This window comes from Amblyomma mixtum, chromosome 3 (assembly GCF_055824585.1).
Source record: "Amblyomma mixtum isolate Tamu chromosome 3, ASM5582458v1, whole genome shotgun sequence".
NCBI classification, from domain to species: domain Eukaryota; kingdom Metazoa; phylum Arthropoda; class Arachnida; order Ixodida; family Ixodidae; genus Amblyomma; species Amblyomma mixtum.
The window spans coordinates 306,655,706-306,727,201 of NC_143014.1; the positions used below are offsets into that span (position 1 = coordinate 306,655,706).

At 48.1% G+C, this 71,496-nt stretch overlaps 2 protein-coding genes across 4 annotated transcripts in view; both read left to right on the top strand.

The window, feature by feature from the left end:
- The first annotated feature begins 11,036 nt into the window (after nucleotides 1-11,036).
- On the top strand, nucleotides 11,037-32,797 carry LOC149355509 (uncharacterized). Of its 3 annotated transcripts, none has more exons than XM_089583820.1 (6): nucleotides 11,037-14,794; nucleotides 15,687-15,768; nucleotides 16,340-16,414; nucleotides 20,665-20,795; nucleotides 28,744-28,852; nucleotides 32,730-32,797. In XM_089583820.1, the coding sequence occupies exons 1-6, from the start codon at nucleotides 14,779-14,781 to the stop codon at nucleotides 32,773-32,775; spliced, it is 459 nt and encodes a 152-aa protein (XP_089439946.1). In that variant the 5' UTR covers nucleotides 11,037-14,778; the 3' UTR covers nucleotides 32,776-32,797. The 3 variants fall into 3 exon arrangements, with proteins under 3 accessions (XP_089439946.1, XP_089439948.1, XP_089439947.1); XM_089583822.1 differs by having other exon boundaries at nucleotides 11,038-14,794; nucleotides 32,725-32,797; XM_089583821.1 differs by having other exon boundaries at nucleotides 11,038-14,794; nucleotides 15,690-15,768.
- A 36,435-nt stretch (nucleotides 32,798-69,232) lies between these two features.
- LOC149355510 (anaphase-promoting complex subunit 10-like) overlaps nucleotides 69,233-71,496 on the top strand; it is a 6,536-nt gene continuing 4,272 nt past the window's right edge. The window contains exons 1-2 of the mRNA XM_089577657.1: nucleotides 69,233-69,338; nucleotides 69,426-69,588. Of these exons, the coding sequence (XP_089433783.1) occupies nucleotides 69,233-69,338; nucleotides 69,426-69,588 (269 nt within the window). The remainder of the gene's footprint in view (nucleotides 69,339-69,425; nucleotides 69,589-71,496) is intronic.

The window sequence follows — 71,496 nt, forward strand, 5'->3', positions numbered from 1 at the left end:
GTTAACCATTGTGTACCTTCCAGGCCTCATTTTCAACACGAGTGCGCCGCTGGTAGCTTCGAGACGTGCTGCACGGAACTTCTATGTGGGCCTCTTTCGCGTGACGTAGCTCAGGGGGGGGGGGGGGGGGGGGGGAACAGCCAGCAGGACTTTGGGCGCGCAGGCCCTTCGCGTGTACGCCTTGGAAGTGTCCATCGAGGTGGGGCTTTATATCGCGTGTATCTTTATCAACATAAATATAACTAACGATACCCCTGCTGCGTCGTGTTTTCGGATCACTCTGTAGGACGTATTATGTAAACTGAACCGAATAAATATTTCGTCCTATCTACATAAACCAAAGAGAGGCTTGATTGAGACCTGCTATATTCGAAGTGATTGTTAAAGCAAATTTCGAAAATCGCTGGCTCTCTGCTCCTTGTGCTGGACACTGCGCAGTGAATTCGACCATACATCACGGCAGATAAATCACAAAGGTCCCAATCGCCTTTCCTGAAGATTGATACGATGCGCAGCTTGACGTTTGCATTCGCTCGCACATTTAGCATCTGCTTGTTCCGCAGATTCGGCACCCCATGCGTGAGCGGTCTTCTCTTCTTGAATGTCTATACTAGCTGCCCGTTGTTGCACATAATCACGTCATTTTACATGTTTGTTGCTTTAGGACAGGGTGGATTACGGGAACGTTTCAGCTGGTTATCAAAGGTAACGGCGCGCCTTCTCTATAAAATATGTAGCTAGTCAAACGGCAATTTTCGTTTTGGACAAATAGGTTTCATGAGTTTTTTTGCACACATAAATGATGTTGTGAAGGTGCGGTTTCACAATTTATATTAAGAAATGATTAGCGGTACACCACAGCTGTTTCTGTATGCAAGTTATTCGGCCAGGCGGCCGTATAGTGTGGTGGAATTATCACCGTTCATTTCCTAACAAACCTCTTAAAATTCTAATTACTTGTTGAAGCTTAAGTGAATGTTCTTGTGAAAACACAGGCAGTCATTGTGTTAGGGCGTTATCTTAGCCTGAATTTTTCAAAAAACGATGGTGTTCTGAGGTATCTTCAGTGTCCGGTTAAATCGACGTGATTACGACCTGACTAGAGTGACCAAGGGCGCCAAACTTTTCCCTGGTGTGATGACCAGGTGCATCGCGTGATGTTTCTTCGATTTCTCTTGCCTAGAATGAAACAAAACACTTTTCAGCTTCATCTAGTGCTCGTCCTCATGAACACACAAAACTCAGCAGCAAATGCCTTCTACCAGGGAACAGCAGTTAGCAAACTTCATTGGAAAAATTAGATCGCTGATATATACTGTTTTGTATGCATAATTGCACAGATTGGGTCGGATTTTTTTTTTTTTTTGGGGGGGGGGATTTGTGTGCGCTGTACTCCATTGCAGCACACAACAACTTGTTGTAGTTCTTTAAGGAGAAGCAGAACGCTGCAACGGCTATAAAAACCGAATTGCCTGATGTGAGGGTCGCTTTTCACCAGGGTGTCGAACCGCAACCGAACCCGAACCCGAAACCGGAACCGAACCCGAATTTTCGCCCGGAACAGGAACCGAACCGAACCCATAATTTTTTCGCCATCTTGGAACTGAACCCGAACCGGAACGATTCAAAGGAACCGCTCCGAACCGGTTCGGGACCCGGTTCAGCCCCACTTTTTTTCATCTCAGCATACTTCTTGTTTCGGACAAAATGAGATGATCTAGCGCATAGATTTACCCTCGCCTAGCTGTCTGCGCTCGGAAGTGCGAAAATGGTACCCAGTATATGCGACAGCAAACTTACAGGAAGTCTGCTGCCTGGGAAAAAGCCTAATTGACGCTTCTGTAATGTACTACCGTCGATTCTTTGTACGTCAGGTTTATGTGAAATCTTTAATCAAATTGTTAGGACTGCTCTAACTCAATAAGTACTATAACACCAAATTTTTGCTTGCGTGCTTTCTTCTTTCAAACGATGCATTAGACATTGGTGTACACGGAGCACGGCGTAGTATTTCGCCAACACATAATAAATAATTTATATTTGAATTTCTTCTTGACCCTGTTTCGGTTTCACCAACATAACAATGGCTTTGACGTGTAGAGGAAATTAGGTCGCGTGAGGTGCAATAAAACGGCAATATAACTGCTGATACGTCGTTGGTTGTAACTATACGAGGGGGTACCCAAAAGAAACCGGACTTATTTTTGTTTGAACTTATTTGATCACATTTTAAGCACAGACCTTCAATCTCCTTCAAAGTATTCCCCACTTGCAATGATACGCTTGTCTAATCTTTCATTCCATTTTTCAAAACATTGTTTAAATTCATCTTTTGTGATGCTTGACAGTGCCTCCGTCGTTTTTTTCTTCACCTCTGCAACATCAGCGAAACGCTTTCCATTCACCTATTTTTTTCATTCTAGGAAACAAAGAAAGTAGCACGGGGCAAGGTCGGGAGATTATGAGGGTTGAGGAATAGGGGTCATGCCATTTTTGGTCCAAAATTGTCGTAGAGACAGGGCTGTGTGAGCAGGGGCATTGCCATGATGGAAAAACCAGTCACCCAACCACCACAAATCTGGCCGCTTCCACTGCACACTGTTGCCCAATCTTTTCAAAACATCCAAGTAGAAAGCCTGGCTAACTGTATGACCCTGCGGAACAAATTCTCAATGGACGACTCCTCTCAAGTCGAAAAAACAAATGAGCGTTGTTTTGAGGTTTGGTTTCACCTGACGAGCTTTCTTGAGGCGAGGTGAATTTGAAGTTTTCCATTGGCATGATTGTTGCTTTGATTCAGGATTCGATTCGGGAACACTTGAGTTGTCCCCATAGCATCGTCCTTGTACGTCTTTCTTAATATTTCAAGAGTTTGCATTCAACTTTTTCCGAGCAAAAATCAGAATTTCACCGGCGCACGCTGTTCATGAAAATCAGCCATTGCAAAAACGACATTCACACAAAACAGTCGTCACTCTAAAACTCTGCCTAAACTAGTCTGACCTCCTTCAACGACGGCACTCGGCTTACTGACTCTGGAATGTTCGTTCTATGCGCTCCTAGTGGCAAAACGCGGTACCACAGAAGCATTGCCGACCAAAAAATTTAGTCCGGTTTCTTTTGGGTACCCCCTCGTATGTCTAGAATCCGGCTGATTTAAGTGCTATAGTGAGTCAAAACAACGTATCAGCGTTTCTATTAGTTTTCCCGGGCCTCACGTGACCTAATGTTGAACTCACGTCACAACCATCATTTGGTAGATGAAACCGGAACAGCTTGGGAGGAAAAAATTATTAAGGAGGAAGCCTTTAATGCCTCATCGTTGTAAGCAGGAGCTGTCGACAGAAGTGTCACGCTTTTCAATTGGTCGAAACGGTCGTGACGTCACAGTGCGCGAATTTCAAACGGGGCCAATTGTACTTTGGCTAGCAACCATGCAACCAATCAAATTGATCGTATAGTGATGCTCCAAGCAAGTAGAACTGAGTTTAGTTAATTGCTTAATCACCTAATTAGCCTAATTAATCCTTCTAGTCAGGCCAGATCAATAAATAAAGCTGAGTAGGAAAGTGGTCGAGTTTGGGAATCGAACCCCGGTCTCCGAAGTGCGAGACGAGCATGCTAACCACTCCGCCATGCCAGCTCGATGGTTTGGAATGAACAAAGGCGCGTCTAGTGAATACGGTGTCTTCGTTCACTCCCTTCTTCCTCCCTTCCCGTTACGGCGAGGTTTAGGTGTCCACTCAGATATTTATTGATTTTATTTATTTCAAAATACTGCAGGCCTATGTGGCCCAAGCAGGAGGGGCAAACAACCTAACAACACACACAAAAAAACGAAAAAACAACACACAGCATCATTCGGTGATAATAAAGGGAAGATAAAAAGAACAGCATTCAGCAAATAATTGTATGGATATAGAATTTGGAACAACACCAGGCAAATCATTTATGTATAGGAGAAACAATAAAGGACCCAATACACTTCCCTGCGGTACACCAGAAGAGACGCCCAGGGAACCGGAAACTGCACCATTTACCTCGACAAACTCACTCCTATTTTCTAAATATGCATCAATCCATTGAATCACATAAAGAGGAAGACCGATGAGCTCTAATTTATAAATAAGCTTATTGTGTGGGACCGTATCGAAGGCCTTGGCAAAGTCTAGGAACAGTATGTCAACCTGTCCCGAATTTTCCAGAACACAAGACCAGTCATGAACGGTAGTCACAAGTTGCGTAACTGTTGACATTCCCTTTCGGAATCCGTGTTGAAAAGGTGAGTGTATGTCTTTGCTACTGAGAAAATCCCTTATAACACCAGCCAGTATATGTTCTAAAAGTTTTCAGCAACCGTTAATTATTGATATAGGACGATAATTGGATAGATTTGATCGATCGCCCGATTTATGAATTGGTACTACCCGTGCAACTTTCCAGTCAGATGATAAATCAGTTGAACGCAAGGAAGCTGCGAACATGTTGGCTAAGTATTCCGCTATTTGTGAAGCATAGCGTCTCAAAAATGTGTTTGGAATACCGTCAGCTCCGCAACCCTTCTTAATATCGAGTCTATGTAGCAATGATAAGACACCAAAACAGATACATTTTCTTTTCTCAAAAACCAATTTACCGACGAGCAAGGCGTAGAACCGAACAGGCGATGGCGTTCTGTGGACTCCCTGGCAGCGTTGCAAGACGCTGTCGCGTTTCACTCTTAGAGGCGAAGCCTAACATCTTTACAACGCATCAGTGACACAAGCAGCAACACCGCGCTTAAGGCTTTCGCCTCACCGCACATAAGGTCAACAAAGTGCCCCCCTGAATTTTTTTCTAAATTATTTAGTGGCAGTTTGCGAGTACCACACGGTGGTCCATGTATTCTAATATCTATGGCGTCATTTGAAAAGAGAAAACACGCAATAAAACTGGGTGTCTATAGTCATTTAGGCACCGATTAGAATGCCTTCCTTTTCTTTGCGTCATTTCCCACAAATAGATGAAATATTAGCGCGAGGATCCAACTACGTTGTGATGGTGGTTTTTCAGGAAAGGAAATAACTGTCTCAGTAACTGTCGAAGTAACTGTCTCACTTCTTGATGGAAACCTGAACGGCGCTGTAAGGAAGGAAGGAAGGTGGGAATGAAAAAAAAGAGAAGCAGGCGCAGTAGGGGTACACCGAATAAGTAACCGAGCACCCTACCCACTGAGCCACTGCAGTGGGTAGTGCAACATTTACTTTAGTAGGCGCTCATCGTCGCAGACAGGTGGTTCTAAATAAAACCCCTCACGATGTAGCGGAACGAAGAAAAAAAATGGCTTAATAGCTGTGGAGCTCGGCTGCTGATTCCAAAAATACAAAAACCAGCGTTACCGGACCCCGGACTTTATGGTTAGCGTTGTGCACCGCAGTGCCGCCTTTTAATTCCATTTCTGGGTTGACATGTTCTTTCCGGGACGGAGTCATGAAGGTTGAAAGGCGCTATTTCATCTGCGTGCTTAGCGGAAGACAGACCTCTACAACTTCGGGGTAGTTCACCGTGCCCCCTCGTTCGCTATAACCGAGTGGTGAGGCCAGAGTTGTTCGCTGTATCTGCGACGAATTTCCGTTGCCCTTATGCATATTTTCACGGTAGCACCACACCCGCTCGTAATAAGGGAGCGTTTGTTATATCTGCGGCTATTAAAGTGGGCTACACTGTACATCCGCTGACTTCGCTTTGATACAGTAGTATCAAGAAAGTCTAGGTAAGGCTGTAGATATATGGGCAGAGGAAATAATGGCCGATCGCAACATTTGTCATCTGCCTTTTGGAGAGGCCGTACAGGTAAGGGAAAGCGAAGAGTGGGAGAACCGAATGAATCAACACAAAGTTTTCTCGCGAGCACGTCCAGAAACGACAGGCGAGCACTTAGTGCCCTATTAAGCATAGCTGCCAGAAAGGCGTTGTTTGTAGTTTTGAAAATAAATACCTGAAACAATTTGGTGGACAAATGGTGTACGCCAGATTAACCACTCATCACTCAATGAAGGGCGCAAAAAATTCTGTTGACGCAAAGGTTGCCTTTCATAGCGCCCCAAGAAAAGTCGCAAACATTCAATGTAGTGCAAGTATATCTTCTTCCTGGCACAGTGCTGCACTTGCAAGAATGCTGTAGCTCAACGTTGCAAGAAACATGTTGCCAATTTGTTTGGTTTAGGTTTATTAGATCTTAACGTCCGAAAGCGACTCAGGCTATGAGAGACGCCGTAGTGAAGGGCTGCGGAAATTTCGACCACCTGGGGCTCTTTAACGTGCACTGACATCGCAAAGTGCACAAGCCTCTAGAATTTCGCCTTCATCGAAATTCGTCCGCAGCCGAGCGCCGTAACCACTGAGCCCCCGCGGCGGGACTGTTGACAATTTATGTCGGCGCAAAAACGAAACGTTCTCAACCCATCCAAGAGTGTGTTTTTTATTATAATATTTTTCCCAGAGGAAAGTATGTTGACGTCATCTTAATAAGTCAATGTCATAATTTTGATTAGCTGTGTTTTTGAAGATACTGAGCTGTAGGGGCTCGGGATGTATAACGTGAGTCACAAAGGCGATGTCGAATAGGTGATTTAAATACAGTATGTTTTGTAAGTTCTGTATGTTAGGGAGAGCCAGTGCTCCCACGAGGCTCTCCTTGGGCGGCGGATAATTATCGCACCTTTTCTTACCATGTAGTAAAGGAGGGGGGGGGGGGACTGGCAGGTCGGTTTCCTGGCGACGGAAAGGTGTCCGTCTGCATGTAGGTGCCGATACATGACAGTTTAGTTTCTCAGTAGTGCGCGGGAACGTAGAGGGCGCATACGGCGGCAATCTTGGGGCCCCGTAAGTACAATGCGTACGAGAAAGTCCCAACTGACTCAAGCTTCAAGGGAGACCTATTACTCGCGTGACGGGGTCTCCCAAACTGCTCAAGCAGGAGGGTCTTGTAGATGCAGAATCCACCGCCTTTTCGCCTTACACCTGATAAGGTGTATTATAGCGTATACATAGCCGATTTTCATTAATTTCGAGTCCATTTCATTTGCGGCTCTTGCCGTAAATTTGCCTTTTTGCTGCGGACAATAAATAAAATGGGTAAATTGAGAACATCGCGCATTAAACAATTTTTTTCATGCTTAAGTAATTCAGTAAACACGACAAAATGAAGACGGGAGACGACACGAGCGCTGACTCTGAGCTGGTTATTTTGTTCTGGAAACGTATATAAAGGCGCAGGACTCGAGGAACAACCCCAAAAACAGAAGAAGAAAGGTTAAAACTTAAAAACCATACTGCGCATGCACATCACAGTCGAGTCATGACTCTTTTTCAGCGAAATTCGAAGACTATCTTCCATAGTAGATGGCACTCCTCTATCTCCTGAACCTCACCCAATTGCCAAGAAAGCGTGACTCATTTTCTACCCTCGGCTGCTGACCCAAAAGACGCGGGTTCGATCCCGGCCGCGGCGGCTAGAATTTCTTTGGAGGAGAAATTCTAGAGGCCCGTGTACTGTGCGATGTCAGTGCACGTTAAAGAACCCCAGGTGGTCGAAATTTCCGGAGCCCTTCACTACGGCGTCTTTCATAGCCTGAGTCGCTTTGGGACGTTAAACCCCATAAGCCAAAACCAACCAAACCATTTTCTACCAAACTGATAGATGGTGAAACAACACACTCATCTGTTTCCTTCCTGATTGTAAGGAGATAGCGCCACCCAGCGGCGTTCGTGAGGAGAAGAAGACAAAGCACGAGGAGCGCGTGCGGAGGGGTACGCCGGGACTGGTCGAAGAGGATTACGTGGGAGAGAAGAGAAGAGCGCGGTGGGCGACGGACGTGGACGAGTTCTGCTGGCTCCCCGAGTCCCGGGCTTGGGCCTTAGCCGCAGACGTCCGGGCCACCAGACCTGGACATCCATCGTCGAGAGCCTCAACCACCAGGCCCAGGCGCCACTCTTCTCCGTCCATCCGTCAGCTGCTCCACACAGGCCGCTTCTGGCGCCTACGTGACTTTTCCGGGATACCAGACCTGGAAACCGTGCCGGGAGCCCACGGACGCCGACGCTGCGGTAGCGTTGCATCAACATTAGAACGCCCAGAGACTCCTTGACTGCCCGACACCCAGCCAGTCCTCCCCGCTCGTTGCTCGAAGAAGAGACAAGTAGTGTGACTTTCCTCTTTGACTTTCTTTTTTCTGCATTTTTCGTAAGCACTTTGTTCTGTTCCCCCGTGTGTTTTTCCCGTGTGTTGCTGCCTTGCTCTCTTGTTCCTTTCCTTTTCTTAGCTCTCATACTGAAATTGGTTTCCTTTCCGATAAAAGCCGCCTCGTTTATTGTTTGTACTTTTGTGTTTGGTTAAAATAATTCCTGCAATCTCACAGATCCTCACACTGATCACATAGGCCTCGACCAACTCTCTACGTATGCAAACAGGGTTATTAAACAGGACACTTGTCTTATCTACTGGTGGAAGCAATCGTTGCACTCACTACAATGCAAAGCCAAGTTGTACGACACCGCTACTTTTTTCACCGAACTGTGATGCTCCAACAAATGCTCATTGCTTCCCCAGTTAAAAAGACAAGTCTCCTGCTTATTCACACTGATCGAATTTGTGTGGAGGCGGTGGAGGCCTTTATGATCAGGAAGGAAGCAGATGAGCGCGTTTGTTCGCCATCCATCAATTTCGTAGATAAGGAGTCAGGCTTTCTTGGCAACTGTGTGAGGTCCAGAAGATAGCGGGGTGCTGTCTACTATGGAATATAGGCTTCGAATTTCGTTGAAACAGATGTCATAACTCGACTATGATGTGCATGCGCAGTATGTTTTTTTTTAATTTTTAATCTTCGTTCTTCAGTTTTTTGGATTGTTCACTCTGTCCTGCACCTTCATGTACTTTTCCGAGAATGTAATGATCAGTTGTTAGTCAGCGTCTGTGTCGTCTCTAGTCTTCCTTATGTCCTGTTTGCTGCGCTTCTTAAGCATGAACACTTACAAACCCTTCTCCCTTACAAACCCTTACAAACCCTGAACCCTTCTCGTAAGCAAATCTTCGCATTTTTTTTGTATAGCGATGTGCCAGAAAAAAGAAAACGCATAGCGAGGTTGTCTGAAACTCATCTGCGTTTTAATTTTTTTTTTGTCCTGAACCCGTTTGAACCGGTTCGGGACGGTCCGAACCGGTTCGAACCGGAACGGAATGGCCCTCTGGAGCCGAACCCGGAACTGAACCCGAAAGGCGTGAACCCGAACCCGAACCGAACCCGAAAAAAATTCCGGTTCGGCACCCTGCTTTTCACTCCAAAGTTGAAGACGGGGATCGTCATCATCGTCATCCGTGATCAATTTTACAAGAGAAAGAACCCTCCCATCGACCGCCGATTAGCTGTTGTTGAATTGAGTCGGGAAGGGTCAGGCTACCCTTGATTTTTGTCACATCTGCTCATTAGACATTCCATAAGCTTTGACTGTGACTCGCTGCCCTTGGAGTCCACTCTGCCACTCTGAACGCCGACCTTTGTTCGGCTCGTTACTTGGCCACCCTAAGCTCATTTTTCCGCATTTTGTTAGTGCTAAGATATGGATGACACCAGTTTGTTCTGTAATACTCTAATCGTTCCCCTTGACGTTATCGCTAATATTTTCCTTCCCGATCAAAACGCACGACAGAATTTTTTGTCGCGTATCTGTCGCGCGACAAAATTTTGTGTCGCGCGACAAGCTCTCTTGTAGTGCATTGTGTCGTGCGACAGGGGCTCGTGTCGTGGGTTCTTTCTCGCGACAAAAGTGTTTGTAGTGGGTTCTGTCGCACGACAGTCATCATTCCTGTATTTTGTAGTGTGCAGAAGGTGCCTGTCGCAGGATTTGTCGCGCGACAGGTTTCTGTCGTAGGTGCTGTCGTGCTTCAGGGAGGGTCGTGCCGCGCGACAGGGCCTGCGTGCCTCGACAGAGTTGCCTGTCGCGGGTTCAGTCGCGCGACACTACAGCCTGTCGAGGTATCTGTCTTGCGACAGATACCTGTCGTGGGTCTGTCTTGCGACAGATACCTGTCGTGGGTTCTGTCTTGGGACAAATATCTGTCGTGGGTTCTGTCTTGGGACAAATATCTGTGGAGGCAAGTGTCGTGTTAGAGGTTGCAGTCGATGGTAATTGTGGTTTTCTACAGAAATCTCGAATTTCTGTAGCGCCATCGTGGGATAGTGATAGGCGGACATTCACCAATTTCGTGTTAAATCGCTTGCACTTTGGCGAGCCACGAAGACGATGCGACTTGCTTTGATCGATTGGCGACGATCATCGAGGGAATTAAATGAAGTGTTAATTCACAAACGCGACTCAAGTTTGCAACTCGCTTCCCTACCTAGCTACCGGCCGCACGAAAATTGGCGGGGATGAGAGGCGCCGCTCGCAATCAATCTTCCCTTCAGTTCGCACATGACAGTGTGAGCGAAAGAAGACCATGCTCAAGAGAAAGCATATGCACCAGCGAGAATGCTAGCGGTGCCTGTGAATGAGGCAGTGCTTGCGCATGCTGCGAGCCACGCGAGCGTCTTCATTCCATCCGGCGCGAGCATGACGAATAGCGCTACTGAAGGTCAATGTACTCGTGGCTGCTGTGACCTGTGCGTCTCGCAACATACTGTACCCACTACCACATGCGGAGAAAAGACTAAGGTCACATATACGCGTCGCTTAACGTCACGTAATGAGAGTAACCTGATGGCGAAAAAGCTGGAAGATTACTCGCAGTAATCGTCCTGCTATCACAAAGGCAGCATGTATGTTACGCACGCATGACCTGTTGCCTGTATAAATGATCAAGGCGACTCCCATATCAAGTTTCCACGTTTCAGTTTTTAGCCGCGCATGCTGCAAGATCATCATAAAATATGAAAAAATATATATATATTCTTACGTACGACTCCGTTCATTGCTTCCATTGAAAATTTCATGACAGTGACACAACCATCTCGCTAAATATAGAGACAGCGTACGAATCCTAAGGCCTAGTACAGCCATGAGCGTGTTTGAACACGGACGCCTAGAAAGGGCGCGCGCGTGGACCGTTGCGTCGCGCCTGCGCTGTAATTTCCCGGAGGAGCAAGAACCCGAATATTTGCCAGTCGACGTGGCGTTACCCCGCGACGCCAAGGATTGGGTGGCGAGTTCTGCGACATGAAGTCGCGCCGCAAGAATTCGGTCAGTGAGTGACTTCCCCATGAGGATGTATTAGTTCGGGGCTCCCCCTCCGTGACCAAGGGGCTTAATTAACTCGCGCGAACTCTGTGACTCCCTACTGTAAACGTGCGTTTAATGTCCATTCACACTCGCAATAGCAAAGGTCATGCGGCCAGCAGTCGCTTGCGATCGGGCAGCAGCTCCACGACACTTCCTCACACCTACAAGAGTGACCTGCAGCTCGCCTGCTCGTTTGATTCTCACGTGAAATGAGAAGTCTTGGGACTGACGTCAGTCGATCGCGCGCTTTGGTTCAGTCTCCTGCGCCCTCGCGCCTCGTCCTCTAGAGTGTTCTGGTCCCTCACGCTCGGTCCACTAAAGTGTTCTGGTCCCTCGCTATTAACAGTGTGCTACGACAACCTGAGCGAAGAGTAGAATGTCGGGGCGGTTTTGACGTGCGCCACTGCCATGCAAGCGTAAGGGCGCTCTTCTCGGGACCGGCCTGCCAGCCTGGAAGCCGGCGTCAGAAAAATTCACTGGTATTGTTTGTTCACGTCTATTTACTAAGCTCTGGGATAGAGTATCGTTAGCCAATATCGAGTTGTTGGTAGAAGCGGTAACAGCAAAACAAATTTTCTCCCACAGCCGCTTCTGCTGCCCATTGCAGCTCGCCTGGCTTCTGCTAGCTCTGCTCCTGAAGGGGTCGCGGAAACCGAGCTTATTTCACTATGACGCGGGGCTCACAGTAAAATGGTGGCGAGGGTAGCACCTCAGTGCTAGCCAGTTCCGAATCGCACTCAGCTTAGGCGTCGATGTGCAATCGGCTAAGCTTAGCGACGACAAGGGTAGCTAGAGAGCAGCGCGCAGTTCGTCGGCCGGCGCGCCCGCGGGCGGCGTCGTTGCCGAAAGCTCGGCTCGCTCAATGATTGGCTCAGTAGCTCGCGAACTGAGCAGGCAAGGCTGGAAAATCGAGCAGCGAGCGTCTGTCCTGCGACTGAGCGAGACTTTATTCTCACGTTTGCATGCAGCATAGGTGAACAAATTTAGCACACATATATGCATCGAATATCTGCTGCCTTACAGCGTTTATTAAACTCGTCCTCGACGTCACCGTTAGCGCGGAAACCGCGCATATCTTTATTTCACTACGAGACATGGTTCACAGTACAACGTACAGTGAAGAGAGTAGCACCTCAGCGCTAGCCAGTTCGAAAGCACTCTCAGCTCTGGCATCGATATGAAACCTGCCAGGCTTAGCGACGAATACGACATCCAGGGAGCAGTGCAAACTTGTCGCCCGGCGCGCTCGCGGGCAGTGTCATTTCTGAAAGCTCAGCTCCCGCAATGCTCAGCAGCCAGCGACTTGGGCTCGCAAGGCTGGAAAACTGAGCAGCTAGCGGCTGGACTGCGACTGAGCCCACGTTTGCAGCACAGGTAAACAACTTTTAGCTCACATACAGTAAAAGCTCGTTAATTCGACACTGATGGGACCGCGAAAAATTGTCGAATTATCCGAATGTCGAATTTTCGAATGAACAACAAAAAACAATGTTTGCCGCAACAGGACGTATACCTTTATTTGGCAAGGAAATCTGTAATCACCGTCTGCTTTTTCGAGCGAATTTGAGCGACTACGATAGCTCTAACAGCTGCCAGGTGCTCCGCGGCACACGCGCCGTCAGGGATTTGTTCACAGAAGTCCTCCCGCACAGACAAGGCTTCTGCGGCTCCTTTCACCGTGCACTTCGGCATTTGGGACAACTGCTCACAATCGTAAATCGTCGTCGTTGTCAGCGCCTGTCACTTTAATTATTTCATCCTCGGTCAGCTGACAGGACACAAAGGCGAGGCGCGCAGGCCCTGCGCGCTACCCACCCGAAAGCAGCGCGGGGAGGAGGTGGGGAGGAGGTGAAGGGAGCGCGGCTCCCCGCTTATCTGTTTTTTCAGCCAGCGTTCGCGGGGACGGCGTTGTTGCTGGGACGCGCGTCTTATCTTTTCTCTTTATCTTTCCTCTGATCTTTTAACTCTCCTCTATCTGCACATGGCAGCGGTGGTGGCTCGGCTGAGCCAGTAGGCAATCCCTTGCAATTTCCTTTCACCCTTCTCTCAGTCGCAACAAAACAGCAACAACAAGCAGCGCAGTAAACACGCTGACAAAGCGCGCATTTACCAAAAAAGGCGCCGTAAATAACCGCGATCGTAGCGACTGCTGCGACACAACAAAGCACAAAAAAAAGACGCCAGCCGCTTCGGCCGCCGCTAACTCGCTTCCTCGGATGGATGGATGGATGATAATATGACCATACGGATGGCCTATCAGCCGTACAGTAGCGCCGCTCATGGCAGTTTTTTTTTTCTTTTTGCTCTCGGCAAACCGGCTTGGCGGGCTGCGGAGTGAAGTCGAATTAACCGACGCACGGCAAAATTTGTTCGAATTAACGAGAGTTTCGCCCCATAGACTCCTATGTATAATTGTAGGGACCTCGCGCGCGCGTCGAATTATCCGATTTTCCGAATTAACGGGGGTCGAATTAACGAGCTTTCACTGTATACGCTTGGGAAACCGGCTTCGTTGCGGCCACCTTAAGGTGATTCTTACGCTCGTCATCGAGGCCATCGTCACCGCTCGTGACGCACTGGCTGAGAACTACAATTCGAGTGCGTGCTAAAACAAGCTGCTCGTATTTCGCGGAACAATCTGAACTCGAAAACACAGTTGCTTCTATCGGCTTCCATGTGGGCTCTTGCTCAATTGTGAAAGTACACGCGAGCAAGATGCGGCGAGTGCGAGCCGCTGTTGCATATCAGCTAAAGTGTGACGCAACTATCGGCGTAGTTTCGCAAAGCAGTTGATATCAAAGTTATCCGCTTGTACGGGTCACAGTTAAGCCCTCAGTTTCGTGTAAATCTCCGTCGAGCATGCCCGCGTCAGTCAAAGTAATGCATCGCAGCTGCTCTCAGTCCTACCGCTCACGTCCAACATACCCTTGATATGCACCAGCTTGAGGTACGGTGCATTTCTTTGCCCGTTTTGTCGCAATTAAGAGATTTTAGCTGGCAGCAAACGAAATTTCATTCCGTCAACAGCGTCGTCTGCGCCGTCGTCTGCTCCATCGTCTGCTAGAACATCCGGGGCACCCTGGGTGATGGGATCACAGGATCGCAGCTTCTACAAAAGTATTTAAAAGCGCTTTAGTGTTCGCACTTAATAAAAAAATAAATTTAAAACAATTGAAATATTTTTCTTCTGAACATAATTCAAATATTAGTAGTAAAAAAGCGCATTTGAGTTGCAGTTTTTCAACGACGCAAAAACAAGGGCAGAGCCGCTGACGCCGGCGCCATGTCAGTGCGTGCGTTGCCTCACGTTTTGTGTTATTTGGATTTTCATGGCATTGTTTGAGTGCTTGTGCGGCGGACATGTGTGAAGAACAGAAGTGTGTTTTGGAAGCCAACGACGAGTATTACGCCCAGTCAACATCGGTGAGTTTGGACGGGCAAAGCCGTGAAGAAAGGCAGCGCTACGACGTCTTGTCATCTGGAAAGGCAATGAAGACGACGGCGCGGTTTTACTAAGCCTGGATGAGCTGCATGATTGGTGAGTACCGTCACCGCTTCTCTATTACTGATCTGTATTCACACGCGTTATTAGTGTGCGGCTATATAGGGATGGCAGTGGAGGCAGTCTGCGTGCGGTTGCCTCAGCTATAATGCGTTGCCTGAAAAGAACGGACGTATAGCCTGCGTGACAAGTCTTGCTTCATAGTCTGCGTTTAGTACTCAGGTGCCGTGGTAAATAAAAATGCCACCAGAGATCACAGCAGAGTTATGCGGTCGCTTGCTAGCGCTGCGAAAAACTACAATGTTTACTACATTCAACTGGCATGGATTTGTACTGCGTAGAAGACGACGATCAGTGCCGCGGGTGAGAGCGCTTTTGCGTGGACAGCTGAGAACAGGCGAGGGAACTGACAACGGGTGATTTTGCTCGCGGCTGGTACCCATCGGATGGATTTGTGCTATTTAGAAGATTATTATGAGCGGCAGTGCTGCGCGATGAAGCACTCGCGCTAGGCGAACTGCGAACAGACGACGGATGGTTTTGCTCGGTGTTGGTGCTCATCGGATCAGTGCTTACTTCTTAATATTCGTCATGCAAATTATTTTGAAGACAGTGATCGCATGTGGAAGGCTGGCGCATATGTACTAGTCATTTGTAAACTTTTTATCTGTGCTTCCCCATTGGAACAGAATTTGGCAATATTATGTCAGTTAGGTCGTTCTTGTGTCTTCCCTGAACTGTAGGCGTCCATGCTTCCTCTCCTTCAGGGCACTGAACTGTTGGGGATGCAACTGCACACTTATTTGGGATTTCAAGCTTTTTGCTGTATGCCTCGCTTATGCGGCCCGCTTTCAGGTCGTTCGCAATTGGTGATGGTTTGTTATTCATTTTCACTTTCTCTTATTTATTCTTGGTTGACTGCCGGCAGCAGTTCTCCGCGCTCGGAACTGTTCCCAGGCACGGAACCCTACCCACAGACCTCCCTGCACCTCACTCACCAGTGTTCTTCGGTATTTTTTTTTTGCTCTTGCCCCTACTTGCATTACCACTCGACAAATGTTTTGCTGTTTTTATTTGTGTGGAATTTGTTAAATGCACTACTAATTTTCGTATCATGCTCAGTTGTGACGTGAGATATCGGGCTCCTTGGTATTGAATGCATGTCTTTTGCATTTTCTCTTCTCATTTATGCAAGGTAAACTGGTCGACTGGGTGCTATGTTCAATTTAAGAATACATTAGACGCTGGTGCAAGGCACCCTAATAGTAATTAACTAAAGCCTGCGCATGCTATATTCGAATAGTTGGGCTCTTTTCATCATGCATAAGAATAAAGCGGTATTCCAGCCAGCTCATCTTTCAATGTGGTTATGACAGTCATGTAAATGTACTCAAAGAATGTGTATGGGTGTTTCACATACAATCTCCTTATTTATTTTGTCATGGGCCACCTCATTGCTTTTTGTGTTCCTATATTAATACCTCATTTTAGTTTCTGAAGCAGTCGACAGTTTGTTTTGTCGTCATTCATGACATTGTCACTGGCACTGACAGCTGTTGGTTGGGACGTATTTATCTGCAGTTGCCAGCTGCCAGCATCTGCTGGGCCATGCGTGCTTCCTGCCTTCAGCTGTGCCATCCCTCCAAGCCATTCATGGTAATTATCTTTTTCAGTTACGCATACCTTACCTGCCTGTTTTGAAAAATATTTTCAACATAGGCTCACTGCTGTGTTTAAAAATGCATGCAGAACTCTACATGCACTTTACAGCAGTACCTCAGCTTATTACATGAACTGCAAATTTGTACGAAATATAGCCGCACATGTAGCTCTTGACACTGCGCTGTTATTATAAAGTTGAGCCTGCTTCAGGTGCAGTGACTATTCCACACCTGTTGCCTTTTATGCATGTGTGTCCTCTAAAAGGGCCAAAATGTTCGTTTATCTTTTAAAAACGTTGTGCTGTACAATAATACTTTAATGGTATTTAGTGCTTGTACATTGAAATGTCAGTCAGTAAAGTAACATTGTATGATAACACCAAATCTTGTGTGGCATAGCATCCTTGCAGCGTACTTGGTCAAGCTCCTGTCAGCGCAGATGTATTGCTGGTTTATTGCTGTGGCATGTGGTTATACTGTACAGTTTGTACCTCTACGTTCTTGACAGTATCCTTGAAAAATTTTAAATTGGTTTTTGAGCCAAGGAAGTGACAGAGTAACTGTCTCACATCTTGATAGGCACCTGAACAATGATGCAAGGGAAGGGATAAAGGAGGGAGTTAAAGAAGAAAAGAGGTGCCGTAGCAGAGGGCTGCAGAATAATTTTGGCCACCTGGGGATCTTTATCCTGCACTGACATCAAACAGCATGCAGTTTAGCCTGTGTTCACTTGGGCCTGCATAAAAAAAAACGAGCAGACCTTCTTAGAACTAACATTTCATTGCACCAGCTACTTTGTAGCTTTGACTGCAGTGACCTGAAATCAACTGTTGTTTACTTTGCACAACCCACATACCCTGAACAAGATGTGATGATGCTAGACGAGGTGACCCTCTCTGCATAGCAGCAGGTTGGTTCAGGAAATGCGAAGACTCATGGAGAACCGCTCAGTTATATTTGATTTCATGTTATTGTAGTATTAATGGTGAGTTGTAGTATAAGTGATGAATTCTTGCAAATGATTGAGGACATCAATACTCAGTGTGAAAATGAGAGCTAAATCAATACTTAATAATCAGGAAAGAGGCCTTTTTATGAAATGCAGTAAGGTACTGGAAGTCGAAACAGAATACACCTCGGCCAGGTCATGCACAGATATAGAGCATTTGAAAGAAATGGTTGGGAGAATAAGAAAGGGGTTTATTGCCTTAGGCATGCACTCAGAAGCTACGAGCAGCACCTTGCAGTATGCTCAAAAAGAAATTTTAAACTGCTTTGCCTTTGCTAAGCTGTCGGGAAAAGTGGGGTACTTTACAAAGGGCTTAAAATTGAGAACAGTGCGGTGAACCACTCAGGAAAATCATAGGGTTAATGATAAGAGATTGGGAGAGAACTGAGTTGGTTGGAAATAAATGCGAATTAAAATCTGAGCGGGAATCATAAATGGACATAGGCAGGACATACATTTTTTAAAGAAGCTGGCTATCCTTTTGGATAGTGGAGCGGTTACTCACAGCAGGAAATTGTGCTGTTCTTGCTTTCATTTTATGGACATATGCTTTGTGTCTTACATCTCTTGGCCTGCCATAGGCAGCATATGCTCATAATAAATTTTTACCTGTCTAATTATGTGGCACAGGGAGAATTGAACTATATAACCTCATCAATGCACACCCTCTCTGAAGTGAACTTTGTCAGCCCCGTCAGTCACCACATTGATGCATGTCACCCCAAATGGGAGCCGTCATGGTGGCTGAGTGGTTATTGTGCTTGGCTGCTGACCCGGAAGAGGCAGGTTCGATTCCAGCCAGTTTTGATTCCAGCTGTACTAGTCTCATTTCAATGGAGACGAAATGCTAGAGGCCCAGGTACCGTGTGATGTCAGCACACCTAAAGAATTTTCCAGTCCTCTACAATAGCGCCCTGTATAGCCTGCGCCGCTTTGTGGCATTAAACCCTTTAAAACCAAGTAAAGTAATGAATACATCATTTCCAAAAATTGTTTAAATTTATTATTTTCTAAACGTTAACAATTTTCTGCACCTGTTTTCCTTCGTCTTTCCCTCTTATTTCCTCCCTCATGCTGAGTAACAGGTCAGTGATTTTAAGTAAATATTTTGTTCATTTCATTAGCAAAGTTTCTCTGTCTCTCTCTATTGTTTTGCTTTTTGTATCTGCAGTATAGTATTATGCAGAAATATGTCAAGATTAGATCCAAGAGATATGGTCTAGATTTTAAGTTCTATAGTCAACCACACATTACTTATTACGCTATCAAGGCTTTTTTTTGGCATGTGCTACCTGGTACAGAACTGATGTGGCCTACAGCGGTAAATATTGTTTGAATGTGCATAAATTGAATAGGAAGGCAAATTTCCCATTTGACTATGTAAATAGATTGGGCAATCATGTGCTCACAAAGCTCATAAACTTTTCTGTTTCCAAAACTTTCTGTAAAAGGCACTGACTCACTGAAATACACTACAGTTACTTTTGCCTAATCCTGATATTATTTACTGAAGATTGGTTTGAGGGAAAGTCCACTGAGCTCGAATGAGTGCACGGCAGCTTGTCTTTGTCCAAAGTATTTGGAGAATAATGAATTTTGTTACCTGGCAGAGATAAAGCAAGGATGGCAGTGTTTTGTAATGTCCACAGGGCATTCTTCCAAAGCCCAGTATGCATGTAATTCCTTCATTTTGTGCAACATAAAATGTCTTCCCTTTACACTCATGGTTGAAACAAAATGCTATTTGAATACTTCACCACTCAAAAAATGAAGGCCATTGTGCTGCTCTACAAAATATCAGGCTGCAGCGGTTGTTGCGAGGCAAATTCACCAGGTTGTCATCATCATCAGTCTAACACCCAATGCAGGGCAGAGGCCTCTCCCATGTCTCTCCAATTAACCCTGTCCTTCGCCAGTTGTGGCCACCGTATCCCCACAAACTTCTTAATCTCATCCGCCCGCCTAACTTTCTGCTGCCCCCTGCTACGTTTGCCTTCTCTTGGAATCCACTCTATCACTCTTAAGGACCACTGGTTATCTTGCCTTTGCATTACATCTCCTGCCCAAGCCCATTTCTTCCAAATAACCCACGTTTTTTTCACACCTATTTGTCAGGCTCCGCGTTTTTTTCTCACCTATTCGTCAAGCTGCAAGCCACTTGCACGCTCTACAAACCTATTTAAAGTACATTATCCAGCATTGTTGGCATGGAGTGTGTAGTGCTAAAACAAAAAATAATACAATAGCTGATGATCTGCTAGAGCAACAGAATTCCAAGAGTTTGAGAAGGGCAGTGGGAGAACTAGCAAGGCGGGATAGCGAAATTCGACAAGCAGTGGACAGGGATCCTGCAACTTGTAGAGGACAGGCAAATTGGAGACTTGTGGAAGGGGCTGTAGTCTTGAGTGCGCCTAGCCGGCCTTGTGATGCATTGTATAGGGCCCTTTGTTTTTGAGTAAAACTGGTTTCTCCTGATTGTTGCATTCCAGAAAGATTCATCAAGATTGGGTTAAACCCAAGTTTCACGTGCAAATGTGCCTGTAAGAAAGTGTAGATTGATAATGCATGAAGCTAAAGAACCACTGGAGAGTAGTGGATACGTCTCGTATTTCTTCGTAGCTATATTGTTTAAACAGTGCTGGCTATTTTAATTCCTTTTTAATGCTTATTGCTTGTCGAGTTGCATAAAATTTTAGGATAAATTGAAAACTGCAGGTAGGTTTAATTACAATAATTATACCCGTATTTCTGAAGCTCTGTTCGAAGAGAGGTCCACATTTTGTGTGCATGCTTTGAATTTGATTATTTTCACACTGCAAAATGGAGGACAGGTCTGCTGTGAGAGTTTTTTTGCAATGAAGCGAGAGCAAGTGGTGCGGAATGCTTGTTACTGTGTCGCCCTGCCAATATTTCTAGAACCCCTGGGACCACTGAGCTTGTGAGTATCTATGACTCAAAAGGTCGGAGCTGATTGCCCATTCCGTGGTTGTCTGTATTAACCGGTGCAAGGCCAAGGGCTCATAGCTAACAAGCATATGACACCATAGAACTAGATGCAGTCAGGCTGGGACTGTGCAGTATGTCAGTGTTAACGAGGTCGTGATAAACGAGGTTTACTCTGCGAAGCTAGTGTGAAATAATAATTGTTCTTATGGAAAATATCGTTTTTTCTTAGTCATTGCAGCAATACAAGCATATCAAATCTGATATCTCTCACTCATCCCTCTATGTTTCAGTTTCAAGGGACCAAGAGTTGCGTGGAAGTCGTGCAAGCCACAAAGTTGCGTGCGGCTTGAGCCAGCAATCAGGAGCAGGCTGGGAATTTGCGAATTGCCAGTGGTATTCGCTCAGTCAAGCAGGCTTTACTGTAAGTACAGTGTTTTCGCCATAGCATTTCTTTGAAAAGTACGCATTGAGCTTGAATAGGACAAGCTGTCGGTCTAGTTGGTCTGATCCTTTGTGGTTGACAGAGCTTAGAAACACAGACTGGGGTCAGAAAGAAAAAATGTGAGGGCACAGGTGCTGACTACAGATTTATTCCAGAATCACCGAAACACTGCATATATAACCAAAACACAGGCGCCAACAGGTGGCAATTTTATGCACTCGTGGCAACAATAAGTGATATGGCCAATAGTGGGAAAACAACACAAACTAGAAACAGAAACCAAGACTATAGAGCAGGGAAGGATGAAACCATAACAAGGTTGAAGGAATAGTTTTAAGCAAGTCATTTTTAAGACCACCAGCACGTGAAACAGTGGAACGGTTTGACCAAAATTTTCAAGTACTGGTCTGATAACACGGAACTAAAACACTACACGCAAACACAGATCAAGGGCAGTGAAATAAAAGTAAAATGGCAAGAAAAAACATGCCGTGAAAAGAAAATGGTGATTGGGCAAGCAAACAAGAATTGGTCTACAAAGGTGAAGTGAGCTAAAAAACTGAAAGAATAAAAGGGGAATAAATGCACATGAGCAACAAAGGTGAAGCCAAGAATTAACATGGCTACAGGAGGAAGATGAGCTACTGTAAAAACGAGAGATAAAATATCAATAAATGAAATGAAATTTAAGCGCACACGAAAAACGCACACAAGAGGAGATACACACAGGACAGGCGCTAACTTCATCTGATTTATTCGCAGGTAAGAGAGCGAAAATATATACATAAAACGAGGCATGCGCAGTAAAGAAACAGATCGTCATATCACAATGCGTGCTCAAGGTATCTGTATTCTGCCTGCAAAAGATTAACTGATGTATCACTCACACAGTCATGCCCCCTCTTCCTGATGTGAAATGCTTCTAATAATTCACGTGCCGTCTTATCACCGCTCCTGCCAAGAATCTTTATCTCCTTCAGCCGCGGCTCGGCTCTGCAGTTCGCACAATGGTCAGCCAAATGTGTCCCTCCACCCCTTAATGCCCGCAAATGTTCCCCCGCCCGGTCATTGACACACCGCCCAGTCTGGCCTATGTAAGCCCTACCGCAGGTCAAAGGTATCTCGTAAACGACACCGGAACAGCAGTCGACATACTTCTTTGAGTGCTTCTTCCTGCAGCCACTCTTCTTTTCCGTGCATGAAATGCGTGAGCAAAGGTAGGCAAGTTTCTTCGGTGCGGAGAACACCACAGGAACGCCGTGTCGGCTTGCCACCTTCTTCACATGATGGGCAACCTTGTGGATATACGGAACCACTACTGGTTTAAACGAGTTCCTTTCTAGTACGTTCGCTTTGGCGAACATGACCTGCTTGGTTTTTCGAAGAAGGGCCTCGGCCACAGAAACAATGACCGCGCAGGGGAACCCAGCCATAAGTAGCCGGCGTACTTGCTTATTAAAGCTACACTGCATAGCACGCGGGCACGACTTCGAGAGAGCAGACCCCAGGCATAGGCCGGCAATAGACCTCTTAACTGTTTTGGAATGAGCGGAATCAAAAGGTAAAAGCTCTTTCTGTGCCCTCGGAGCGTACTCCCAACAAACATGATCAACTCCTATAGTAAAATTGACATCTAAAAACTGCAACGAACCTTGTAAAGGGAGTTCGTGCGTAAATCTCAATCCCCTCCCGTTCTGCTGAAAGCTCTCCAGGATGCTGCCAACTGCTTCGGTGTAAGAAATGTTGTTTAGTTTTTTCAAAACAATAAGAAAATCGTCTACGTACCTAAAAACTTTCAGCACTCCCTTCCCATTAAAGCTTTGCTCAAGGGCGCGGTCAATAAAAGCTAAAAACAGGTTACAAAGCACAGGGGCTACGCAGGACCCAATGCAGATCCCTTGTCTCTGACGATAAAATTTATTCTCAAAAGAGATAAAAGTGACACCTAAATAAAACTCAAGAACGCGCATAAAATTGTCCACTGTAAGACCGCATGAGTTCTGGAACTCCACCTCTCCGCTTTCTTCTATCGCGCTCCTAACATCACCGAACAAAACATCGTGGGGCACAGAATAAAACAGATCTTCCACATCTACCGAGAACATATACCCAACTGCAGAATTACCCTCGAGAAACTGTACAACCTGCAGCGAGTTTTTTACAGTAAAGGGGTCATGGACCTGTAGAGAGCCTAGGTGTTTCTGCAGGTACCTACTGAGGACGTGCCTATGTACCTATGTCGGCGCGGTCATTGTTTCTGTGGCCGAGGCCCTTCTTCGAAAAACCAAGCAGGTCATGTTCGCCAAAGCGAACGTACTAGAAAGGAACTCGTTTAAACCAGTAGTGGTTCCGTATATCCACAAGGTTGCCCATCATGTGAAGAAGGTGGCAAGCCGACACGGCGTTCCTGTGGTGTTCTCCGCACCGAAGAAACTTGCCCACCTTTGCTCACGCATTTCGTGCACGGAAAAGAAGAGTGGCTGCAGGAAGAAGCACTCAAAGAAGTATGTCGACTGCTGTTCCGGTGTCGTTTACGAGATACCTTTGACCTGCGGTAGGGCTTACATAGGCCAGACTGGGCGGTGTGTCAATGACCGGGCGGGGGAACATTTGCGGGCATTAAGGGGTGGAGGGACACATTTGGCTGACCATTGTGCGAACTGCAGAGCCGAGCCGCAGCTGAAGGAGATAAAGATTCTTGGCAGGAGCGGTGATAAGACGGCACGTGAATTATTAGAAGCATTTCACATCAGGAAGAGGGGGCATGACTGTGTGAGTGATACATCAGTTAATCTTTTGCAGGCAGAATACAGATACCTTGAGCACGCATTGTGATATGAGGATCTGTTTCTTTACTGCGCATGCCTCGTTTTATGTATATATTTTCGCTCTCTTACCTGCGAATAAATCAGATGAAGTTAGCGCCTGTCCTGTGTGTATCTCCTCTTGTGTGCGTTTTTCGTGTGCACTTAAATTTCATTTCATTTATAGCTATGCACCATCTAGCCCAAACAGAAGTTTTGTTAAATTATAAAATATCAAAATGTGAAATTCAATTAGTATTAAAGATAAAAGCAAACAAAAACGCGAAAATAGAGGAGTTGGCAGAAAAGTCAAGGCATGCAAGATGTTTTTAAAACCAGGGCTAGGTCAAACATCCTGAAGAAAGGCAATCTTTTTTTCTGAGGGTGTTCTTGCCCATTAATCCTCGAGCCTCAGAATCCCGGCGGCTCCCACCAGTTCATGTCGGCTTATTCTGGTGCTTTTTTAACACAATGGCACTTTTTCGAACATGGGTGGCATGGCTTTTTTCGGTCACAGTTTTGGCAATGGACTTGCAGATTTAGGACGTGCTTGTAGGCCAGTTGGTTGGAAATCGTTAGAAAAACCGCAAAACAGAATGGGACAAAGGCAGGCAAAACACAAGGCGGTACGACAACTGAACATTTATTGAAGAAATGAGTGCTCATATGGATCAGTTGCGCATGTAATCTGCAAACAATCATTGCAAAAACAACCTAGGGAGGGAAACAAATTCCAATTCTTTCTGAAAAATGGACACAGAAGGCGTGCTATCCCACCTATCTGGCTTCGACCTCAGGATGGCAACAGCCTTGAGAATTTCTTTCCAACTGGCCCTTTATTCATCCAATAATAGTGTGCAGTTCAGTTTAGGTTAAGTCTTTACAACTGGGACAGTGGACAGGCAGGCAAGGTCGTCCGGGCCTACCCAAGGAATGCTAATACTCTTGCAAGGGAGTGTTTCACCATCTACCAATTTGGCCGGTATAAAATCGACCACAGCTGAGAGGAATCGTGTACACCACCCCCGTTGCACATGGCATGAGGCATTCAAAAAGTACCGCCAACGGGCATGTTGTACGAGATTCCCCTCACCTGTGGCCAGTTTTATATCGTCCAAAGTGGTAGATGTTTACACATTTGTTTGCAAGAGTATGCGTGTTCCTTGAGTAGACCCGGAGGCATTTGCCGTCCCACTCACTGTCTCATTGTAGACTGCTATCCCAAACTGAACTGCACACAGATTATTGGATGAAGAAAGAAGCAGTTGGAAAGAGAAATTGTCGAGGCTGTTGCCATCTTGAGGTCAGAGCCAGATAAGTGTGTCAGCACGCCTACTGTGTTCATTTTTAAGGAAAATTAGCGTTTCTGTCTGTGTTTCCCCCGGTTGTTTTTGTTTCGTTTTTGAGCAGGTGATTGTCATATTTGCTCAGCTCTATGGTTGCCATTGAATTTTTTTGCCTCTTTACGATTGTTTGCAGATTACACACGTGACTTGTCTATATAAGCACTGCTGTTCAATAAATTTTCAGTTGTCAGTACGGCCTTGTGTTGTCACCTGCCTCTGTGTGATAGTTTTGTGGTTTTGCTCTTTCCGACTGGCAGATTCCCGAGAAATGTACCCGATAAATCAATCTTATGCTCCCTTATCCTTTCATTGATGCCAATGTATACCTTGCCGCAAGACAAAAGGATTGATTAAATGCCCTCCGCGCATGGCGCTAAGGGTTTTCTGTGCTGCGTGGTGCAGCGTCTTTTTTTTTCATTTAGGATTCCGCAACTGCAATAGGTGCTAGGGGGTCAGAAAAGGCAATGTCTACTCCTGCTTTCTCTCCGATTTTCTTAAGGTTCTGTGAAATTTACCTTTAGAAAATTCGAGAGATAGAGTAGATGCTTTTTTTGCTGCCGCCCCCCCCCCCATCACCTATCACACCTCTCTAGGATCGTCAATGAAAAAGAAAAAAGAAACAGGCTGCACTGCATTGCACAGAAACCCTTAGTGGCATGCACAAGAAGTGCTTTCTCAATCCCTTTTTCTTGCTGCAAGGTATACATTGGCATCAATGGAAGGCTAAGAGAGCATTACACTGATTTATCGGGTACATCTCTTAGGTACCTGCAAGTCCACTGCTGATAATGGGACGCAAAAAAGCCATGCTGCCCAAAGTTCGAGAAAGCCACTGTGTTAATAGAGCCCCGTAATAAGCTGACGCAATGCAATGGTGGAAGCCGCAGAGATTTTCAGGCTCCGGGGTGAATGTAAAGAACACGCTTGGTTTCACTCGGAGGATTGCCTTTCTTTGTGGACGTACTTGATCTAGCCCTGGTTCTACATGTGTGTTACATGCCTTGCCTCTTCTGCCAACTTCCCTCTTTTGGTGTTTTTCCTTGATTTTTGCCTTCATACTGGTTATTGAATTTCACTTTTTTATATTTTATCTCTCGGCTTCACTGTACGTCATCTTCCACTTTTAACCATCTTAATTGTTGGCTTCACCTTTGTGGCTCATGCGCGTTTTTATTCCCCTTTTATCCTTTTAATTTTTAGCACACTTCACCTTCGCTTGTTGCTTAATTCTCGTTTGCTTACCCAATCGCCATTTTGCTTCTATTGCGTGTTTTTTCTTGCCATTTCTCCTTCATTTTTTTTTTCACTGGGCTTGGTCTGTGTTTGTGTATAAGGTTTTTTAGTTCCATTTTATCAGACCAGTTCTTAAATATTCTTTCGGTCAAACCTATCCACTGTTGGCAGTCTTTTAAAAATGACTTGCTTATAAATTTTTCTCTCACCTTGTTCTGGTTTTATCCTGTGCTGTGTCCTCTGGTTTTTGCTTCTAGCTTTTGTTGTTTTTCCACTACTTCTCATACCACTTCTTGTTACCACGAGTGCATAAATCGCTGCGTGTTGGTGCCTGTGGTGTGGGTATTTATGCAGTATGTCGGCAGTTCTGGGAAAAGTTTTAAGTTCAGTGCCTGTGCCATCATCTTTTTTGTTTCTGTCCCTTGTCTGTATGTCTGAGTGCTGTCAACCACAATCGGTGCATTGAGCTGACTGCTCTGCAGCTACCCATGTGTATGCAATGAAGTGGCTTCAAGAATAATGTACACAAAAAAATTGATTCCTTAAAATTTCTGGCATGTTTTTTAGGAAAACATTTGGCATTTAAAGGGCTAAGAGTGCTCTGAAAATCTAAAAATTATGTGCTTCTTGGGGCCTTTCCTCAAATTTCACATCACCTTGTAGCGTGATGCAAGACGTTCAAGTTGTTACCCACAGTTTACTTTTTTGTTGCCCACTTATTGGCTGCCACCTTCTTTGGGAGGCAGTGTCATGGGGTTTGGGAGACAATCTGATTCCTGTGTGTTGGCTGAAGCTGTCTAAGCTTTTGGATGTGGGGAGCAGGGTCACGGTGCCAACTTTTGGCTGTAACTACAGTTTGGCCATGACTGTTAGTCCTTTTCTGTGATGCAGTGTCATTTATGTAATGCATAATTTGATGATGAAGCAGTCTCAGGGGTTGCGGTGCTCAGCTGTTGACTTCAAAGACACAGGATCGATCCTGGCCGCGGCAGTCGCATTCTGATGGAGACAAAATGCTGGAAGCTTGTGTACTGTGCGATGTCAGTGCACGTGAAAGAACCCCATGTGGATGAAATTATCAGAGCCCTTCACTATGGCATCCCTCATAGCCTGAGTCACTTGGGACATTAAACCCCATAAATCCAAACCCATTTTGGTACTTCTCAGCTTCGCCGCTGGCCTGCAGCCTCCCACAAGTTGACGAACGGCAGTTTTTACACCATTCGTAAATGCCTACATAGACGCTACATCATTGGTGGCAAAGGTTGCCAGATGTGCAAGCGTTTCCGGTAGTTTTTCTCTGTTGCTTTCGTCAGGCAGCTTGCAAAAGATGTTTTACTAGGCTAATAAACGGTGAGGTTCTTTGTGTTCTTAAGGTGGTGCAGCGTGATAAAACAGACACATAATAGCCATGCCATGCTTTTTTGTAGCCAAAGGCAATTTTTCGCCTTATTCTCATCATCATTTGCCTTTCATGCTTCCTCGAGGGACGGCAGTTGGAAGAAGGTCTCTAGAGCAGCTCCTTGTCTGAAGAAATGCCGAGTGGCATTCTTCAATCCTAACTGCCCATCAAATGGAAGAGCAGTTGTTTTCTCCACTCCACAGAGTGGAGACGGAGTATCGAGTTGAGGCGCACTTCTGAATTCGGCGGTTAGCCTTTCATAGGCAGCAGATATGCGCAATAAACTTTATTTGCTGTTAATCTTCCAGTTAAACACCAAATCCTCCTCATTCCTCATCAGTGCACACACTGTGTAAGGAACTTTGTCACTCCATTTGTCACCACTTTGATGTATGCCATCCCTAATTCAGGGGCTGTATAATTTTTGAAATTTTGTTGAAATTGCTTGAAAACCTTTGCAATTTCCTGCACCTCTCTTTTTCCCCCAAGTCCCAAACCTACGCAGAGTGCAAGTGGGTTTTTAAACTCCAGCTAAATTTTGTTATTCATCAAAGGGCTTTTCTCTCTACTGCTTTGCTGGATGTATCTGAAGTATAATATTATGCACCAGTGTGTGAAGCTTTGCTCCCAGAGCTATTAGCCCGAGGTAGTAATTTTAGAGCATTGCGTTGCGTTCTCAGCCTGGTTGCGTTTTGAGCCTGAGTTGTGCTGATTCCACGGATAGAACCCAAGTTGGCAGCCTCCAATGCAGCAGTGTATCCCAGTAGTTGCCATGGGAGCCGAGGTGGTTAGATAATGGAATAAAATAATAGCAGGTGGCAGTGTGATGCTCGAGCACCACAGCTCGAAACTAAACTATATCGATCAGTATATGTATATCTGTCTGGCAGGCATTAAAGTCTGGCTGCTTAGTCACGACATTCCTGTAAAATTAGTGGGTGAACCGTTTGGCATGAATGTACCAGATGGTGTCATACGATTCAGCCTGTCGTGCAGCATAAACTTACTAGTTAAGTTAGAGCCTTTCTTGCAGCACGGATTCGAACTGACAACCTATGTTAGGTGTATTAATGCTCATTATTCGATCTGCTCATTTTTTATATTCAACCACACTAACATTACTTATTACCCCATCTGTGCAGATTCCTTCTGGCACTATTTGAAGTTGAAGGGTTGCTCGGCTGAGGATCTCCAAAAGTACCACAAGAAGGTGACGCGCTACCTGGCACAGAAGTGCTGTGGCCTGCGGCGGTAAATATCTGTTCAAGCCAATAGTCTCTTGTTATATGCATGAATAGATTGGGTAAGCTCATGTGCTTACAAAACTCGTAACTTGACTGTATTTCCTAACTGTCTGTATGGTACACTTAGGCACTGGAATAACCTGCAAATCGCACTGGAATTTGCCTACTATAGTGAGATACTGCTTTACCCAAGTTCTGCTTAAGGATAGTCTGCTACTGAGATGACGCACAGAAGATTATATTTATGAACCAGACTGTTAACAGCACTTATGGACCACATTAGCAGACTGTTCTGAGACCGCACACAGCCAGGCTTTTCAGCGTGGAAGAGGCGGCTTTAGACAAGGCAGGCGAGCGCTCTGTTGCTGCACATTAAGTAGCTGTCGGATGAATCTCGAAAAAATATGAACGACGCGCCAGGAATATGACTACTACAACCCTTCGGAGATGTGCAGTGCACAGTATACGGCCATGCCAGCGACATGTCTTTCTGTTCAAACTTTCTCTAAAACCGCTGTCACTACGCAGAAGCAGGTTGCAGTATCTGTACTAAGAATCTCTTAGTGAAGCAGCGCAACGGCACAAGGCCAAGGGAAGAAGGGGACAAAAACAGCGCTGAACTGACAACAAATGTTTATTCCGGATGCTAACAGCATATATATACTCTTTTGCACCTTAGAAAAAACAAAGAAACAGAGAGCAGCAGAAAGTATCAATCCCAGTCATTATGCGCATGCAGCTGTATCGCGTGTACATCGATCATTTGAAATCGGGAAGTTGTGCTCTTTCACCGAGATGGCAACGGAAGGAGTGCTGATACAATTCGCACCCAGCTTCATGATCTCAGATGCCTCAATAATCTCTCGTGTAAGCTTATCCTTGTGTTTGGTAACAACTTGGCTGTTTTTGAATTCTGGGTAACATGAACAGTCACGACAGTGAGTACCTATGTGGCGGGCCGTGTTCTTGACATTGTTTGCGTGCTCTTTAAGTCTTTCATTAAGACACCGGCCAGTTTGGCCGATGTATGACCCACCACACTTCAACGGGACTGAGTACACCACGTTGTCTTGGCATGGCACATACTTCATCCTGTGGTTTTTCTTGCAATTATGACCAGATTCCGATCTTTTATCCGGGCGATTAACTCTCGCACACAAGCCACTCAGTCTGACAGGAGCCGAAAAAACAACATCTACTCCTGCCTTTTTGCCTATTCTCTTCAAATTGTGGGACACAACATGAACATAAGGTATTACTGCCAGATTTTTTTGCTTGGAATGGGGGACAGCTTTGCCCTCCTTCAGCTTTTTCAATATCCCTTCTGCTACTGATGCCAGAATATGAAGGGGGTATTTTGCGTCTGTTAGCCTATCAACCTGATTGGAGAAACTAAATTCAAACTTGTGTGGGCAGGATTTTTGCATGGCATTTTGAAAGCATGACGCCACAATGCCTCTTTTAACAAGCTTCGAATGGGCTGAGCTGTATGGAAGTAAGGGCTTTTTACCCCTAGGATCAAATGCCCAGCATACATGGAAATCAGTAAAATATAAGGTCAGATCAAGGAACTTAAAGCGATCATTCACAGCCACTTCATGCGTAATTTCCAGCGGCGAAAGCACTTCACAGAATATCGCGCACAGGTCATTCACTTCCGCAGCGAAGCTAGCCGGGTCACAATCTAGTAAAATTAGGTAATCATCTACATATCGGAACACTCTTGCAAGTGTTGAGCTCATGAGTGATTGTTCGAGTGCCCTGTCAAGCTTAGCAAGGAACATGTCACTTAGCAATGGAGCGATGCAAGATCCTATGCAGATCCCATTCTTTTGAACTGTTTTTATTCAAAAGAATGGGATCTGCATAGGATCTTGCATCGCTCCATTGCTAAGTGACATGTTCCTTGCTAAGCTTGACAGGGCACTCGAACAATCACTCATGAGCTCAACACTTGCAAGAGTGTTGCGATATGTAGATGATTACCTAATTTTACTAGATTGTGACCCGGCTAGCTTCGCTGCAGAAGTGAATGACCTGTGCGCGATATTCTGTGAAGTGCTTTCGCCGCTGGAAATTACGCATGAAGTGGCTGTGAATGATCGCTTTAAGTTCCTTGATCTGACCTTATATTTTACTGATTTCCATGTATGCTGGGCATTTGATCCTAGGGGTAAAAAGCCCTTACTTCCATACAGCTCAGCCCATTCGAAGCTTGTTAAAAGAGGCATTGTGGCGTCATGCTTTCAAAATGCCATGCAAAAATCCTGCCCACACAAGTTTGAATTTAGTTTCTCCAATCAGGTTGATAGGCTAACAGACGCAAAATACCCCCTTCATATTCTGGCATCAGTAGCAGAAGGGATATTGAAAAAGCTGAAGGAGGGCAAAGCTGTCCCCCATTCCAAGCAAAAAAATCTGGCAGTAATACCTTATGTTCATGTTGTGTCCCACAATTTGAAGAGAATAGGCAAAAAGGCAGGAGTAGATGTTGTTTTTTCGGCTCCTGTCAGACTGAGTGGCTTGTGTGCGAGAGTTAATCGCCCGGATAAAAGATCGGAATCTGGTCATAATTGCAAGAAAAACCACAGGATGAAGTATGTGCCATGCCAAGACAACGTGGTGTACTCAGTCCCGTTGAAGTGTGGTGGGTCATACATCGGCCAAACTGGCCGGTGTCTTAATGAAAAACTTGAAGAGCACGCAAACAATGTCAAGAACGCGGCCCGCCACATAGGTACTCACTGTCGTGACTGTTCATGTTACCCAGAATTCAAAAACAGCCAAGTTGTTACCAAACACTTACACGAGAGATTATTGAGGCATCTGAGATCATGAAGCTGGGTGTGAATTGTATCAGCACTCCTTCCGTTGCCATCTCGGTGAAAGAGCACAACTTCCTGATTTCAAATGATCGATGTACACGCGATACAGCTGCATGCGCACAATGACTGGGATTGATACTTTCTGCTGCTCTCTGTTTCTTTGTTTTTTCTAAGGTGCAAAAGAGTATATATATGCTGTTAGCATCCGGAATAAACATTTGTTGTCAGTTCAGTGCTGTTTGTCCCCTTCTTCCCTTGGCCTTGTGCCGTTGCGCTGCTTCACTAAGATATGTCAGACCAACTCGCCCACCAGTTCATGTTGTACTAAGAATTCGTATCTTAAAGGAAAAAAGAAAGCGCAATGTCCACCTTTGGCACGATTTCTGCAGTGATGTGCGTTCTGCCGGCTGACAGTACACCGCTTGCTTGGTGTTGTAGGCCTAACATGTGCTTTACTCAAGGTGTAGCGAGAAGCGCTTTTGAACTAGCCACCAGCGATCACAGAAATGTCTACTCTTTTTACCGCCTCTACAATAACTTTATGGTGGTATGAACGTGCAGTTTTTATTCCCGCAACGTCTTCGTAAGTGAAGCGCGCGGAAAAACGGGCCAGGCGGACCGCCTCGCACTGATAGATGCGGGTTGCATGCACGGACTCATTCTGAGCCGTTGGCAGAACAGTCATTACAGGCCATGATGCACTTGGTCACACGTTGCATGCACGTCTGCATCTTGATTTCTATCTGGAAACAGCTTGGTTGACGTCACTTCTGTCAGTAAAGTGCTCTGCATGCCAATGTCTCTCCCATTCCGGACGGTTCCCGCCAGCCATCGTATGAAGCGGCGTGTGCATATTCTTCAGTTGTATAATTGAGGCTTTAATGCATTATTCCTATGGGTTTACGTCGGGCCCGTGCCAATTTGATGTTAAATGTGGATCGTTGCATGAAAGGGGAATGCATAATCAAGATTCCACTGTATGACTTTTGTAACATTTGCATGCATTTGTTGTGTATGCATACTATATATATCACTGTTCTTTTTCTTCACCTAGGACAGTCTGAACAAGAGAGACCTGCTGAAGAAAAATTCTGTATATATGTAAATAAATAGTCGATTTGCTCCAAGTGAGGCGTTTTTATACCTGGCTGTACTGCAGGAATGCATCGAATGTTCAGAGTCAGACTGCTGCTCTGTAGCTGCATATTAATTGACAAATAAAGCGTACTTGGTAATGACTACAGGAATACAACACACTACACAAATGCACTACAGAAGGCAGACTACAGAGATACGACACTACAGAATTACGTCACTACAGAAGACAGACTACAGAAATACTACACTACAGAAAGACTACAGAAATACTACACTACAGAAGACAGACTACAGAAATACTACACTACAGAAGACAGACTACAGAAGTACGACACTACAGACTACAGAGGACAGACTACAGAAATACTACATGCCCAAAATACGACAGACTACAGAAGTTTTCTGTCGTAAATTCCTGTAGTGCGTTTTGACTGGGTTGCCATGCCCAATGCGTGCTACACGGCTGCTTGAAATCCCGTCGAACCGATCGCCATTCGAGTCGACAGAGCTTTACGGAAAATGAGAAAAAGATATCTTCGCGGAAAGTTGAGCACTCCGAGGCTCTTCGGCGTCCGGCCGACATTCGACGGTTTCAAATGCTTATGAAATGCGAACAGAGACCGCCCCTGTCCTTGGCGGTGGCCGTTATCTTGCCTCAGAGTCGCGTCCCGCAACTGCTTTGGCCCTCTTGATTTCGACATCTGCTGCTGACTTGTTTCTTCTCTTGTTTTAGCACACTGCTTGCGTTGTCGCTAATTTACTGCTTCAAGTTAATGACTCGTCATTCAGCATTTATAGCGTGCGCGTGAAATTTCAGCGGGAATACACAAATGTCGACTGCACTGCAGTACCACCGTTGTCTGCATACCTGTTGGCGACCCACATGGAGCGAACTTGCGCTGCGGATTTTGAGCGGCGCGGCGGAACGCGGACGCACCGCCGCTGTGCCGCACCACAAGAGGCGGAAAACGGGCGGCTGCCGCCAAACCGCTGCCGACAAAAACAAAAGATTTGTAAGCTTACTCTAAAGCCATTGTTTATTGGAGGGCGCATTCTCACCTTTTAGTTCAGCGTATGCTATCTGCCCTCTCCACTCCACCCCCACTCGGTTTGACCCTGCGCGCCGAGCCACCGGCAGCTGCTGCTAGCAGAGACGCAAGAATAGACTCAGCCTATAGTAGCGCCATCTGGTTCTCGGCACAGGAACCATTATTGTAAACAAACCGGCTCTCCTCTTAAGCCTAGAAGTGGTAGAATCGTCACTCTAAATAAAAAAATAAGGCAAATTTATCACTTATAAGTTTGATTATAGGCAAGGCGAGACGAAGCGAAAGACCGGTGCTCCATTTACGGCCAGTGAACGCAGTGAAAAAGGCAGCAACAACGAGAATTCAGTCCAAAGCGAGGGGTCCGGCTTCGAAAGGCGCCGCCATGTTTGTCGCCGCGCGCGGGCGGAAGCTAGATGCGGGAAGAGAGCGCCCTCATTGGTCCGCGCTGACAGCTCGCATTCGCCGCTTCCGGTGAGCGGCTGACCGCCGGGCGAACGTATCTAGCACTGCTTGGTCGGCGGCGAACGGCCGCCAGCGGCCAAGCGGCCGCCGCCGGGCGGCCGTACGCAGGTTTTCCGCGAGAAAACCGCTCCATGTGGGTCGGGCTTTATCGTTTGTATGGCATAAAACGCAAGCTATGTTAAATATTCTCTTTCTGATGCGCGGATTGTAACTATGCTTGTTTACACAGCATGATCACTGCAAGAAGACCGGATGATTGCGATGAAACACTTGATAGCCGGAGAACTGGCGCTTCCCGGTCGTGGTAGATCCGTTTTCTTCCATACCACAAATACTCGGTGCTGAACTGCTTTATTCAGAAGCATGTTCGACGATTGATCACATCAATGAAAATGATCTCATTTGTTATTCACGAGCGGCGCCAGTGGTCGACTGTTGACGGCTCCCTAAAGCAATGCTCGGCATGCCTGGTGACACCGGCGCTTCCCGCTCGTTCTATTCGTCCTGCGATATCAGCAATCCTCCGCTAAGGGTTGCAGTTTCCAAAACTTCACTTATGACCATTTGCATTCGCCAAAACTTGTGTAGTCGCTCTCCACAAAAGTCCAGACCACATACGCGAACAATGCGGACTAGCGCTTATTCGTCGAAAGCAAGGGTCTCATCGAAGCAGCTCATGACGGTGCTGGACAGCTCGGAAAGCGCCGTGATATGATCTGGTTGCGTGCACAATGGACTTCAATTCAAGAGACAAAAGCTATCTTTCTATGATTTAGTATGTTTTGCGGAAATATGGGGTGCCATCATACTAAGACGCAAACAGAATGAGCGTGAGCGTCAGGTTCATTGTAAGTAGGATCGGCTGTACAATCCAGCCGGAATGAAACGCGAACACGCATATCGCCTTCTTTTTCTACATTGTAGAGAAGTATTCACTTGCAGCCAGTTAAAAAATATGTACTTAGGTAGACCCTTCACCCAGACACAGGAATCAGCCTAGTTCTGCACAACAGCTGAACGTAGCCAGGCAAAATATTTTGTTTTGTTCACATGGGCTGTTCGCTTGACTTGCTGTAGACAGAACAAAATGGGCTGTTAACATGTGACCAGTAAATAATTTACATAGCATTTTTTTTCTCACATGGTGTTTCGAATGGGGTTTTAATAGCCGAACGATGGCTGTGGCACGGCCGCTCAATGGAGGCGCACTTGGTGCGGCCCGCCGCGTCGCGCCTCAATGGCTGGGGAAGCGCGTATTGGGAGAAGTTGAAGTTTCCGCCGCTATTCTCCGCGGGGGCGCCACCACTCCGTGACAAGCCGCCGACGCGGAAGGAGTGCGCTGGCTGTGCTGGCGCGTGTTTTCGCTGTAACTACTCTGCATGACCGCGTGGTTCTGCTAGTTCTGCGTGCTTTTCATCGGTGCCTGTGTCAACAGCGTCCTAAGCGCATGCGAAACCATGCCACGCAACTGCTGCGTGCCGCTGTGCACCGCACACGCAAGAAAAGATCCGAAGATCGGTTACCATGGGTTCCCGCAGAAGCAATGTCCGGAGTTGATTTGCGAGAGAGAAGACCGCAGTCACACCGAGGACCTCTGCAAAGCCTTTCTAACCAAACTAATGCGACCACTGCTGACCGATTTGGTAGAAAACATCAGTCTTACGGTGAAAAAAATCATACTTGCTCATAAACCGCTTTCGAGGAAAGTTCTTCGCTTGTAAAATAGGCTTGAATTCCTTCGGCGCATCACGTGGCTTCAAAATAAAACGAAAAACATTGGCTAGCCTGCTGGCGTCTGGTTGAACTGGCTGTCTTCTTTTGCAACTGTTTGTGACAGCAGTATATTTACTAGGGTAATCCCAAAAGTGAGGTCTCCAAAGGGCTGCGGCCGCCGGGAAACTATATGCGTGGCTCCTCGCTATACTGCTGTGTTCATTGTTCCCCGTCTTCCAAACAAGCCATGACTCAGCGCCAACGTCCCAAAGCGACTGAGGCTATGAGGGACGCCGTAGTGAAGGGCTCCGGAAATTTCACTTGGGGTTCTTTAACGTGCACTGACAACGCACAGCACACGGGCCTCTAGAATTTCGCCTTCATCGAAATTCAGCCGCCGCGGCCGGGATCGAACCCGCGTCTTTCGGGTCAGCAGCCGAGCGCCGTAACTGCTGAGCCACCGCGTTGGGGTGTGTCCCTTTTCAGTGATTTGTAATTTGCTTAAAATAAAAATGTCTTTCGATTTATAAAAAAAAGTGCAGTCCTTAATTTTTGGATGACCCTCGTACGGGGTGGTACCCACTGAAACTATTTCCAGCGAAAACGGAGCAACAGGCTGAACTATAATGCTGAATGTTACGACCTCAAACGTAAGTTTACAAAAAGTGCATGTTGAATAAGTGGCCCGAAACCTTGTCCAGAGTTCAAGATTATAATATGTAATAAGTTATTACAGTGGTTGAAACGCCTGTCACCGAATGGGTGACCGCTCGGCGAAGCGCACTTCTGCGTCGATTCTCGCTGTAAACGCACGGGCGATTTGGAAAAGCGCAGTGATGGTGACTTTCCGCTATCACGCTATCAATAGCAAACTTGCACGTGGCACCACCATAATCTGTGAAACGCAGCTTCTAAATGCTAAAATTATAAAGCGCCTACCGCGCGGACGCCTAAACGAAAGCACTGCCTCGGCCGCTGCGCGCAGCTCTCCGCCCGGACTCGTCCCGGAGCGGTGGCGATGAGAACTAGGCGCGATACGGCTCTTTCGGGCGACGCGACGGGCCGCACCCAGTGCGCTCTCCATTGAGCGGCCGTGGCTGTGGTGTCGAAGTTAAGTATAGGGAACCCAAGCTCAAGTTTGGGAGCGCGACGCCAGCGCCGCAGCGGCGAGCAGCGGAAACTCGGGGCGGCGCCGTAGCAGACGCCCTGCTAGCTTTGTGTGCACGTGCGACGGGAGAGTCGCGCGAGGCGCAATCTTCGCGCTGACAGACGCGGTCTCGGCGAAGCAAAAATGAGGTAGTACGAAGGCCGTAATGTAAAAACCAAAGCGTATGTACACGGTGATCCACTCTTACCGCGAACACGCGAGTATGCGGCCGCGCTCTTCGGAGAGCCAGTGAGTCTGTCCCTACCATGCACGAAAAAAGTGACAGACGACGCGCAGGCAAGTCGCTCGCTGCTCGATTTTCCAGCCTTGCGACTGGGAGTCGCAAGCCGCTGAACTAATCGGCGAGACAGTGGAGCTTTTGGCAATGACGCCGTCCGCGGACAGTAGAGCTTTCGGCAACGACGTCGCCCGCGGCCACGCCGGGCGTCGAGCTGCGCTGCTCCCTCGCTGCCGTAGTCGTCGCTAAGCCTAATCATTTCGCACCGATGCTGTAGCTGAGGGCACTTCGGAACTGGCCAGCGCTGTAATAAAGGTGCTACTCGCGTCACCGTTTTACTATGTTCACCGTCACATAATAAAACAAAGACGTGACCGATTTCCGTGATGCCTTTAACTGCGGAGCCAGGTGACAACAGGCGAGCAGCACTGGGCATCAGCAAAGCGGCTTTGGAAAAGAAATATGCTTGTATCGCAGTTATCGCTTCTACCAGCAGCTCGGTATTGGCCAACGATCCTCAAAAATGATTCATTTTTGACGTTGCTCTACTCCAGGGTTTGGTATGAACGCGAACAAACAATATTAGCGTATTTTTCGGACGGCGGCGGCAGGCAAACAGGTCGGTAGGCCGGCCCTAAAAAGCGCGCCGCTGTCGCTGTCATCACGACGCTTATACGACTGCGGTGCACATCAATACCGTCACGACATCCTCCTGGTCACCGTAGTGCATTGAGAATCGCACCGAGCGCGAGTGCAGGAGACGCAGTCAAAGCAGACGAAATTCTCGAAAGCGCGCAAGCAATGTTATTCCGGAGAGTTTTCGTTTCAAGCAAGAAGGCGACCCGCAGGTCGCACTTGCAAGTGTGAACAATGGTGGTCAAATGTTTAGGGGGTTCCCCCAAGGTGGAGTAGAATGTTGACGAACTGTTGCCTGGTCGCATGTCCTTTCGACTCGCACGTAAGTGGATCGCTCTGCGCATGGCATGCAACAACTGACAACTACGATCAACAAGTGTCTCGCTTTATTTCTCACAGCTGATAGCACTTCGCATATTTCGAGCATATAATTATACCGTGGACTTACCTCTAGTTACATGTCATACAGTACGACGTTAATACTCACTCGAGAAACGCATTTTACAGTCAAATGGGCCTCCTCATCGTCGACCGTCTGCTCCACACAGTAGACGCGACTAATCAGTTTCCCCCCTTTAATTAAGTTTGTATTGCAGTACTGCGCGTCAGTCTGAACGATCTTATTGTGGCTCATGCAGGCGACACATCGCGACAGCGCGGGCGCGCGCACGTGCAAGGAAGCGCGCGTGCAAAGAAGCGTGGTGAAAGCAGCGCGAGCAGCGAGCAGCGCCCCAGTTTTTACTTTTCTCCCATAGATGGCGCTGCACATCAGGCGCAGCAGCGCCACCCGGCGATGCTTTGGGAGCCTATAGGCTCCATGCGCTGCAGTTTGGCGAGCACGAGTGACGTCATCTGGGTAACAGGGAAGGGGGAGAGGTGGACGTCGCTCTCTCGTTCAGTTTGCAGTCAGCTAGGAGAGCTCCAAGATATTCCCTCCGAAAGCGAAAACAAACTTCGCCAATTATGGGTGGCTCGACCTACTGCTGTGTTTATATATCGAAGATAAAAGTTCATCTCTTTCCATGGAGATCATGCATGCTTGCGCATGCACATGAGGGTCCACTGGAACAGAGTCTATTTTGGAACTAAATTCATGAGTGCAAACTGGGAGCGGATTTACATAGTCTGGGGTGTTTTCAATGTGCCATCACTGGTAGGAGTCCTAGGAGTTGCTTTGTTTCTTTGTGTAAAGAGAAGGAATCCGCTGAGTAATAGGCAGTGGTTTTGGGGGGCGTTCTTGGAGCGGGCATCTGTAGTTTCACACTGCGGTTTTTTATACATCTGTGTGGTTCAGCGGGTTAGGGCAGTTTTTTTTTACATGCATGCGTGCGCGTTGTGGGTACGATGTCGTTTTTCTGAGCGTGCTTATGTAGTTTTTCGCGATGTTTCGCTTACAAGTTTTTCTGTATGGATTTGTATCACGTTGCATAGAGCGTTTTAAAATTTTTATATTGATATTGGTGAATTCCCGCCATCTAAAACCCTTTTCTGGATCAGTAGAAAGAAAACTAGAAAGTGCATTACATTTTGTAAAGTAATTTATTGCATTTCACATCGCTAAACCCTTCCTGAAGTTTATCATCACAATGCGATACATCACGTCAAAATTCCTTTGCTGTCGCTAATTAAATGAATGCCCTGAGGAAATACCTAACACAAAAGTCCTGTAACATACTCAGCAAGAAATGCTTAGTCTTTTTGTTTACTTACACCCATGCTTCTATGAGCGGAATACATGTACATAAAGCGAAGCAGTGTTCATCCTAAAGACATCCAGTATATAGCACTACCATTGTCTTTGTGTAGTAACGATGCGTTTTTCGCAATTCCAGCCGACCATGTTATGAATGCGTATGTTAGGTATGCGGCTAATTTCATTATGTGAGTCAATTAGACACCTGTTCTTCAAACTGTAAGGGCTCTTAAAGGAGTATGGACACCTAACTTTTGGGTGCGTGTTTTCTTTGTAATGATGCGTGAGGCATTATTATACATGGAGTACCACGTGGTGTTCCTACAACTGCTAAAAAACTTATTATAGATTTTTGTCTTGCTGTTTAAATTTCAATAACTTCACTATGAGTGGGACGTCAATGAGTGAGGCATGAAAAACTGCGATATAATAGCTGCGTCCTCGTTTTAATTCACTACAATGCTGGAGCCAGTCAGCTAGCTTCACTATCCGGACTTGTAACGAATGTAAAACAGCGATTATATTGCACTTTTTTCATGCCTGCTGGTCATTTCCGAAATTCTGTGGGGGCACGTCGCCGGCGGAGCGCATGGAGTCAGCAACGCCTCGACTGGTACCCGTCCTGCTCGCGCTGCTGACACTCTTTCTTTCACTGTGAGCACGTGCCGTCCTGCTCGTGGGTGCACAAAAGAGGGGTTGCCGCTCATTGTGAGTCATGACTGGAATGCCGCGACGTTGAGAGAGTGGAGAAACGTATTTTTGTATCGTTTGCTGCCACAATAGTTCTCACAACATCAACGGCCAAGAGCAGCCCGTGTAACTCTATAGATTTCCTGGACATATGTCCCACATTCCTGGAAAAAAAATCAATATTCGGAATTTGTAATCTTCTGCTGAGGAAATTTTGGAGGTAGTGGGGATTTTTTCGATGTGTAGCAAAATCTTGCAGAACTTTTCCATCGCTCGCATCGAGCGATAACATAAACATTAATAGCAAGACAAAAAAACAAAACTATGCAAGCATGTCACGGGAGGTTGGTATAGTGAAATCTTCCAGTGTATAAAAAAAAATGCGTTCATACACTTTTTCCCATTCAAAAATGGTTTTCCACGGAATTGTTGTCTGTGAAATGATTGAGAACGAGAGACGGCAAACCTGGATAACTTCTGTGCGCAAACTAAAGTAGGCGGTTTTCTCTTGCTAGATTGGTTTGGTATGTTGCGCGCGTATATTATTTCTGACGAATTTTCATTGTATATCACTAAGCATGCAGTGTTTAGTCGTAGAGCTCACGCTAACGAAACTATTTTTTTTTTCCTGTAAAGCCCTCCGCCGGTCAGGTAACGCAAACAAATATTTTGGAGGCTGACATCAACAGCTGCGTTAGGCAGACGCGTGTGAGGCAAGGTCAGTGATCGCCTCATTGTTCCTTTGTGTGACGCCCGGCTCAATTTCCAAGTTATTTTGCTAGATGTAAAAAATGTCTCAAAGTAAAAGTAGTAAAGATATTATCTTGCACATGAGCGAGCATTTGAATATAAGACATGGCTCTGCAAATAAATTGTTTTGGGAATGTACATGCGCTGCAGTCGGCATTAAATTAAATGTACCAACCACTGCGTAGTGATTGACCAAACTAGAGCATTTTTTCTGTTAGCCGTAAGCGAGCAGCTGGTAAGCGCATTTCGCGCGTGTTTTCGTTTTTCTTTTCAGCCTCGCCTATCTTTATTTAACGTCCAAATAAACACATACTCGTTATTATTCAGCGAAAAACGTAAAGAAATTCCAACTATTTGGCCAAAAAAGTTGCGTACATCGAACTGCTCAGCTACCCAACAAAATTAAGTATTTTGCGAAAATGTCCCTGCCATAAAAAAAAGGTATTAAGCTCGAATTCCACGCTTTAAATGAACTTGCTATTTACTTGCGACACACATTTCGCCGCAACGGTAACGGCGGTTTCGTCAACAATCTGCTCCACGAAGTGGGCCTGCTGCACTGTCAGTTCTTTTTTTTTTTCAAGTCGGCGCAGAAAAAAAAAATCGCTGACCACTCTTTCTTGGAACCTACACCCGAGAGGGTACTGTCGCGATAGAAATAAATGCGAACAGCGCGGCGCCTAATTCGAACACAAGTACGCTACAGACATGAATTCCAATTTCGCAGTGCGTAGGCAACATGCTGTTTACATTATTTTCTATCGCCCTTGTACATTTTCCTAATCCTCTTAATCTCGTAAGCGTTCTAGCACGAAGGAAGAAGCAAGCGTCAGCGCAAACAGCTTTCCAGGCAGTCCAACACGTGCAAAGCATGTGCGGAACTGGTCTTTTTTCAAGAGAAAAGGCTTTACGCGGAACTTCTCAATGGGGGACAGGTCTGCCCGGTTAATTGTGGGGAGTCGCGGGAGACGGTGCATTCCACTCGCGCTTGCAGCGCCCCTCTGCCAAGCTCTGGTTCCCTCTGCGTGCCTTCCGGAGCGAAAGAAAGAGGGAAAGTGACACAGCTGGACTAGGCCAACACCACCTAGCCACCCCCCAGCTATCTTCTGACTGAGAACCGCCGAAGGCGGCAGTGTGTCGCGTTTCTGCTGTTCTGGGGGGTCTCGAGGGTCCGCTTGTGGTTCCACTGCCGCCATCTTGCGAGTAGTTCAGTTTCTGCCACCAGGCTACGACACTGATCCCCATCACTGAGAAAGTGTCTACCCGCCTTGCCCCCACCTACCCGAGACTAGAGATGTGAAGGCCTGAAAAAAACTGCAATTTTGGAAAAAAAAACGGTTTTTTTCGTTTTTTTTCAGACGAGGGAAAATGGAAAAAAACAGTGAAAATTTCACAATGCAATTTCAAGGTTTTACGATTGCTTGCTTCTAGTTTAGGTTTTAGTCTTTGCTTTGAAAACAATTACAGCTTGCATCATTGAACGATTGGAGGGCAGTCGTCATCGCCGGTGCAGGTAGTGCTTTTTAAAACGTTCGTGCTACGAGTACGCGGGTTGAAGGCCAGGTCACATATAAGATCCAGGATTGACTTAAAAACACACTAATACTTGAACTCACGGCTGAAGTAGAACAAAACGGTTGCAAATTCTACAGCGCTACACACACGGCGTAAATAACATAGGCTGCTGTGCATGTAAGCGGTTTTAGCCAAATACAAGCCTAGCTTCTTGATTTCCAACGTAGCAGAGTACAGAACATCCGCAGGAATTTGGTACAGGACAGGGGTCTTCAGCGAAGCACGTGACCCCATCTACCTGGTGGCAAGGCCTTTACCCCAACCAGTCGCTAACTCGTCTGGCTTGCCGACTGCTGCAGATACCACCATCATCCGCCAGCTGCGAACAAACTGGTTACGTTTCAGAAACGTCCATACAAGGATTCGGAACAGGCTTTCAGGGGAACGCGTTCGAAAGCTTGTGTATGTGCAGTCGAACCTAGCTGTGGACACAGCTTCAATCCATGCTGCTGCGCGTAGTGCCGCATCCAGCGACAGTGACTCTGAGTAACATATGGAGTGACTTATAGATAAGTTTTCATGTTCCTTTTCTCGGTGCAATAGAACAAGAAGTTCATTCCACAAATATGATATTTATACCTCCATATTCCCATGAAGTGCAAATCATTATTTATTTTCTCGGCGCAATAGAACAAGAAGTTCGTTTCACAATATGACATCTATAACTACATATTCGACTGAACTTCGGAGCATTATTATTGATTGTTGTGCTGTTGCAAATAAATCTGTTTTTGTCATGTTTTGCAAAATTTCCAATTTTTCATGAAAAAAATCCTGAAAAAAGAGGTTTTTTTCACGCCATTCAAAATTTCTTGAAATTTTACATCTCTACCCAAGACTGGTTTTCGTTGAGATGTTGAGACACGTGTCCGGTCCTTTCTTGACCCGCGCTGCGTGAAGGCTTTTCTTTTGTTGCTGTGCCTGCCTTCAGAGGATTACAAACGAACCATGGCATCCCGGCTGCTACTCCCCGTCGTGCGTGGGGGGAGGTGTTGGCTGGGGTGGTTCCTCATGCTTCTTTCTCTGCCTGTTCCTTGCCGAAGCAGCCAAACAGAGTGGGGCTTCCTTTATTCGGTCTGTGGTTCCCGAAGGGTGAAGGGAAAAAGTTGGAGAGCGGGGGCAAATAGGGTACCCTCTTGTCCAAACTGCGTCAGAGGCGGGGTGATCCTTGTTCTGGATAAGGATGCCCAGCACGGGAACAGAGGACCGTTTCCTTCCCTCTCTTGTTTAGCCTTTGCTGAGTAGCCACAGAAAGCTGTACCGTCGATGTTACTATTTGGAGGGCCTCCTTTGAGGGAATGTGCCGTTTCGTTCTTGAGTTTTACCCGACTACAGACTTTACTGTTTTCAATGTCGTGACATATATTAGTGGGAGCAAAGAAAAAGAAAAAAATAATGCTGCCCAGCCCGCACCGCAAAAGGCACAACGTCGATACAATGGAAACTTGGGAGAGTTAGTGATAATTGTCGACATAATTGCACACCGCAAATTACTAAGTAAGTGTCGTGTCCGGTCGCTGTGTTGAATGCAGCGAAAGACGCACACGGTACTTTAAGACTTCGTTTATTTAAGCCGATGAGGGTGCGACCAGCGTCGACCGAGGCAGGAGCCGAACTGGCCGCCCGAAGAAAGGAGGGAGCGGAGAAGCGTCCACGGGAGGGAGTGGCTTCCCAAAACAGGAGGAGGATGCGGGGGCGCACCATGGGGGGGCATCTGGCGACAGCGTGCGACGAAGGGCAAGTGGTCGTTAGGAGGAGGATGCGAGTGGTCGTTAGGAGGAGGATGCGAGTGGTCGTTAGGGGCGCACACACACAAAAGCAATAAGGGGACACAACACTTCCTTCCCCCTTAGAAAGTTGCCTGGTATCGTGCAGGGGGTCGGCGCTCACGCGTGGAGGCGCGCTGGCTTTGTGCGCTCGGGGGAGAAACACTTGTAGGCTGGCTGTTGTTCGCTGTGTCTCCTAGGTCTGTCCTGGGCGAAGTCTCTTCTTCCGGGAAGAGGTGCCAGGCTATGTGGGAAGATGGTGCACGTGTTCTCTCCGCTGGCGGACAGCTCTCAGACGGCGTCGTAAATCTACGCAGCTGGTTGAGATGTCGGCGTGCTACTGTGCCATGTATGTTGACGAGCCAAAAGCGCAGGCCTATGCGTCTGACAATTGTAGCTTCCTCCCAGCGTGGCTTTTTCAGAAACTGTCGGGCGAGGACGCGCTGCCCCTCATTAAGCGTGCCGCAGCGCGGAATTGCTTTTTCTTCCCGGAACGTCTCTGCCTTTGGCTCGGGGAGGATGGCTGTGAGCTGGGTTCGCATTTCACGCTCGAACATCATTTTCGAGGGGGTCTCGCCTGTTGTGCTCTGAACCGTCGTGTGCTGCTTGAAGAGAAAGCGCGCAAGGCGGCGCTGCAGCGAGCCTGTCTGATCTCTTTCAAGGGCGCGTTTTAGCTCGGCTACGTAGCGCTCGGCTTGTCCGTTTGTCGCTGGGTGGTAGGGGGCCGATGTAACTGATGAGATCCCGTTGTCGCGATAAAACTTGAGGATCTCCGCAGACACAAACGGTGTTCCGTTGTCCGACACTACCTTGCGCGGCAGGCCGAACGTTGCAAATAGTGATCGGAGGTTGTCAATGACTGCTGCCGAAGTCGTCTGTCCCATTTGCCTTATCTCAAGCCACTTTGTGTAGGCATCTACGACCACAAGGAAAGTGCAGCCCTCAATTGGTCCTGCAAAATCAATGTGCAGTGTGTGCCATGGTGTGTCTGGCTTTTCCCATTCTGGGACAGGAGCTTTCGGCGGGGCGCTCCGGCTGCTCTGGCAAGGCTTGCATTCTCGCACCACTGTTTCGATGTCGTTGTCAATGCCAGGCCACCACATGTAGCTTCTGGCACACTTTTTCATTGCAACGATGCCCCGATGTCCGGCGTGGATGAGAGACATAGCTTGTGCGCGTAGTTCTCTCGGCATCACAACTCGGGACCCAAATATGATGCAGCCGCGATGGGTGCTCAACTCTGTAGCTCGCCTGCGGTAAGCGTCGAAATTGTCCCCTTTGAGTTTATGCACGTTGCCTTGTTGAACAGCTGTGTAAACTAGCCGGAGAGCTGCGCACTTCTGCGTAGATGCTGCAACTGTGCCTGCTGTAAGCGGAGGTTCTGGCAGTGCTTCGAACATCAGAACGTCTCCTGGTGGAAATGGTTCGTCAACAGTTGCGTCTAGTGGCAGACGGCTTAGCGCATCGGCGTTTTGATGTTTACTCCCATTGCGGTAGACCAGAGCGTAGTCGTACGCTGAGAGTTTGATGCACCAACGTGTCATTCGCGGAGACAAAGTTGGTGGCATAGGCCTTTGTGGTCCCAGAATGCCCAATAGCGGTCGGTGATCGGTTATAAAGGTCACCTTCCGGCCGGCAATGTACTGGTGAAAATGTGTCGCCGCGTAGACGATGGCTAGCCCTTCTTTGTCAAGTTGCGCGTAGTTGCGTTCTGCTTGCGACAACGTACGTGAGGCGAAGGCGATGGGAGCTTCCCTTCCTTGCTCGTCAGTTTGCGATAGAACCGCGCCGACTCCGTACGGTGATGCGTCGCAAGCCAAAAGCAGAGGCTTCCTTTCGTCGTAGTGGCGGAGGACTGTACATCTTCGAATCAGGTCTTTCAGGGCATCGAATGACTGCTGATGGCGTGGCGACCATGTCCATGTCACATCTTTCCGAAGGAGTTGGTATAAGTCGTTGGCCACGGTAGCTCTTTGTTCCAAGAACCGGTCGTAGAACGTCAAGAGTCCGAGAAAAGCCTGTAGCTCCTGCTTGTTTGTTGGAGCTCGTGCTTCTGTGATCGCTCGCACTTTGTCCTCGGTAGGGTGAATGCCTTCCGCATCAATTCGGTGTCCCAGAAATTGCACCTCTGGCACCGCAAAACAGCACTTCGATTTGCTTATGCACAAATTAGCGTTTGCTAGCCTTTCGAGAACGAGCTCTAGGCGCACTGCATGCTCTTCAGTGGAAGTGCCACTAATGATGACATCGTCAAGGTAGACACAAACTCCTGGGATGCCCTGAAGCACTGTCTCCATGAATTTTTGAAATATGGCCGGGGCTGCAGCTACGCCAAAAGGCAGTCGCTTGACTTTGTACAAGCCTTTCAGTGTGTTAATTGCCAATAATTCAGCAGTTGACTCGCTCACCTTCAGCTGCTGATACGCCTGGGTGAGGTCCAATGTGCTGAAGACTCTTGCGCCACGTAGTACACTGAATACTTCTTCAGGTGTCGGTAGCGGGTAAGAGGACGCTTTAGTCGCAAGATTGACGGTGCTCCGGTAGTCTCCGCAGAGGCGTATGGTTCCGTTCTTCTTGCGAACTACGACAAGTGGTGTGGCCCATTCTGAATGCTGCGTCGGCTCGATGACACCTTGCTGCTCCAGTTTGTCCAACTCTTTTTCAACTGAATCTCGGAGAGCAAACGGCACCGGCCTGGCCTTCAGAAATTTGGGTTGCGCGTTGTCCAACAACTCCAGTGTGACCGGGGGCCCTTCGTTTCCTGGAATCTCTTCCGAGAATACTCTTTCGTATTTCTCTTGCAGTTGCTCAACCATGTTCTGGCTCGGCGTCTGGTGTATGCCGCATATCATCACGCCTAGTGGAGAAAACCAGTTTCTCCCTAGAAGGCTTGATCCTGTGCCCTTCACAACAAGCAGAGGTAGCGTATGGGTCTGGCCGTTGTAGTTAACCTGCACGTTGGCAGAGCCCAATAGTGGCAGATTCTGTCCTGACCACGTTCGCAGGTGCGTGTCGTCTTGTTGCAGGGCGGGTGCGTCAGATGGCCATGAAGTTCGGAACGTGTCCTCACTGATCAGAGTACAGGCTGCGCCGGAGTCCACCTCGAACTTAATCAGCTGGTGATGTGCGCTTACTTCTGTAAAAATCTTCGGTCGCGTGCCGAGATTCATGGTGTTCAGGTCGTACAACACAGATGGTGTTGCTGATGTTGTTCCATGGAGATCAGATAGCGGCGTATTCTCTGAGGCGTTGACGCTGTGATTAGGCTGGGAAGGTGACTTTATCTTGGCAAGTCTCCGTTTCGTAATGCATGCTCTTTCGATATGCCCTCGCTTGTGGCAAAAATTACACGTGGCTGACTGGAATCGACATCCCTGGGGGTTGTGTTGGTCGTCACACCGCCAGCAGCGTTGTGCCTTTTTGACCGATTTAACAACAACAGAAGGCTTGCGCACCTGGTTGCTTGTCTGGTGTACCGGCTCGGTGTTCCGGCGAATCCCTCTCTGCTGGTGACCGGCGCTCTCCGCTCGAACGGCGATGTCGTAAGCTTTGCTGAATGTGAGGTCCTTCTCAGCGAACAGGCGCTGCTGCAGTGACTCGTCACTCAGTCCGCACACAAATCTGTCGCGTAACATCACGTCCAAGGGAAGCATGGTGGTGTTAGCAGAAGAAGCTGCGTCTCCCTCCTGCCCGGTAGCTGTTGTCGACAGCGTTCCAAAATTGCAGTCGGCAGCGAGCTTCTTGAGCGCGGCTACGTAGGCGCTCACAGTTTCTCCTCCCAGTTGATCTCGTCGTTGGAAGCGAGCCCGGCTGTAGACCTCGGATGGCCTTGGGTCGTAGTGCTTTTGCAGCGCTTTTACGATGTCGTCGTAAGACACTGCCGCTGGTGTGCTTGGCTGAATAAGGGCGCAGACAGTATCGTAGGTCTGCTCCCCGCACAGCGTCAGCAGGTTGGCCCTCCTCAGGCTGGGTCTGTGATGTTGTTAGCTTCAAAGTAGAACTGAAGGCGTCCAACCCACGATGACCACGATGAGCCGTCGAACTCTGGTATCTGATTGGGAAACCCTCGCGTAGCCATGGCTTGTCAATAGCGTTGCGTAGCGCGGGTCGAATCCACTTTCTCGTCGCCACTGTCGTGTCCGGTCGCTGTGTTGAATGCAGCGAAAGACGCACACGGTACTTTAAGACTTCGTTTATTTAAGCCGATGAGGGTGCGACCAGCGTCGACCGAGGCAGGAGCCGAACTGGCCGCCCGAAGAAAGGAGGGAGCGGAGAAGCGTCCACGGGAGGGAGTGGCTTCCCAAAACAGGAGGAGGATGCGGGGGCGCACCATGGGGGGGCATCTGGCGACAGCGTGCGACGAAGGGCAAGTGGTCGTTAGGAGGAGGATGCGAGTGGTCGTTAGGGGCGCACACACACAAAAGCAATTAGGGGACACAACAGTAAGCGAAAAGAGAAAGCGGACGCCAAAAATAAGAAAGGTGTGATATCAAGCAAATTATTTATGTTTATGTCGCACGTATTTTTTTTTCAATGAACCTTATAGTTGAAATCGGTGCCTTTCTTGTGTCCTTCCTACTGCCCTCGTCTTTTGCGCGTGCAATCACTTCGTCACTGTTTATGCATAGTAATATTAGCAGTAGTCGGAACACTCCTGGTCTAGAGTGTAACCTGCCAACTCTTACGCTCAAAAAAATATATTTTTTTTTATCAAGTGATATTACATCTATGATAAGAGAACTATAACAAAGACAGCTATACAATTTAGTCAACGCTCGGCGGATGCCTGTCCAACCTTATAAACTATGGTTGGTAAAGAAAATGGTAGACAGAAGTGGGCAGTTGTCAATTTCTGTTTACCCTTGAGATGAATCGACATTGCGCAAGAGACGTGAAATTGCTATTGAGAGAGTTAGCACCGCAGGGTGTCGGAATGTGTTCACCTCAGGAGAAAATATTCGTCGTACATGTGGCGGCACCTTGCAACCAGTTCCGATCAACTTAGACAGAATTTTGCCAAGGTTCACAAAAATGCAGTATACAGATGCATACCATTCACGAGGCGGACTCGAGACTTTTTTATAGACATTGTACGAAGAAGAACGGGGGGGGGGGGGGGCGAGGTGTACAGGAACGCTGCCAAAAAAAGGGGGGGTCGGCTACAAAGCGATAGTTCTGTAGGCACTTAGGGCGACCCCCTCCCCTCTCTCGTTTGGAACCTCAACTGCATGCTCTTATTCATTTTAGACGTACGTCTTTCTTGCATCCAGTTTTCATCACTAGGTTGCTTATTCCCTCCAGAATTTTCCATCGCGTGCTGAAATGTTTATCTTTCTTACCTTGCGTCCATTTGCCTCGATTTGGTTGGATCAAAGATTGAAAAAGTGCGCCCGCGTATGTGTGTGTATATGCGTGCGTGTCGACGCGCGCATACCTTGAAACTGAAGGAAGAGCTGCTATTTTCACACCGTCTATTGTCAGGCAACCATAACCTCGTTTACATGAACCCGACTTCGGCGGGTCGAGCCAGGAGATCGAGTTGAGCAAGGTCAGCCCAACTTGACTGCATGTTTACATGAACTCGATTTTAGCGAGTCGCGACCGGTTCAACAGCAGCGGCACCAAGCGTCGAGCAGCGCAGCGGGAAAGGGCAGTGGCAGCCTGGAAGATTGCGGCATGCACGGCTGCCTCGGAGGCGCTAGGGCGCAAGCGAATAACAGGTTCGCATTTATCACCTCCCCTTCCACTAACCCAACTCAGACCGGTTTACGTGCTATCTGCTGTTGGGGTCGAGTGAGTCAACCCACCCCCTGCAGCGGAGTTGACTGGACTCGCTCACTCGACTCCCGGACCCGACTCTTAGGTGTTTACATGAATCCAGTTATCGGTTTTCAGCTCAAATCCTCAACTCAACCCGTCATGTAAACACCGCTTACAACGTGCTTGTAATCATTTTCCGAGAATTCGTTTTCCTGTGGCGCTAGTCTACCCCGCCTGCAGGAAAGGCGCGCAGCAAGGGGAGGGGTCGGTCCTTTGTGCCAGTTCCCGAAAAGGTTGGTTTATGGGGTTTAACGTCCCAAAGCGACTAAGTCTATGAGAGACGCCGTAGTGAAGGGCTCCGGAAATTTCGACCACCTGGGGTTCTTTAACGTGCACTGACAAGGGGACTTCTCAGCACTATAGTCGGTTACAACTAAAGAACGAAGCGGCACAGGCAACTCAGAGGGAGCTCTCCAGCCAATCACGTCGATCTGTGTGGCTGTGCATGCAGCCAAGCCTGCGAAAGAGAGCGAAGGAGTCGGCGCTTTGTCCCCGTGTCGCCGAGGGTGGATGTCCTTTGTTCGGGATAAGGCTAAAAGAATAATAACGCAGAAAGAAAGGAAAATATTTTGTTGCCCCGGCATCCGCCATCGTCTCTAGGAGCACCTGAGCTGGAGGAGGGGAAAAGACAGGGAGAAAGGCGAAGGTACTAGTAGGTGTGGTGCCCCCGTTTATTGTCTCAGCTGTACTGGCCACTAAAGGGGGAGGGGGGGGGGTGAGAGGGCTGGGGTGCTCACCTTTCGCATATGTCCGCGCGAGAGCGTCTTTTGCGCAAAAGCACTGAATGTTACAGGTGGGGTCATATTCGGCAACAGACGGTCGTGGCGGCTTCAGTCTCCACCGGTGCTGTCGCGGCGCACCTCTGGAGACCGAACAGAAAACTGTTCGGTCGACGCGCTTGGCTGGGCGGTCTCCTGTGATGGGCATGTGCTGCTTCGTTCTTGAGTTGTACCGGCTTATATACCACATGGATTCATTTCAGCGGTGGAACATGGCGCCCTCTGAACCACGGCATTCGTTTGAAAGAAGTGCGAGTCTAGAAAAACTGCACCTGCTCCATGGTTAGTGCTGAAATAGTGCAGCTGCAGCCGCCATGGATGCAGATGATGGTTTGCGGGTTGTGATAAACGGCGGAGACTGAAGTAACTTTCACTCGTCGACAAGCTAGAACGCTGCTCGAGTTCTCCAAAGAAACGGATCGAGGCTGGTTCATGGCAACATGTTATTGTGATGAGCTTTTTGCACATTTCTTCATGAGATACGAGATGTTGGCTGCCGCTGATGTAGGCTGTAAACAGCTGGCTGCAATTCATTGGCATCGCAAAGGCTAGCGACGACCAGGTCCGCACTCGACCATCCGTTTTGGAAGCAGACAGTGCCAAACTGCGCTCAAAGTGCCGGAACTAGCGGTACACACCCGTCGCACCGCCGCTGCCGCAGAACTTTGCCGAACTGGTGCATTAAGTGCAGGCGAATCGAGCGCTCTCCAACTTCCCCTCCACAGCCCTAGCCGGAACAACGAACAACCGGCAGCACGAAGCGAAAGTCTGTCTCTTCCCTTTCCTGTCGCTTTAGCAATGCCAAAGCTATCCTCGAAAAAGAATACGACGCCCAGAATGCGTTTCGTAGCGTCAGGTGAAAAAAATTGGCAGTGGCTTAGCTCTGCTATGCCTGCATGTACGTAGCGTAAAGCGCTCCGGTGTTTCGGCCGCACGTTTCGCCTTGGCTGCTCGACGGCGAACTGCCAGGCGACAACCTCGGTATCGGAAGAATTTACATTTTCCAGTCTTCTGCGCCGTTTGGCAGCGGCTCGACTCTCCTTAGCTTACCAGAGCTTACATGTTGAGCGTGACCGTCATTTCTCCGCGCACCCTCCTCGCGCATGCGCAGTAGCGCGCGGCGCAACTGTTGTAAACACGAGGTCACGCGTCGGAGAGGAGCGCACGCCAGCGGCGCCGGCAGCGAGCAGCTCGCACCGGCTGTGGCGAGGAGGCGACGCACCTGCGGACCTGCGCCTCTCGTGACGTCATGCGGTTCTCGCGCATGCGCATAACAGGCGGCGCACACTCGCGCAAAACTCGGCTCTGACCCGCGTAGTGTGGCTTTACTAGCATTACGCTACAAAACAATCCAGCAAAGCAATATGGCGGAAATCTGCTTGGAAGTTCTACACACACTACATAGGGCGAAATCGAGGGAAACGTGCAAACATCGTAGAGATATCGTTCCCTGTCGTGAACACCTCCTGATTGTAAATGTTTAGCAGCGCCGCACTCGTTATTTTTTTGAACTGTGATTATTTAGTACACGCGCATGTGTGTAGATGGCGCTACTTACTACATTTATCGCTTGTCGCTGCGTTATTGCTATTATTGTTTGTATTCTGTGGACTTTGTTGTTGGCAATTGCTACAAGTTGATTAAAAGAATGAGAGACCGACATTTTAAGAGTATATTTGCCAGAAAAAAAGAAGCCGCTGAACGTTTCAAGAGCTTGTGCCCTTCATAAGGAGAACAAAAAGGTTGCTAAAATCAACGCGACATTGCGCACTTCCCAAAAGCCGTAGAAGGTAGCATTTCGTGAGTCGTACCCGCCGTCTGCTATCCCAGTGTTGCCATACTATAGTGCTGCAAGACTTGCGCGACTTCCAGTGTTGCCAGGCTATAAGGTTGCCAGATTGTGAACTAAAACCCAGTGTGGCCAGACTATTCATACCCTCTCCCTTTTACATTCTCCTCCGCCTACTGCTATGCTCTCGCACCGGTACCGCCCAGCTCGTTAAAGCAGCCGTGCCCGGAGTGGCCGTCGCCTTTTCGCCAAGCGAAAGAGCACGTCCGCGGCGATTGCGAAATTCGTCTTTTAGTGACCGATGTCGCGCAGACGGGTACCACAGACGAAATCTGCCGCTGCGTGGCCCCAGCGAGCGTATTAAGACGAGAGAAACGCGTGATTTTCTTGAAATAAGCGTGCGATGCTCAAATTCACTTGTCGAGCAGACGGGTACAACAGGCGAAATCTGCCGATGCGTGGCCCCAGTGAGCGTATTAAGACGAGAGAAACGCGTGATTTCGTTGACATAATTAAGCGTGCTATGCTCAGATTCACTTGTCGAGCAGACGGTTACCAGAGACGAAATCTGCCGATGCGTGGCCCCAGTGAGCGTATTAAGACGAGAGAAACGCGTGATTTTGTTGAAATAAGCGTGCTATGCTCAAATTCACTTGTCGACCAGGCGGGTACAACAGACGAAATCTGCCGATGCGTAGCCCCAGTGAGCGTATTAAGACGAGAGAAACGCGTGATTTTGTTGAAGTAAGCGTGCTATACTCAAATTCACTTGTCGAGCAGACGGGTACCACAGACGAAATCTGCCGCTGCGTGGCCCCAGCGAGCGTATTAAGACGAGAGAAACGCGTGATTTTGTTGAAATAAGCGTGCTATGCTCTAATTCACTTGTCGACCAGACGGGTACAACAGACGAAATCTGCCGATGCGTGGCCCCAGTGAGCGTATTAAGACGAGAGAAACGCGTGATTTTGTTGAAATAAACGTGCTATGCTCAAATTCACTTGTCGAGCAGACGGGTACAGTTAACTTGAAACACTGGTCATACTCATCCTGGTCACGGCACCAGTTAACTTGAAACTCTGATCCTCCTGGTCACGGCGCCAGTTAAGTGTCTCCTCCGGATCGTCGTCGGAATGGCCGGTTCGTCTATGATCGTATGTGGTTAGCAGTTCGAAGGGCACTTCGCGCCAGCGGCGGTGGTGGTGGTAGTGGTATATTTAAAAAAAAAATAAATTGCCGGCCGCGGCAATTGCTATCTAATATCTTAAGCACCCGAGCTGCAGCCGGCGGAAATGAAAGGGAAAGGGAGAGGATAGAGATTGGTTTTAGAGGGGGCGGACGAACTTCCGTGTACAAGAAAAAAAATAGACACAACTTTTTTTTATCTACATTTTATTTGTACAACAACTTTTGCGCGTTTTTGTTTTGAAAATTAAATGATGAACGATATAAATGTTATACCATAACTCTTGCCTTGAATGTTAACGGCTACGTGAGCAATATTCATTTCGATGCCAGGGGGAAACAGGTCGTCGGATGAGACATCCCGCCACGGTGGGTCTAGCAAGGTCAATGCACCTGTCCGGGCATTTCACGAGTGCGATTGGCGGCCCTCATTACTCAGTTCGGGGAAGGGGCTTTGTTCCGCCCTTGGTCCCCTCCGACATGGCGGCTGCGCGGCGCGTCTTGTGAAGCCAACAGAAGGGATGATCCCCACACTGGCGTCGCTGCGTCTCATGGTGGGATAGGTGGTAGCGGTTTATTTTAAAGAAAAAATAAAAAAAAGGCGAAGGAAAAGAATGTTGCCGGCCGCGTCAATTGCCATCTATTATCGTAAGCACGCGAGCTGCAGCCGGCGGAGGTGAAAGGGAAAATATAGCGAGGAGAAGTATAGAGGGGAGCGATAGCAAGAAAGGACAGGGAAGAGCTTTGTTTGCTATTTATAAAATACAAAAAGTAATCAAGTTCGCGCCGCTCGCGCGCAAATGTCCGGGCTCTGTCCGAAAACAAGAGCGCGCGAGCGGCCACTGTGCACAATCATTAACAGAAAACGACAAATTGTACGTAGCGTCCTGTCTCGAACTAATCGCGCGCGTGGCACACTGCACGAGCGGCCGGGGTGGGGCGCCCGACCTCGTACAGTCCGAGGTAGCACCTAAGGAGCGTGCTTGCCACGCGTGCACTACCTAGCGAAGAGCAAGCGGGAAGTCAAGCCCGTCTGCTCGCCAACGGTGAGATAAAGACATGAATGAGTGGCTCCACGTCGCCCCGACGAGGTTGCTTGCCACCGCAACCGCATGTGAATGGCACAGCCGCCGTCGCCGCGCCGGCGCCAAGGCAAGACAACAGCGGGGCATGGCAGGGCCCCGATGCCTCGACAATAACTACCAATTTTAGAATTGTGTGGAATAAAACTGCCGATAACACGTTGAACGTACAAGGTAGGGGACTACTTGACACATCACCGACGAAAAAGCTTTGCTGATTTACGTCAAAAACCACATCTCGCCGTGTGAGAGCCCGAAAACGGACGTTCGGCAAGATATGCAAAGGCTTTTAGGGAAGGGGGGGGGGGGGGGGGGGAGCGAGCGCCCCCTCCGCCCTTCGGACCGCCACTGCTTCGCGCCTTCGTCCACTCGTCCGGCGACACGTTGCCGGTTGGGGCAGCAACTCCAAACTTCTTGAGAAACAAAACTTGTTTCTTGAAGACGGAAGCAAAAATAAAGGCAACAGGAGAAAAAGGCGGTTAAAAGAAAGGCTGTTTGAAAAAAGGCGGTTTGAAAAAGGGCTGTAGAAAAGCGGCCGAGATTGGGACTCAGCGCGCTCCTCTTCTTTGTTTGCAGCTGGTTTTAATACCATCGATAATTGGGCGGAGCTTTATTAAATCTGCTCTCGCGCAATTTCAATCAATACTGCTGCAGTGGCACTGTAGGTACAAGTGGGCGGCGCCCAGTGCTCGCCAGAACCCGACTCTAGAGGCGCCAGTAATGTCCGCTGCTTAGCTAGGCAGTCCGGGTTTTCAGAAGTCGCCGACCTCACTGACCCCCACCCACTTGAGAGCTAATCTCTTTTCAATAGGAAACGGTCGTCGGCCCCTTGGTTCCCGTTTCCCGCGGCCTTGGAGAGCGTCCGAAGCGCGCGACGCGCTGTCACCATTCCTAACCCGTCTAGACTTCCGATGGACACGGTAGTTACCGTCGAGAGGGGGAAGGAACCTACTGGCGCCGTAGGCGTCTAGCTTAACAGGTACCACAGACGAAATCTGCCGCTGCGTGGCCCCAGCGAGCGTATTAAGACGAGACAGACGCATGCTTTTCTTGAAATAAGCGTGTTATGCTCAGATTCACGGAACATTGACACTTTTAATTGGGGTAGGCAGTGTTGAACTGAATAACTGATAACAACGAAATTGTAGGCTGTGCTTGGTGAGCTTCGAAAAAAGTGCGAAATTCGGGCGTCGTCAGAAGCAGCCTTGCGGAAATAATTACTTCATGTGTGTGCATCCTATTATTGCCCAGTCACTTCGTAGTGGCTAGATATTTTTTTCTTCTGGCCGTTAAGAATCTAATCGTTCTCAATTTGTCACCGCTAATAATGCTTCTTCCTTCACTTCTCCAGTTGAATCTGGAGTGCCACAAAGCTCTGTTCTAGGGCCTCTGCTTTTTCTTATATATATTAATGACTTACCTGACAATCTATGTTCAACAATAAATCTTTTTGCTGATGACTGCGTCATATACCGCGAAATTAACAGTGACTCTGATATAGCTCTTCTCCAATCGGATATTGATCATGCTCTTGAATGGACTAACAAATGGAACATGGAACTAAACATAAAAAAGTGCAAGTACATGCGGGTTTCTCGTCGTAACACCACATTGTCTTCATATCGTCTAATAATTGCAGCCTTGAGTCTGCGCCTTTTTATAAATATTTAGGTGTCTTCATTTCCCATAATCTTTCTTGGAAAGTACACATAGACCATGTAAGCAATAACGCTAATCGCATGCTGGGCTACATAGCCGTAACTTTAATCTTTCTTCTAGCTCCGTAAAACTGCTTCTCTACAAGTCGTTGGTTCGTAGTAAACTAGAATATGCTGCATCTATCTGGGACCCCTATCAAGAGACACTAATATACCAACTCGAATCTATACAGAACCGTGCGGCCCGTTTCATTCTCTCGAATTATCACCGTAACTCTAGCGTCAGTGCCATGAAATCAAGCTTATCACTCCCATTACTGACGCAACGTAGAAATATATCCCGCCTTTGTCTATTCCATAAGATTTACTATGATAACCCCATCCTTAAGAGAAAATTTATAACGCCACCTTGCTACGTTTCAGCTCGGATCGATCATCGTCATAAAGTTGGTATTCTTTCATGCCAAACAAACCACTTTTACAACTCATTCATCCCCAGCACATCGGCACAATGGAATCACCTTCCCCGATCGGTCGTCGAAATAAGTGACCATTCTGTGTTTAAATCGGCTTTAACTAACTTGATGGTAACATAGTACATGTAATTCTTGCGCCCTGCCATTTATTCTTTTCAGCATATGTTGTAGTTCAAACAGACCTGGTGTTTTTTTTGTTTTTTTTTTCCCTTCACAATTTCTGCTGTTTAAGGGCATGACAGAATGTGTGCACCAGTGTTTTCCTGCCATTTTCAACAATTTCCTCGTGTTTTTTTTTTGTTTGCGTGGTATGCTTACTTTTATCCTTTGCTCATAATTTCGTGTTAAATGACTGTTAATTTGTTTGATTGTATTTGCTGTAACCTACTGATTTGCGCGAGCCATATTTTTGTTCATTTTGTGTTACTTGTAACTGCTGTTCTTTTGTCATTTTGTCTATTGTACCCCACTCCCCTCTGTAATGCCCTCGGGCCCTGAGGGTACTGAAATAAATAAATAAATAAATAAATAAATAAATAAATAAATAAATAAATAATGCTCTGGAGCTCGTGCTGCGTTGAAAGCCGCATTCAGAACAGTAACTGTAGGAACGAAAACATCTTCGACCGAAGTCCGTCTTGATGGGTTTTTGAGATACTGTCCGTTGACCCGAGGGTCGACTCGGCCACGGGACGCCGCCATCGTCGCCGCATCTTCGGCCTTCGGCGGTCTTTGACCTTCGCCGCTGCCACCGTGGTCCCACGGTCCTGGAAGGTCGCTGCCTTAATCCACTTAGGCAGGAGGGGAGCGCGAGCTGCTTTAATCCACACAGGCAGAGGGGGGGGGGGGGGGGGGCATCCCAAACCCAACAGCGCCTCCTGGTGGATAGCTCTTTGAGCAGCACACAATTGTGATGTGTGCAAACAGGCTACCCCCAGCCCACTGAGGCACATCCGTTAAGGGAAATCTTGTACCTATTGTGTATCACATGGCCTAGTATGCCTAGCTATAGCCGCTTTACTTTTCTAGCGTGGGTATAGACACTCGGGAAGACTGCAGCCTCTCGATAGAGCTTGGGCTGCAACTGCTGCATCACATCTACAACACGAGCTCGCTTCAAGGAAAGGAGCGCGGCCCGATTGGGGAAATTGCTCACTTTCGCCTACCCACCACGGTGGCTCAGTGGTAAGGCGCTCGTCTACCGAGCCTGAGTACCCGGGTTCGAACCCGACCGCGGCGGCAGCGTTTCGATGGAGTCGAAACGCAAGAGGCGCCGGTGTGTTGTGCGATGTCAGTGCACGTTAAAGATCCTCAGGTGGTCGAAATTATTCCGGAGACCTGCACTACGGCACCTCTTCTCTATCTTCTTTCACTCCCACCTTCCTCCCTTCCCTTACGGCGCGGTTCAGCTGTCCGCCGCGGTGTGCGAAACAGACACTGCGCAATTTCCTTTCCTCAAAAACCAATTTACAATTTATTTACACTTTCGCCTATGTTTTGCATCTTTCTAACGCTCTACGCCGCCTTTCTTCTCCTGATCATTACACACACTTCGTCACGCGTCGCAGCCTTTCTTCTTCCGATTACAGTCGCCTCGGTACACGCCGCACCTTCTGCAACACGATGTCAGAAGTAACACGTTTTGATCCACCAGACCACAAGCTCGTGTGTTGATGGGGTTGGCTGGAAAAGCTCAGAGACAAGTGTTAAAACCTTCCTGGACAAATCAAATTTTGCAGAGCGCTTTCTTCAGAACCTGACGACAAAAACGTTTCCTGGTGATGCAGCTGCATTATTTGGGCACCCTCACTGGTAACCGAATAAGCGAAGCTCTCGTCTCCGTGTTTTGTTCCGTTTATTTATTTTATCTTTATGATACAAAGGCATTCACCCTCCCCTCCAGATGTCCTAAAGCTTGTTTTTCTTTGCCTGTCTTGATGGCAGCAGTGGGGATGAGAGATTGTCTGTTCTGTTGAATCGTCCCTGTCTTTCGGCGCGCTTGACGTCATTTTCCAACTGGCCCAGACCCATACCTTAATGTTGCCTTGCCCGACGGCTATCGAGTGATACCTCTGCTACACGGGCGTTTCTAATGCCTTCCCACCGAATGTCATTAGACTCGGCCACCAAACTTACGCTGCTAAACAAAGTTTTTCAACGGCATTCGGCTCAGGTGACATTCGAGTCGACGGAGCTCCGCGGAGACATTCCAGATATTGGTAGCCCTTAGAAACGTGAACGCAGCCCGAACCGAATAGCCGTCGCCGCCGGCGCCGCCGCTTAGCCCCGCCCACGGCCGGCGGCCGCGCGACTGCTTTCGGCACCGTGGCTGTTCATTTCGATCGAAATACCCGCTCCTCGCTTTTTTCTGCTGTTTGTTTAACAGATAGCTCATGTTCTGTCTAAGTGAGTGCTTGAAGATAATAATACACCAATGAACATATGCCGCGTGAGCATGAAATTTCCCGAGGAGTGCGCCGATGAAGACGACTGCATACATACTGCTGTTTAGATCGCTGCGTACGAACAGCTAGTGCTCGTTTTCTAGATCACCCGGAGGTAGCTCTATTTTGCAATCCCAGATATCTATGATCATAGATGGCTCGTTGGCCGCAGTGTTCACAGTTTGGGTTGTAAAGATCTGGTTAAATGTGCGCGAGGAGTGATGGGGTGCATATCGATCTCGTTTGTAGACGACGCCACGTAAACTCTTGTTCTTTAGTCAGGCTTTTTTCCGAAGGGGAGAAGTGTCTTCTTTAGTTCAAAATTATTGCTGAGATCAAGATATGTGAGCATGGAGTCCTTCGTGAAACTCAGGGAGCCAGACTCATCTACTTACCGCGGTCGACGAAACCTCGGGCTTTATTGTTGGCTGCCTCGTTACCCGGATTCCCCGAATGGGCTTGTACCCATATCAGTTCGGAATAATTTGCTGAAAATTTGGTGCCGTTAAGGGTTCTAAGGGAGGTGTTTGTAATTCGCCCTTTTGCGAAATTATTGATAGCCATTTTGGAGTCGCTGAGAATGATGCTCTCTTGGGTATGCGCATGGCGATGACTAAGCTGCCTTCACTGCCGTTTCTGAGGATTTCCTTTTGATTGTTGCCGACACGATGTGGTCACCCTTCTCTTTCACAGCCACAGTTGAAAAGGCATTCGTATGTTTGTGTTCTGCGGCATCTATTTAAATTGTTCCAGCGCACTGTCCTTATTTATTACGTAAGGCTTTGGCTCGTGCTTGTCTTCTACCATCATGGTGTATGGGGTGCATGATTTTGGGAAGTAGTTTGATTAGTAGGGCCACCCTATAGTCATGAGGCAAGTGTACTTTAGCGTCTTTAATCATCGGATAAAAGTTAATTCTGAGCCTGGAAAGAATACTCCTGCCAGTTCTGGAACTGATTAATCACGCCGTTCGACCCATTAAATGGGCTTCTTTCAGTTTATTGTAGGTGTTGTGTATTCCTAACCTGATGATCCTTTCAGTTGAGGCATTTAGTGGGAGTCCTAGGGCGGCTTTGTAGGCCTGCCGTATCATGCTATCCAATTTGTCCTTTTCTGCTTTCGAAAATTTGAGATACGGGGCGGCATAGAGTATCCTGCTTAGCGCAAAAGCCTGCACTATAGTCGGCATTTAATCTCTTTCCCTCTGTCATGGTATTGTGGGTGGCTTGATGGTTGGTCGGCGCCGAAATTATAATTGATCGGGCCAATCTGCCCACCACTGCACTCTCCGTCAGGTTGGAGGGGAAAGAGCGACAAACTTCAGCCCGCGTGCCAAAGATGAGGTTCGACACCTGACCGGCGATAGGGGCCACTCCTGATTAGCCGTTGACCGGAGGCATGAGGCGTAGACAAGTTTCTTAACAAACCACTTTACTTGGGGAAAGAACAACGACAAAAGTTTCCAAACAAAGCCCAACAAAGTAGCGTGCCTACACAGGCGCGACGCAAATTACAAGCACACAATGAGGTAGCGAACACTACAATTTACACATAGAAGGAAACATCAGGGCGATTACTGCACGTTACAAGATTTAAACAACACTGTAGAAAAAGTTAGGAGGAGAAACAGCGACAGGACAAAGAAAAGAGTTCGAGCGAGTATGGAGAAACGGTGGCATAGCTGCGGGTGGCAAGGTCCGGTCGCAGGAAGCGTCGGGCTGCGGATGCTCGCGAGGTGCGGATACGGGCGAACTTAGGCCATGCGTCTTCGGGGCCGCCGCCGCCGCGCTCTACGCGAAGGACACCCGCCTAGGCTCGCTTGCAAGCCACTTCCCTGGCTGATCTCACACACGTCCGCACGCCCCGAAATCTCCAAGCCAGCTGCCCGGCTTGTGGTTTTCCCGCCGCCGCGTTCTCGTGGCAAACAAACAAACAAAAACCCAATGCACACCCCACCAACGATTCGCAGATGTAAAAGGAAAAAAAGACAAGAAGAAACAGAGAAGGAACGCAAGGGAGAGGCATGGTTCTAACGAGGAGCGATGCTAACTGGCGAAGGTCGGGAGGGGTGTCGGGACATTGAACCGCCAGCTTCCCGTCCCCACAACGTGGAAGCACTCGCTTCCCGGCGATCATACTAGGAGGGGGCGGAGTGGCCTTGACCCTCCAGCGTCGCGAGTGGTCTACCGTCCACGCGGGCGGGGGTGGGGGGGGGGGGCAAAATCGTCGCCGCCGCACTGCGACCTGTTTCTGACAAACAGAGGCGTTGCCTACCTCTGTTGCAAAAGTAAAAGACGTACAGCCTTTGCCAAAAGTAACCCGGCACAGGCGGTTTGTTTCTTAGCGCTCTGATTCTGTGTAAAGAAAGGTGAGACCTTGTCCTTGCATTACGGCACCGTTCGGTTTTTAGGGCTGCTGTAAATGCTCCGTTATACGTTTGAGAAGCAAGAACCTGTTGCTCGGTTAATTTTGGCAAAGACTGTGCAAGGCATGCACGAACTTTGTGACACCCTATGCGGCGGATTAATCGCGCCCTGAACGACAGCCCTGAACGAGTGTTTGAAGAAAGCCGATATTTGAATACCCCACTTCTTCAGTGATCGCGTTTTCACGACTGCCATTCTTGGCCTTGCGAACAAAATGACATGCACGCAAAGCCTTGTCGTTTCACATGCTGCGACTAGAACGAAAATAGTCGGCCTAGTCGGTGACGCCGCAATGCGATTTTCGCACAGTGCTTTCATATGCAACGAGTACCCAACGAATTCGGTCGGAGGGACACGCAAGGTTGCTCGATGTCCGCATAGGCAACCCACGATTAAACGCGACAGAAACGCTGCACGGAATGGGTTGATGATGTTATGACCGGCGTGTTTTTAGATGCAAGGCAATATTTCGCATGTTTGATTAGAATAAAGAGTTTTGCTTACGCCGCAGGAACAGCTCCCACGTGACCCCACGAGGAGACGGCGCGTGGGAGCTGTTTCCGCGGCCGGTCTCGACGCGCGCGCTCGAGAGCGCGCCTCGAGACCGGCCGCGGAAACAGCTCCCACGTGACGTCACGTCAACACGCAGCGAACGGAGGCAAATGGGTTGTGAAGCGGACGGCGCTCGCTTCGCCGAGCTCCGCGATGTTCCACGCTGTGAGAGGGGCAGATTGGGGACCGCTAGGGAGCTAGGGGAAAGACGCACTAGACTAGCGAAAATTCTGCCACTTTTTCGACATTTCGCTGCAAGAGCGAATAAGGTTTTTCGGCGCCGTCGACAGCGGAAGGCTCCTCGTGCGTTCGAAAACGCATCGCCATCGTCAACTGTTTGGCAGCGACCAGCGCCGATCGCGCGTGCCCTGAAGTGACGAACTAGATGAGATGGCGACAAGCGGCACTCAGGCGACGCGCTAATACAGGGAGCGACGACGCGGCTACTCGGAGGCTCGAAGGCGAATACTCTTGCCGAAAGCGGCGCTCTGGGACGTTCGGCTTTCATTCCGGCTCGGCGGTGCCCCACGCTTTGCACCTGAGTGGAGAGGTGAGCAGAACTCCTGATATTTGCATGTATGCGTACACTTTACACGAGCCCGACTAAACTTCGTAGTTGTTTCGAAGTCTGCACGTTGAATAGGTTCGAAAGAATCGCGTATCACTATCACCATTCTGTTTTTTGACACTTGCATAAAGTGCCAGTTTTGTGGTTTGGGTTAGTTTATTGGGGTTTGTATATCAAAGTATGCAGCAGTTATACCTGCTCTCAGTATGGGGTTCAAACTTGGAGGCTAATGAAAAGACGAAATTGAGGTGAGGGCAGCCGCCGCGGTGGCTCAGTGGCAAAGACGCGGGTTCGATCCCGGCCGCGGCGGTCGAATTTCTATGGAGGCGGAATTCTAGAGGCCCATGTACTTTGCGATGTCAGTGCACGTTAAAGATCCCCAGGTGGTCGAAATTTCTGGAGCCCTTCACTACGGCGTCCCTCATAACCTGAGCCGCTTTGGGACGTTAAACCCAATAAACCAAGCCGATGTGGTGAGGACAGCGCAGAGAAATATGTTAGGAAAAATGATAGGTGTAAGGTTCGACAGTAAGAGAGCACAGTGGGTCAGGGAACAAACGCGAGTTAGTGACATCCTCGATATCGAAAAAAGGAGAAAGTGGCAAGGGTAGGCCGTGTGTTGCGAAGGCAAGGTAACCGATGGTCCTTCAGGTGACCGAGTGAAATCCAAGAGAGGGCAAGCGTGGCAGGGGGCTGCGGAGTGTGAGGTTGGACAATTAGATTGGAATGTCTGCGCGGTAAGACGGCTGCAGCTTGTATAGGAGATGGTTAATAGAAGGCTATGGGAGAGCCTCAGTGGACGTAGTTAAGCTGATGATGATGGCAGTGAAAGAAATTTATGGACTCGTCAGTTTTTTAAAACGTTAAATGCTTGCGCCAGCGCGTTTATTCCGAACACCAGCTTAATTCCTTCGCGAAAAAGTTGAATCAAAGCAGCACAAGCTTATTTAATTCGTTTTCTGGCCAAATTAGTTCGTACTTGAAAAAGGAGTATTTCAATGGTCGTTTCTAAAGCCATGCTTACTATAGCTTTCAAACCTTACTGTAATTTCGTGATCGAAATTTTTTACCTGTTTTGATTTTTGACAAGTATGACAATTTCATCGAAATGTGCTTTTCAAAGTTCGCTGTGGTAGTCAGTGGCGGTCCCAGAGATATGTTTTTTTTTTTTGGGGGGGGGGGGACTTACGTATATAAAAAAAAGAAAAATAGCAACAACAATTTTTTATTTACATTTTATTTCTACTGAAATTTTTGTGCGCTTTGTAAGAGAAAAATAAAGGGAGAACGATATAGATGTTATACCATAACTCTTCCTTTGAATGTTAACGATTACGTGAGCAATATTCATTTCGATGCCCTGCGCTTCTCCTTCAAATGGTTCACCTCTTAAGTAACCTAATTATTCACGCTGATTTTTATCTTTCCTCTCATTTCCCTTCCCCACGCTGCACAGATCAGAGCTCCGTGCTACCATGTCCTACTTTGTTGGGCATAGGCGCTTTAGTACCGGCCTGTATGCTGTGCTTTGTCTGTCTGACTGTGGCGGTGTTGCGACTTTTGTTTTGTCTTGTTTTGATTATGTTTTTACTTCTCTGATTTTCGTTGTGGCCGGCACTCGATGCTTTGTTTTGACTCTTACTGTGACCGTGACTATTGAAGTAGTCACGGTCCAAAGTCACAAAGTTTGTGACTTTGGTCTTCTCAATTTTTATTTATTTCGCGGGCTGCACGCTGTGCTTTGGCTGTCTGCCTGTGACTGTAACTTTGACTGTGATGTGCCTTTTGTTTCTTCTTTTGAGATTTTATTTTTACTGCTGTTTTTTTCTTTAAATTATTTTTTCTTTTTAGCATTTACTCCTTTTTCATTTATCTTGAATTGGCGTTAAGCCTGGCAAAGCTTTGCTGGTGCGGTCACCCTCTCTCTTTCTTTTAAGTTTTTTTACCTTTTTTGAGAGAAGCAATAAAAGGGTACACGGTCGTCGCATGAGGTATTCGGCAACAGTGGGTCCAGCAAGGTCAAAGCATTTGTCCCGGCATTTAACGAGCGCGGTTGGCGACCTTCCTTGCTCAGTTCGGGGAAGGGGGTTTGTTCCGCCCTTGGTCCCCTCCGACAAGGCGGCTGGTCGGCGCGCCTTGTGAAGCCAACAGAAGAGATGATCCCCCGCTGGCGTCGCTGTGTCTCATGGGGGGATAGGTGGTAATGGTTTATTTTAAAGAAAAAATAAAAAAGGGTAAAGGGAAAGAATGTTGCCGGCCGCGGCAATTGCTGTCTGGCATCCGAGCTGCGGTCGGCGGAGATCAAAGGGAAAGGGGGAGGATAGTGAGGAGAAATACAGGGGGGAGCTATAGCAAGAAAGGACGGGGGAGAGCTTTGTGCGCTATTTACAAAATACAAAAATTAATCAAGTTCGCGCCGCTCGCGTGCAAATTTCCAGGCTCTGTCCGAAAATAAGAGCGCGCGAGCGGCCAGTGTGCACAATCATTTACAGAAAACAACAAATTGTACGAGCGTCCTCTCTCGAACTAAACGTGCGCGCGGCACACGGCACGAGCGGCCGGGCTGTGGCGCCCGCCCGGCCGGGTACCGACCAAGGTAGCACCCACGGAGCGTTCGTGTCACGCGTGCACTACCTGGCAAAGAGCAAGCGGGAAGTCAATCCCGCCTGCTCGCCCATGGTGGGATAAAGGCATGAATGGGTGGCTCCCTTCCGCCCCGACGAGGTTGCTGGCGACCCTAACCGCAGGAGAATGGCACCGCCGCCGTCGGCGCGCCGGCCCGATAACTGGACAATAACTATGAATTTTTCTCGTATAACTTGTATAACGCGGAATTGTGTGAAATAAGACAGGCGCTAACACGATGAACGTACAAAGCAGGGGACTACTTGACTCATCATAGACTAAAAAGTTTTCCAGTTCTACGTCAAGATCATATCTCGCCCAGCCCGAAAACGGACGTTTGGGAAGATGTGCAAAGGCTTTGGGGGGGGGGGAGGCAGAGAGACGACCCCCCCCCCCCCTCTTAGGACCGCCACTGGCGGTGGTCAGTGCTGTCAGGCTGAAAGGCTAGCTAGCAGCAAAAAAAAACTTGCCTTGTGGGCGTGACACGATGGGAGTCGTTTGAGCACGCCTACTGTGAACTTCTGAATGAACTTCATAGGCAATGGTAGTTATGTGCTGCATTTTCATGACCACCCGATTATGAGTCATCACCCCTCAGAGCGTGAAGGTGATTCATGTTGTCGTTTTGCTGTGCTTTGAGTCTCTGCTGAAATATGAGGAGACGGCGTTTCGACGTGAGTAGCAGTTCACAAGAGTAAGTCGGCACTGACCGCCACGCAGGATATCTCCATGGCAAAAGGTAACCGATTGCTTAAAGTTCTCGAGAACTAAAGAAAAAGTGCGCCGCCAGATGAAATTATGAGCTCAGGAATTTTCATGCCTGTGGTTTGTTTGATATAGTGAAACATAAAAAACTACTTTCGTTTACTGTTGTGATGGGTCAGCGTAGTAAAGCAGGACGCCGTGGACCCGGCCCCATTGTAGCGAACTGCTTTTATCTAAACTTGTATCCTACTATAGAAGGGATACCTTCATGCGATCGTGCGCCAAAGAGGCGATCGATTGCGTTCCGTAATATTATTGGGTTTTATTCGTTGAACTCACGGTGTTTTAAGTTCTAAATAGATTGTGCGGCTCGAGTACTGTTCGTGGCAACGGTTGAAAAAATCGCTAGCGTTGAAGGGTATATGTGTTGCGCATTGATTACAAAATTGGCTGTGGCTTAGGTAAGGTTAAGCCTGGATATCTCGAAGCGAAAAGCTGCGGCGAGGCGGAGGAGGAGCCGCGTGTGTAGTGAACACGGTGCCGCTGGTGTCGCGTCCGCTGTCTCCGACGTCTCCTCTCCACTCTCCGTTCGCCCTGTGCCCCGCGCGCGCGGCCTGCGCGGCAGCCGAAACCGAGAGGGGCGGGAAAGGAGGCCTCCCTTTAGGCCTGCCCGCATACGTGATAACGGGGGTTACACCCCCCCTCCCCCCGCCGCTCTCCGCCATCGTCGTCGCTCTGGGGTAATCCGAGGTGGGAGGAGGAAAGTACAGCGGCGGGCCCCGAACGAGAGAGGGGGGCGCCCCCAGCGGGCGAGGGTTTTTGCGGCTCTCCAGACCCGAGTTTGACGGTTTGACTAGCCTAGGAAAGCTTTTCGCTTCAATATACCGACTGAGTCGGAGCAGCTCCGACCACAGCCGCGCATATGCAGAAGCGCAGCGGCGGCTCCGACCACCTGCGCCTCTCCTGTGACGTCACGTGGTTTGCGCATGCGCAGCTGTGGCTTTTTCTAACGACGGAGCACACGCGAGACTCGGAGTTGACTAGCCTAGTGAAGCTTTTCGCTTCAAAAGTACCTTTCCAGAATGAAGTGTCCTGTGCCGGGAAGAGCCACAGAAGCGAACACGAGTCATTCTTGATCATCGTCTTGTTGTCTCATCGCATAGCAGACTGAAAAATTCAGGGGGCACTTTGACTGTCCAAAGTGGGTAGAGGCGGAAGCGTTTTCCGCACCACCTTCGCTGTTTCTGTGGCACTGGTGGCGTCACATATATTTGAGTACTAATTACTAAGTAATGGCAAATCACTAATTAATTGTTAATTACTGATTAATGCCTGAATACTAATTAATGGCTAATTAATGACGCTTAAGCTTAGCCTTTAGGAGTGGAACGCGACAGCGCGTTGTAGCGCTGCCAGGGAGTCCACGGAACGCCACCACCCGTTCGGCGCGATGCCTTGCCCTTTGAACGCAACGCTTTTTGAGGAAAGGAAATGGCGCAGTAATTCTCTCTCATCTCGGTGGACACCTGAACCGCACCGTAGAGAAAGGGAGGTGGGAGTGAAAGAAGACAGATAAAGAGGAGCCGTAATGAAGAAAATGAAAATTGTATTTGAGGAAAGGAAATTACGCAGTAACTGTCTCACATATCTCGGTGGACACCCGTCAAAATTCAGGGGGGCACTTTTTTGACCTAAAGTGTGGTCAGTGATGTGTGGTTAAGATGTTATGCTTCGCCCCTAAGAGTGGAACGCGACAGCGTCTTGCAACGCTGCCAAGGAGTCCATAGAACGCCATCGCCCATTCGGTTGTACGCCTCACTCGTCGGTAAATTGGTTTTTGAGGAAAGGAAATGTATCTGTCTCTCATATCTCGGTGGACACCTAAACCTCGCCGGAAGGGAAGGGAGGAGTATGGCAGTATGTGAAGACACCGTATTCACTAGACGCGCCTTTGTTCATTCCAAACCATCGAGCTGGCATGGCGTAGTGGATAGCGTGCTCGTCTCTCACGCCGAAGACCGGGGTTCGATTCCTGAGCTCGACCAATTTCTTAATCGCTTTTATTTATTTATATGGCCTGACTAGTAAAGCTAATTAGGCTAATTGGGTAATTAAGCAATTAACTAAGCTCAGTCCCACTTACTTGGAGCATCACTATACGATCCCTTCAATTGGTTGTATGGTTACTAGCCAAAGTGCAATTGGCCCCGTTTGAAATTCGCGCACTGTGACGTCACGACCGTTTCCACCAATTGAAAAGCGTGACATTTTCTGTCGACAACTGCTGCTTACAACGATGAGACATTAAAGGCTTCCGCCTTAATACTGTGAGCCCGCGGACAGGCCCCGTTGCCGTTTTGCGCGCTACCGTTGTGCCGTGGTTTGAGTTGTGTGTCATGTACTTTCGCACTACGGCCGCACGCAACCCGTTTGCTTCTGTTCACTGTAACGGTAGCCGCCCTGCAAGCAAGGGCTTCCGAACCGTACGTCAGGCAAATCTAGTCACCCGTATTATTCTGGCTATAGGGTCGGCGTTTAAGGCGGCGTCTAGGGAGAGTAGGAGCTTTCCCGTGATTAACCTGTTAGGCAGATTAACCTTCCCCCTTTCCTTCCTCCTCTCTCGTCTTATTAGGACCATGAACGCTTCCTCTGCTCCAGTGGACCCCTCGATTGTGGAGATGCTGGGCGATGTCCGCGAAGTGGGAGCCGGGGCTGTGTGGTCGCTGTCGTCCTGCAAACGTGGTAAGCTATGAGGCACCTCCCGACCGTCACGAACGGCGAATCCTGGCTGGGAATTGTGATGTGTCTTGTTAACGCTCCTTTTCGCAGGATTTGGCGTCGGTCAGCTGCTAGACAACTGCCTTGATACATACTGGCAATCGGACGGGGTCCTACCGCACGAAGTCAATATTCAGTTTCACCGCAAAACGGCGATACAGACGATCTGTACCTACGTCGACTACTATCGTGACTACAGCTACACACCTAAAAGGTACTACTTGGCTTTTTTCACTCTCATAGGTATATAACTAGTTCATGCTGTTCCACAGAACGCAGAAAACGCCGCCGCGCTGACTCAGTGGCTATGGCACTGGCTTGCTGACCCGAAAGACGCTGTTTCGATCCCTGCCGCGGCGGTCGCATTTCGATGGAAGCGAAATGCTAGGCACCCGTGTAATGTGCGATGTCAGGGCACGTTAAAGAACCGCAGGTGGTAGAAATTTCCGAAGCCTTTCCTACGGCGTCCCTCATGGCCTGAGTCGCTTTGGTACGTTATGCCCCCTAAGCCATAAACCAGAACGCAGATTTTTTTTCGTACCACGTGAGCGTCGAGATAGGTCACGTGGTTGTCGGGCGCTTTGGTGTCAAGGTCATATTTGCCACGTCTGTTTTGCGCCCGAAAGGGTTCTCACCCTGGGGTGCGCTTCGACTCCGAGGAGTGCGCTTCGGAGTGAATTCGAGTCCAAACGCGACGCCGCTTTGAATCATCATTGCTATGCGCCGCTTCGCTAACAAAGGTTTAGTGCACGACAGCACCTAAACGAGACTGTGTTCTCTTCTCGTATTACTGCGCCTCTGCGTTGCATGCCATATCGGCGCCTGGAATCGTATCCAGGGAAATAAAACCGTTATGTGCTAATATTCAGTCTAGCACCTGCAGGTAAGGATGGACGCTCCACAATGCAAGAGGTGTGCAGTTCGGTGAACGCTCATGTGGCGCGGAACTTTTCGAGCCAGGTTCAATTTACTTTAACTAGAACCTGTTCCAGGTGTCCAGGTCCTAGTTACTTTAATGCTGCCGCATCCTACATAGTCTGTCGGCATTATTTTTTGGAAACTGCTGAGGGTCTTGCATCCGCATTCAGCGTGTGTGAAGGTGCTCGGCCGCGACGTGCGGTGACAGAGCTACGTGTACTTGCTCTCAAGGCTCTCCGCTGGCGTGAAAAGGAAGAGTTTTTTAACGTGATGTTTAGATATAGGGGAGCATGCGTACCACTGAGCAAGAGATGATTCGTCCTACAGCGTCTGGAAAGGGGAAGAAAATGTTTCCCACTGTAAGCGGGGTAAGATTTATGCATGTGACGTACCGTAATGTCTGCTGCCCCTGTATTTATTTGGCCCACCGCGGCGGCTCAGTCGCTTTGACGTTTGGCTCCTTATATCAAGGCCGCGCTATGGAACCCCGTGGCCGCATTTCGCTCGAGTTGGAATTGAAATCCGGCCGTCTGCTGCTCATGTCAATCCTTGTTGAAGAAGGCGGTACTAATTATTGGGGAGCCCTCCACTACGGCATCTCGCGATGGTCACGTGCAGTGGCGGGACGTGAGACAGTACTGGTGCTTTACCTTCAGCATTTCACGTGTGCAAGGAATGCTTAGTGGTGGGACCTGCTGTGATATACATATGAAAGGAGCCAGCACTAACTGGAATTAAGGAAAGAACAGGGGATTTTTTTTCGCGTTATGCGGCACGAACAGACCCATACAAAAAAGGGGTGAACAGCTGCCGTCTGAGCACAGTTGTTTGTAGGATAACGTACTTACGTGGCTCCTCTTCCTCTGCCTTTTGCCCAAATCTCACTATATCAGCTTCCCCGCTGCAGTAGCAAGGAATTAACTCTTCAGCAGCACACTTTCTTACCCACATTAACCGGGAATATGAGAGCTCTTCGTATTTGCGCCTTTTGGCATTTTGCCCTGGTGGCATTACCCCCATATTCATTCATCCAGTCACCGTACGCGACTTGCAGAGGTCGTGGCTTCGTATTCCTCCGCAAACATGTGCTATTTCCTTCTGCTCTGCACTAAGTTATCGTTCATATGAATAATCATTGGGTTTAAATTTCCCACTTCGACAAAAATCATCGTTAAATAAATTTCCTATGTTTTGCTTGGTTTGA

What these genes read in the sequence shown, in the direction of transcription:
- LOC149355509 (XM_089583820.1), top strand. An exon ending in ATCCCTCCAAGCCATTCATG is followed by an intron (nt 16,415 to 20,664) that starts GTAATTATCTTT and finishes TCTATGTTTCAG; the next exon opens with TTTCAAGGGACCAAGAGTTG. An exon ending in TCAGTCAAGCAGGCTTTACT is followed by an intron (nt 20,796 to 28,743) that starts GTAAGTACAGTG and finishes CCATCTGTGCAG; the next exon opens with ATTCCTTCTGGCACTATTTG.